Source organism: Sciurus vulgaris (assembly GCF_902686455.1).
Source record: "Sciurus vulgaris genome assembly, chromosome: 12".
In the NCBI taxonomy this organism is placed as follows: Eukaryota; Metazoa; Chordata; class Mammalia; order Rodentia; family Sciuridae; genus Sciurus; species Sciurus vulgaris.
In genome coordinates this window covers 57,086,581-57,158,669 of record NC_136473.1, presented here as the reverse complement: position 1 = coordinate 57,158,669, position 72,089 = coordinate 57,086,581, and the positions used below count along the sequence as shown (strand labels likewise).

At 39.5% G+C, this 72,089-nt stretch overlaps 1 long non-coding RNA gene across 1 annotated transcript; it reads right to left on the bottom strand.

Annotated features, from left to right (window-relative positions):
* Positions 1–42,843: 42,843 nt before the first annotated feature.
* LOC306641515 lies at positions 42,844–58,061 on the bottom strand. Its single transcript, XR_013758180.1, has 3 exons — positions 57,977–58,061; positions 44,768–44,832; positions 42,844–43,190 (listed from the first exon to the last, which is right to left on the bottom strand). It is a non-coding gene; the product is annotated as an uncharacterized lncRNA (long non-coding RNA).
* Between the last annotated feature and the right edge of the window lie 14,028 nt (positions 58,062–72,089).

Sequence of the window (72,089 nt, the reverse complement as noted above, 5' to 3'; positions counted from 1 at the left end):
AGGTAAATTAGTTTTAATAATTAGCTATTAATTTTGTCAATTTTGACATGCCTATTAGAAATCCAAGTGCAGATATTGAGGTACCCACCGAATGTTAAAATCTGGAGTTCAAACCAGAGATTTGGGGCTGGAGTTGTAGCTCATTGCTAGAGTGCTTGTCTAACATGTCTGAGGTATTAGGTTCAATCCTCAGCACTACATAAAAATAAAATAAAGGTATTGTATCCATCTCCAACTTAAAAAATATTTTAAAAAGACAAAATAGAGATTTGGTTTGACTGGAAATAAAAATTTGGAAGCCAAATTTTTTTATGCATATAGTCTGCATACTAATGTTGTGGGTTTGGATGAGATCTACTGGGATGTGGGTATAGATAGAGAGAGGTCCAAGGATTGTCCCCTGGGGTCTCTGAATCTTTAGAGGTTTGGGGAAATAAGCAGAAACAGAATGAGTCATCAGTTGGGTAGGAAGAGAACCAAGAAAGAGCATTCCAATTCCCAAAGCAAAAAGAGGTTTTCAAGAAAGAAAGCATGATCATCTATGTCACATGTTTCTGAGAGAGAAGATTGGATGGAACCTGAACACTGGGTTTAGCAACCTGGAATTACTGACACCTCAATAACAACTAAGCTTGGTAAATTCAAGAGAGAATGGGGCAGGTGGCAGTGATATACACCTGTAATCCCAGTGACTAGGAGGCTGAGGCAAGAGGATCACAAACTCAAGGCCAGCCTCAGCAAATTAACGAGGGCCTAAGCAACTTAGTGAAACCCTGTCTCAAAACGAAAAATAAAAAGGGCCGGGGATGTGGCTTAGTGGTAATGTGCCCCTGGAAACATTGCGGGGGGGGGGGGGGGGGGCAAGAAAATGGTCAGAAAACAGAGAAAGCAAAGATAGACCCCATTTTCAAGGAGTTTTGCATAAGAATGATCTAAAACATGAATGGGGAGTCATTGGAGATGAAGGGAATAATACCAGAAGCAAAATTCTCCAGCAGGGGAGAGAGAGGGGAAACCAGTACAGAAGTAGAGACATTGGCCTGAGACACTAGCATAGAAAAAGCCATGTCCAGAGCCACAGGGGGGAAATGAAATTGTGCATATGGGGAGAAATGCAGGGAGGAGACAGAAGGGGTGGGAGGTGAAATCATGGGGGAGTTTTTATGATCATTCCTGTTTCCTTAGTGAAATCAGAAGCAAAGTGGGGGTGAAGAGGAGGGAGGATATTCGTGAGTGTGGAGAGAGGGGAAGGTGAGAAATGGTCAGGGAGGAGAGTGGAGGAGTGCACTGTGCAAATACAGGAGGATGCCAGGCAGCCCTCAGGAGCTTGGGATCAGTGACTGTGAATTTAAACTGGGATCAACAGCCTGGTTGTGTGTTTTTCTTTACTCACATTCAGCTGTCCAAGTGCAGGCAAGGAGTAGCCAAAAATTGGATTGAGGCAGGGGTGGAATTTTGGCAAGCAAATAAGTCAGAGGGAAAGAGAAGCCAGGCAGTCTAGTGCGTAGGCAAGGGAATGTTTACAATGATTGCCCAAGAAATCTAAATCGGGTTAGGAGGGAAATGAGGACATCAAGGGGTGCAGTACAGTGGACAGGTGGTAGGATCAGTGAATTGGAGGATCCAGTGGGTCACAGGATTACTGGAATCAAGAGAGAGAGAGAGAGAGTTGGAAAAATAGGAAGGGGCGCTCAGAGTTGGATACTTGAGGGTGAGTGGAAGGAGGGCTTACAGGTCTTGGTAATATTAAGCCTAGGCTATGACTAAGGAAGTGAGTGACTCAAATAGGGTAGAGATCACTGGAAGAAAATCAAGGAGCTGAGAGGCCTGAGAGCTAGATAGGCTTCTACCTATGAACACAAATCACTGAGAATTACAGTTGCAGAGCATGACAGTGAACAAATAGATTAACGTCCTATTGTTACTCTAACAAATTATTATAAACTTAGTGGCTTAGCAAAATATCAGTGTATTCTCTTACAGTTTTTGAGGTCAGAAATCTAAAACCAGGGTATAGTTGAGGTGTCAGTGACTGATCTCCTCTGGAAGCTCAAGGGCAGAACCCATCCCCTGGCCTTTTTTCCATTGCCCAGAGGTTGTCCACATGCCTTGTCTTGTGTCTCATTCCTCACAAGTGCCTCATTCCAACCTTTGTTGTTATCTCGTATGTCCTTCTTCTGACTCTAAACCTCCTGCCTCCCTCTTATAAAGACCCTTGCAATTACATTGGTTTCACTGGGGGTAATGCTTCCACTTTTCCTTTTTTTTTTTTTTTTTTTGTACTGGGAGACATCCCCAGCCCCATTTTATATTTTATGTAGAGACAGGGTCTCACTGAGTTGCTTAGTGCCTTGCTTTTGCTGAGTCTGGCTTTGAACTTGTGATCCTCCTGCTTCAGCCTCCCAAGCTGCTGGGATTACAGAAATGCACCACAGTTCCTGGCAGAACATGGACATCTTTAGGGAAGGAGTCTTCAGTCTGCCACAGTCAGCAATATTTCTTCCTTTGTGAAGATTCTTGATTCTAATTGTCCCATCCTATCTCAGGTTGAGCTGATAAACATTCCTTTTGGGTCATTTTCTCAGAACATGCCTATTTTAGAGGCTATACCTTCTTTATTTGAACATTTACTATATTAGGTTCTGGGTTAATTGCTGTTAATACAAATATGATCCAACACCTTAACAGTTCTTACCTTAATTACGAATGTTTGTCTACCTCTCCCGGTAGACCGCAGGTCACATTAGGACAGGAACTACTGAAACATCTCCATACCCTAAGTGCCTACCAGGTGACCTAACACATAATACACATTCGGTGGACTTTTTGGATGAATAAGTGACCTCTGGTTGCCTTTATAATAGAAGCACTTTCTGTAAGTGATTTCATGCATATGAAACTATTTTCTATTGGGCCCTGTGGTACACACCTGTAATCCCCACTACTTTGGAGATTGAGGCAGGAGTATCCAAGTTCAAAGACAGCTTCAATAACTTAGCAAGACCTTGTCTCAAAATGAAAAATAAAAAATAAAAAGGTCTGAGGATATAGCTCAATGGTAAAGTACCCCTTGTTTCAATATCTAGCAACAAAAGAAAAAAAGAAACTATTTTCATAATCCTAATACAGCTTTTGGAAAACACCAGTTTTTTGAAAACACTGAATAAATATGCCTTAATATACATATGTATCATTTTACTAATCTGAATGCTCATGCTTCAGATGTCTGGAACCAATGGCCAGACTTCTATGTATTATGTTTTGTTAAATATCCACCAGCTAGCGTATTGATTTAGGAACACTTTAACATCAAATTTTCAGTGGTTCTACCAAGGATAAATTTAGATTGGGTCATATCTCCAGGGGATTTGCCTGAATTAAAAAGAAAAGTACCATCCATTTCTTGTTCAATCAACAGAGAGTGATAAAATTATGCAAGCAATCATACACCAAAAAGCTGAATCTCTCAAAAGGAATCTGGCAAGATAATAAATAATATCACATACAAAAACCTACTGTAGTGCGGTATAGTGGTACACGCCTGTAATCCCAGTGGCTCAGGTGGCTGAGGCAGGAGGATCATGAGTTCAAAGCCAGCCTCAGCAATTTAGTGAGGCCCTAAACAACTCAGCAATACCCTGTCTCTAAAGAAAATATAAAAACAGGGCTGGGGATGTGGTGCAGTGGTTAAAGCTTGTGGGTTCAAACCCTACCACAAAAAAAAAAAAAAAAAAAAAAAAAAAAAAAAAAAAAAGACTGTAGACACTTGTGAAATTCATATCCTTTTATAATTATTACCTCAAAGAAATAGGTAACAGGTTCTAATGGAGACTTCAACATCTATAGGTATAGATAATGATGAAATTGGATTCTGGGACACTGAGTCCATTGTAAATCTTTTGCAAAGTGAACTATCAGAGCATAAATCGCTTTTTGACCAGATAAGTTGCTTCTTTAGATGGTAATCCTACAGCTGTGAGTATGATCCTCATAGTTTAAAAGACCTGCATCAAAACTTCAATCTAACAGTTGATCAACTACCCACATAAAAAAGTGCCAGAAGACTTCTGTCCTCAAAATTATTTATTCTATCCTGACTTATGAACCATAACCTTTGCTAAATTGTGATAACTAAACAATACTAGCAGTATTTTCCCATGGAATGTAGATAGATGTTTGTCCACCCCATTTTAAGAAAATACTCCTCAAGTTATAAACTAGCATACTGGATATCACTTCAAAATGCCAGGCCTATTTTTTTTCAAAGGGTCATGATGTCTATATCTAGACGTTATGTGAAGAACAAACATATTTCAGGCAATAGAGGTGTACTGATCACAGGTATTTTGTTTTAGCCCTTCAAGAAAATCATGCAAAAAACTTAAAGCTATTTACAGCATTTATCAATCATTCATTAGACTCAAAGACAAAAACTACCCAAAGACCAAGCACTAATGTTTCTGTGAATTATCATCCTTGCATTAAAATCAGAATAGGTTTAGGAATCTATCATAGAGAAATGCATGCACATGTGAATAAAGGGACATTGGCAAATGCGTTCATTGTGTAATTGTGTACATTGTGTAATTGTTACTAGTGCAAAAGTGAGTGAGGTCAGATTCCATTACCCTTGGGGGAAGAATAGACACTGCACGGGATGCAAGGAGAACTCCTGGGGTCCTGGCAATGTCCTAGTTTTTGATCTGGGGGCTGGTTACATAATCATGCTCACTGTTTGGAAATACTTTGAACTGTGATTAGTCCACATGTCTGTGTTTATGTTATACTTCCATAGTAAGTTTATAAACAATAAAAAAATAAGAGATTTTTGCCCAGCTTTTATGGAGTCAGCCTTGCTACTCAGTTAAGTGCAATCCCCGGAACTCACAACACTGTTTTCTCCTAGGTGCATGACAATAAGGCATATTCTCAGGCCCCACACCAAACCAATTGAATCAGAATCTGCATTTCACAAGATTCCCAGGTGCTTTTATGTTATTTTACTTTAAATTTAAATTTATTTTAACTAATGCATAAAATTTGCTCATATCAACAGGGTACCACATAATGTTTTGAAATGTGCACATTGTGTAATGTTTAAATTGGGTTAAATTTATCTACCCTGGGTGATCTGTGCAGTGACAGAAAAGTACCAGATGAGAATGTAATGAATGGGAGGATGAAGGAAAGTACAGGGTACTGTGGAGGCCCAAAGAGGCCCCTCTCACCCAGGCCAGATCAGTGACCCCCACCCCTTGAGTTTGCTCTCAAGCTCAGCGATTCTGGGAGTGCCTAATTGCAAAAAATATTGGTGGAGAACCTCAGGTTTCCTACATCCCTTATTTCTGTTTAGCATTTTATCAAAGAGCAGAAATTGGTTACAATTAATATAAAAGTAGTCTGAATTTCAGGCCAGGAAGTGCTGGTGTGATTCTGTACTTGTTTAAAAAGATAAATGGTCTCTACAGCTAGGGACAAAGAAAACTAGGACAAGCACGAGGAGAACCTGATAGAAGAGTGCTTCACAAATAATTAGTGGCTAATTTTATCTCATTGGCTTACCTATTTTTTTCACTATTCAGTGAAACTGATTTCCAAAGTTGCAAAATATGATCCTGCCAGAAGAGCCCCCAAAATAATACTTAAGACCCAGCCAGTGATATTATCTCATGTAACAATACTGAAAGCAGGGCAGTGTCCCAAATGTGAAGAGTTATTACTTTCCTTTTTCTTCTATTTCTCATTTGTATCATGACTATTATTGTATTTCTCTAGAATGTTTGCTCTTAGGACAGGATCATAAAATATAAACTCTAAGTGTTAACAATTCTAAACACCATGAACAGATGATTTTTTTCTCTTTGTATGGCACACACTCTTTAAGAGGTTCTTGTACAACAATAAATTGTTTTCATTATGATGCTCCATTGCTAACTCATTTAGCTTGTGGTCCATACTGACACGGAAGCGCTTTTTCCTGCTTAATGCCACCTTGAGACCATATTTCTGACTCCTAAGTTTTAATGTGCATTGGTCTCTGCCGAGATTAAAAGCAATTTTATTATTAATAGACATATTTTTTGGTATTTCAAAGTCGTGTTGCATTCCATTCTTTTTTTTTTTAAATTACATTCAAATTGACTGCATCTTCTCCCTGCAAATGAGTGCCTTCTCCTAATGTAGTGAGCAATCTCAACATCTTTACCTAAGTCAGTGATACAGAACAATCCTTAAGAATGTCCTTTGGTTGGTGAGGAGCCATTGTGAATCACTGTTTAGGAATTTTCAACAGACTAATTATTACCAGTGTCTCAGCTCCTGACTTTGAACATCATGTAACATAGATTCAACTGCCTTATTTACATTCACATTGGTTACTTCACCCCACCCTCTACCGCCCACCACCCACCACCATGTATCCTGCCCCTTTAGCAAAAAAGGAAATAACATTGGTCTGGCATAATCCTCTTTGTACCAAACCATGCCTTGGCATTAAAAATGTAAGGAAATAAGAACGTTTTCTCTGTGTCCTGGCCAACGCACTCTGCAGCAAACCCAGTGTGGTTTCTGAGCAGCATTCAATAAGTGGAACAGAGAACAGGCTGGGTCACCCCATGCCCGGAAACACACACAGGGTAGGACATTTATTTGTAAAAGTGGCAAGAATGATTCAAGATCTGAGGTCACCAGGGGCTGAGAACACCAGACCAGAGGGACAAGCAACCGCCCTGGATAAAATCTGACCTTTTTCCACAAACCCACTTGGCATTTTGCTGGCTCACATTGAGCTACAGCCACCACCAGGGGAAGCTCCCAATTTTTTATCTAAAACAGAAATGTGGAGAATCATCAGGTAAATACAACTGCATACTCTAACAAGAAAGCATACGTTGCTCTGTGTTAAATTATAACTTAGCCATGCACAGGCAGGCCCCATAGACACTTGATAATTCTTTAACTCTGCTTTAACTTGCCTTGATAATTCACTTGTTGGATAAAATCCCTGCCATTTTCTTGGGGCTCGCTGGGGAACTATTTTCACTCCCTGAAACCACATCTTTTTCAAGAAGTAAGTCTCATTCTTCCTTCTCTAGTTCTGACTTGACCATAACATATGCACTGTTTGTTCAAGGTCAAATATCTACTCTTTGCATTTTGGGTTCCTTTTCAGAATCATTGTTTTAATTGTAAACAGCTAGACATCAGAGTGTGTGTGTGTATGTGTGTGTGTGTGTGTGCGCGTGTGTGTTCTTTTCTTAATGCAAGTATTCCTCATCCTGTGGCAAAAGGAAAATTTCTGCCAAATTTCAGCACTAGAAAATAAATAAAAAAGAAAATTACATCTCTAATATTTGTCTGAAGACTCTCACTTTGAGGATTTGGAAATTCCATTTTCATTACATTAAGTGGATTGAAAATTGCTGGGTTCAAGGTGACAGGTGATGGGAGGCACCTGGCCTCCTTCTGGCTGAAGGAGCTACAGAGCGAGAGGAATCCTGCACTCCTACCTGGTCACAGCAGCAACAGCCTGACTTCTTGCTTCAACTGGTCTCCTCTGGCCCTAGTACAAGTGTTTCTAGAGGTCCTGATGCTTGCTCACTTCCTTCTGTTCCAATGGCCTGACAGATGCCTGAGAATCAAGGTCCCCAATCCAGAAAGTTTCCCCTCAAACCAGACCCCTCTCTCCTATTTTCTTACGTCCCTACATTACTTCTCCAAGCTTCAATACCATGATTCAAAGACTCAATGTTCACCCTGCTCCCCTGACACCCTTATATTTGACACTATGTCTTAACCTAGCTTCCTTTGACCCTACCTTCTCTAGAACTCATCTCCCCAAAAAAGGATTCATGACACAGACTCTCAGTTGATATGTATCTGTTTTTCACATGGAGACTCATGTACAATATAGGACCTATATCAGTCCTAACATAGCTGAATTTGTTGCTCCTGTAGAGGATACTTTTTGGAGACACAGAGGAACACTGAATTCTACTGTGTCTGTTAATGTAGTCATCCTTGCAGGAATTCACACTCATTCACTTGTGCATACGTGGATGGAGACAGATAGACAGCCAGACAGATAGATAGATATCCATCCATCTATTGAATTACTTATTTAAAAGCATTTGTTAAATATCTACCTTAAACCAAGTGAGGAAGAGATAAAACAATATTGCTGTCCTCAAAAAGCTCACAATCTAGCAATGGAGTCAAATAAATAAAGATAATTATGCCTAGAAAACAATGAGAAAAAAGCAGTGCTAGTGAAATGCAAAGGATATTTTGAGATTTCTGAGGTGTATCTTACCCAGGTTGGAGGAATTAAGAAAGACTCTTGGATCAGGCTGCGGGGTCAGACCCAACTTAATACTCAGTAAGAGGCAAATCTAGGGGCTGGGGTTGTGGTTCAGTGGTAGAGTACTTGCCTAGCATGTGTGAAGCACTGGGTTTGATCTTCAGCACCACATAAAAATAAATAAAATAAAGGCATTGTATCCATCCACAACTAAAATAAATATTTTAAATAAAGCTTTTTAAAAAGAATAGGGAGAGAAAGAGAGGCAAATCTAGAATGAAGACAGCAAGGGAAACCAAATTATATCTCAGAAAATCAACGTATAGGCCCATGAAGCCTCAGCCAACAGATGGAAAAGGTTTATATGATGTCCTTGACCAAAAACATCCTATCTTCAACAGGCAATTTCTTGCTGTGAGCACAAGCAAGATGGTATAAAAATGTTGGTTTATGGTTGTCACTAATTCCTTGGAAGATGTTCTGAGGATTCCAGGTTCATTTTGTCTGCCTTACCTGGCTCATTAACAATTTTCAAAACATATTTTCAGAGGAACCAATGTGTTAGAGACTTGCTGTTGTTAAGAGATGACCTCCAAGATGGGTATGGTGGTGCATGCCTACAATCCCAGCAACTCAGGAGGGTAAGGCAGGAGGATCACAAGTTGCAGGCCAGCCTCAGCAAATTAGCAAGGTCCTAAGCAACTTAGCAAGACCCTAAGCAACTTAGCAAGATTTGTCTCGAAATAAATAAAACAAGCTAGGGATGTGGCTCAGTGGTTATATGCCCCTGTTTTCAATCCCTAGTGCCAAAATCAAAATCAAAAAAAGAGATGACCTCCACAGTCGGAAAAGTTCAACACAATCACAGGGAAGGTTTGCTTTTGACTCTGTTAGCAGAATTTCATCCAGAATCTTCCATATCTGAATATTCCTTACAGAAAAACATGAAGTATCTGTATTCATATGTATATAAGCCACAGTCTTGATCTACTTAGATCTACTGCTTCCTACAAATAGAAAAGAAGGAAAAAACAGCTTCCAGTCAAAATGAGATCAACTCATCTGACCCACAAAAGAAAAAAAATCCAATTAATTTACAATAAGACAATTAAGAAAATTCCCATGGAATAAGCTAGCTTGAGCTATTAACTAATCTGTAGTGAAACTTGGAATCCAAGTTCAGGTTTAGACGGCAATCTAAACATTTACATGCTTATTTGGATTTGGCTCTCTTACTTTCATAAGAAGGGTCCCTAGAATTTTCTTAATGAAAAGTGTTTGCATTTTCTTAATTTTGTCATTATGAAGTTCCCAAAAGAAAGGAAGTGTTTTGTTTGTTTGTTTTTTATATCCTGAGTGTGTGATTCTTAGAAAACAGAAGAAATTGAATAAGTGTTCACTAAATAAATTTTAAAAACCCATATTTATAGACAGGGTGAATGGATAGGGAGGAAATAATTCAATCTCTCGGTTTGCAGAGGGCAGTGAATCATGTATCCCTGGCCTGGATCCAGCCACCTTAACCCAGAGCATAAGAACAAGTACTAATCCCCATTCAGAATGTCAATATTTAAAATCGTGTTTATTTTCTGGGTAGGGTCTCTATTTGTTTATGTTTCCCTCAGTGTTGTGCAGTTCTGTTTGACTGCCCTTCAACTTGTTTGTCCACCCTGATGGAAAGCTTACATGGAATGGAAATGATGCCTATTTTAATGGTTTCATGGCACTCAAGTGGGTACTTAAAGGCGCTATTTTGAATGGAGCCTGGGGGACCCTAATGAGTGACACCGTTTTAAATGAACTGAAATACCAAAAGGAGCAGCCTCTCTCTTTGGAAGAAGAATACTGAATGCTATCAGTGTTTTTTCAAACCTTGTCATCATTTAGAAAACATTCCTCATTGTTTTAGAACTTTGTTCCTCCATGCTCCAGTGCCTATTTCCCCAAAGGGGCATATTTGGGGTTAAGCAGAGGAAGGAAAATAGAAATGAAGGGGCCATGACTTTGCGGCTTCTTCCTGGGTCTATGACATTGCTATACATTCCTACCATAAAAATGGCCACCCTTACATATACTGTCACTCACCTTCTCCAGCAAAACCTTCCAGGAGTGAGATATGGGCTAAGGCATCTGGGGAATCTTCAGTTGGATTGGGCTTTGGCTTTGCAGTAAACCAGCATCATAGAAAGTGGGAATCACAAAATCACAGAGCTGGGAGGGCTTCATAGAGCTCTTATTAAACATATAATTTCTAAGGCCCCTCCCCTAGAGTCTAGGGTAGAACCTGGAATTTAAGAACTCTGAGATGCTTGTCATCAGGTAAGTTCCAGAGTAACTTATTCTTATTTGGACCATTTAATTTTCTAGATGGTGACATTGAGGCTAGAAAGAAGCAATGAGTTAGCCAAGGTCATACAGCAAATCTATGTTTCAGCACACACAAGCTCACTAGAAGCCACATTGGTTTTTTTCTTTTCATTTCATCACCTAAAGATGCCTCATTAATAACTCAATTGATTAATCTCCTGGAAATGAAGCTTTTTATATAAGCAAGTCAGTCATCTTGATCTTCAGGAATCACACAAAGCAGTGCACATCAGTTCATGTGATTCTGTCCCACACATGCAGTTGCATAGACAGAAATGTCTCCATGGGCAGCATCTGCTTCTAGGATGTGCATATAAAGGTAATAAAGGCCAGTTCATCACATGTGGAGGGATTTGCAAAAGAAGGACAGTAGAAAAATTGGTCAAGAACCATGCTCTCTCCTTGCTCAGCTCTATTCTGCAATATTTGCAATAACTGTCTGTGTTAGTCACCTTTCTATCACTATAACAAAATACCTGAGATAAGTTAAAAAGAGAAAAGGTTTATTCTGGCTCACAGTTTTGGAGACTTTAGTCCATAGTCAATTGGATCTGTTGCTTTGGGCCTGTGACAAGGCAGCACATCATAGCAGGAGCATGAGGTAGAACAAGATGTTAACCTTATGGTAGCCAGTCAGTGAAAGAGAGAAATAGAAGGGGCCAGGTCTCAATCTCCCCTTCAAAGGCATGCCTCCAATGATTTAACTTCTTCCCACAAGGCCCCACTTCTTAAATGTTCCACTACCTCTAATTGTGCCAAATTGGAGAACAAACTTTTAACACATGGGCCTTTGGGGGAACATTTAAGGATCCAAACTACAGCATCTTTCTTTTGAGAAACTGATTTTCCTACCACCTGGCTCCCCTTTGCCTCTGAGGAAAATTTGTAATTTCTAGTATGATGTTTTCTGTTGTCATAGTGAAATGACTAAAGCTGGATAATGTAAAGAACGAGGTTTATTTAGCTCATGGTTTTGGAGGCTGAAAGTTGAAACAGCATAGTGCCAGCTCTGGTGAGAGCCCATGCCCAACTGCATTACCTTATGACAAATGGCCATGTGAGAAAAGGAGAGATAACATGGCATGACGGGAAGCCAGAGCACAGGGAGAAGCCAGCCTCACTCTTTTATAAAAACTCACTCTCACAGAGAACCAACTCAGGGGTCCCCTAAGAACTACTTTAATCCCTTCTGAGGGCAATTCCCCAGTGCCCCACCATTAGGCTCCACTCCTCAAAGGTTCCGCCAGCTCTCAGCGTTGCCACATGGGGGACCAATCTACCAATGCATTTCCCTTGAGGGACACTTTCAAATCATATCCAAACCATAGCGCCTGGTATACAGGTCCCTCAACCTAGCTGTTCCTGTCATTCTGTCCAATCTCTCACCATTTCCCCAGTCAACCAATTCTCTTGTCAAATGAATTTATTATTCTTTGCACATCTCAGGCTCTCCTATGACTTTTGTCTCTTCAAATATATTGTCCTCATTCCCATCCTCATTCCTATCTAGCAAACCTCTACTTACCTTTCATATCTTGGTTAAAATATCACCTCCTCTAAAACCCGCCTCGGGTACTGTAGGCATGGTAACTTGTTCTGCCTTCCTGGTTCAGGCAGTGCTTTTCTTGACTTTCAATCTATCTATTTATGTGTTTGAATTCTTCACTTAACTGCAAGTTAACATCCTTAAGGACAGCATAAGGTTTACCTGTCTTGGCATCTACAGCCTGTTGCACTTAGAGGTTGATCAGTAAATGGTGGAGTAACACAATTCTGAAACCTGTATTTCTAATAAGAATTTTAAAAAAGACTTATTGAGATAAGATTCAAATAATACACAGTTCACTCATTTATATAATTAAATGGCTTTTAGTAAATTCAAAGAGTTTTTATCCATCATCAAAATATTATTTTAGAAATTCCAAACCCTTTAGCTTTCCTCCACTCAGCCCTAAGCATCCACTAAGTTATAATCTCTGTAGATTGCTCTTATGGTTTAGATATAAGGCATCCCCCCAAAGCTCATGTGAGACCATGCAAAAAAGTTCAGAAATAAAATGATTAGGTTATGAGAGTTTTAACCTAATCCATGCATTTATCCTCTGATAGGGATTAACTGGGTGGTAATTTTAAGCAGGTAGGTGTGGCTGGAGGAGGTGAGTCATTGGGAACATGCCTTTGGTGAGCAGAACACTCTCTGCTTCCTGATTGCCATGTCCTGAACTGCTTTCTTCCACTACACCCTCTACCACAATGTTCTGCCTCACCTTGGGCACAGAGCAATGGAGTTGGCTGGTGACAAACTGAGACCTATGAAACTGTGAGTACCAAATAAACTTTTCCTCCTCTAAAATTGTTCTCATAAGGTTTTTTTGGTCACAGTGATTAAAAAAAAAAAAAAAAAAGCTGATGAAAACAACTGCCTATCCTGAACATTTTATCCATATATTGCCTTTTGTGACTGCCTTCTTTCACTTAACATAATGTCTTAAAGATTTATATATATTGTAGCATGTGTCAGTACTTCATTTTTATGGTCAAATGATATTCTTTTGAATGGATGACCACCTTTTGTCTATCCATTTATCAGCTGACCATTTGGGCTGGTTCTATTTTTTGGCCTTTATGTTGCTTTGAACATACATGTGTGGATTTTTGATGGACACTTATTTTCACTTCTTTTGAATAGAATTGCTAGGTATGGAATAGCTGGGTCATATGGGAACCCTATGTTTAACCTGGAGAACTACTAGACTGTTTTCCAAAGAACTGCACCTTCTTACATTCCCACTAGAAATATATGAGGGTTCCAATTCCTGCCCATCCCCGCTGACACTTGTCCATCTTTTTGGTTATAGCCATCCTGGAAGTTGTGAAGTGGTATCTCATTGTGGTTTTGGTTTGTTTCTCCCTACTGACTAATAATTTTGAGCAGGTTTATATGCCTATTTGTCATTTTGCATCTTCTTTGGAGAAATACCTATTTAATTCTTTTGCCCATTTCAAATTGTATTATTTGTCTTTTAATTGTTGAGCTATAAGTGTACTTTATATATTTTGGACATGATTTTCTTATCAGATGTATAGTTTTGCAACAATTTTCCCTAATTCTGTGGACTATCTTTTCACTTTTGTGTTTCTGCTCTTTGAAGTACAGGTGTTTTGAAGTCCAATTCATCTTCTATTTCCCTGATATTTGTGTTTGCTATCATATTGAAGAAACCATTGCCCAACCCAATCTTATCAAGATTTTAGACTATATCTCTTTCCAAGAGATGTGTACTGTTAGCTCCTATAGTTAGGTTGGTGGTGAATTTTGAGTTAATATTTGTGAATAGTTTGAGCTAGCAATCCAACTTCTTTTGCATGTAGATAGCCTGTTGTCTCAACAGCATTTATTGAAAAGGATATTCTTTCCCTGTTAAATTGTCTTGGCCCCTATGCAACAGCAACTGACCACAAATGTGAGGGTGTATGAAATTTCAATTTTCTTCTGTTGAGCTACATATCTATTTTTTAAAAAAATATTTTTTAGTTGTAGATGGCCACAATATCATTGTTTTACTTATTTATTTTTTAAGCGGTGCTGAGAATTGAACCCAGTGCTTCACATGTGCTAGGCAATCACTCCATCACTGAGCTACAATCCCAGTCCCTATATATCTATCTTTCTATCACCAATCATTTAAAACTTTGCACCTTTAATTACAGGTTTAAAGATTTTTGTCTTTGTAAATAGAGTTGGAGGCAATGAAATTTGAAGTTAAAGAGTCCCTCAAATTACATAGCTCAAGGTCCTCAGAGAAACCCTGGCCTTGGGGACCCAAGGCAGTGGACTTCCATTGCTAAAGGCCTATGCTTGTAGGCTGACTGAATGAGGAAATCCTGGATCACCCATTCTTTGGAAAGGTATGTGCCCTTGCTTAGCAGGCTACTTTTTCTAGAGAGTCCCACTGCTTCAAAACAAACCCTACCTCATCCAAATCTTGCTCTCTCCCTTATTGTATTCATATTTTGAGTTTCACATTTGAGATTCATATTTTGAATTTCCCAGTATATTCAGTATGGTTTTCAGTAAGGTGTAATTCATTTTTTCAAAATATACTTATTACACATCTTCCCTGAACCAGGTTTTGATATTGGCTCAGAGAATACAGTAATAAACAAAACAGAAAATGCTTTGCCCTCAAAGAACATACATTTTAGGGGCAAAAATAAGCAAAAATCAAGTAAACTCATGCCTAAATAAAATAATTTCAGAGAGTAAAAAAACTATATAAAAAGAAGGGGGGCCCTGGGGTTGTAGCTCAGTGGTAGCGTGCTCACCTAGCACATGTGAGGCCCTGGACTTGATCCTCAGCACCACATAAAAATAAAATAAAGGTATTGTGTCACCTACAACTAACAAAATATATTTTAAAAAATATAAAGAGGGGGAACAGGATTTCAAGTAAAAAAGGATCCTATTTTAGATAGTCTTGTCAAAGAGAGCCTCCCCAAGAGGATGATATTTGAGTGACTATATTTGAGGAATGAGCCATGTGAAGATCAAAAAGGGAAATAATGGAGGCAGAGGTAACAGCAGCTCCAAGGGCTCCAAGGACTCCAAGGAAGGTATATGGAGCAGAGAGTAGGAAGATGTAGTTGGGGTAGAATGAATGAGGGAGAAGGGGTAGGAGGGTGAGGTCAAAAAAGAAGCTGCAGGCAAGATCATGCAGCACTTTGTAGACCAGGATGAATAGTTTAGATTTTATTCTAAAAGAGAGGGAAAGCCCTTGGAGAGTTTAAGCAAGGGAGTGATGTGATCTGATTTACACTTTAAAGTCAGCACTCTTTATAGAAGAAAACAGATGAGAATCTTTATGACCTTGAGTTAGGCAAAAAATTCTCAGGTACAACATTGTTAAAGGAAAAATATTGAAAAATTGAATTGATCTGTTGAAAAATATTGAAAAATATTGATCTGTTAAAGGAAAAATATTGAAAAATTGGATTTCATAAAAATTAAGAATTTCTGTTCTCTGAGAAATATTGTTTAGAGGATTAAAAAACAAGCACAGCAGGTCTGGAATATAAAGATCCTGAAAGTCACCACTGCATCCTGACTACAAATAAAAAGTAGAACAATGATAATTGTTCACTGAAAAATGAACAGTTCTTTTCAAATATATGAGAGAAATGAAGTCACAGGGCAAACTGCCACCTCCAAAACTAGAGAAATTGAGAGGATGACATGCATGCATACAGAGAGTCGCAAAGTACTGTGCAGAAATCTCTGTCGGAATCAGAACAGGGTAGAAAAACTTGAACTGTAATTAAGAAGTTTCTGGAGGCTCCAGACAGATAAGTCTGTGAGTCCAAAACTCCAGAGGATCTGGTAATAGGATTGGGGGACAACACTTTTGTGTCTTTCCTCTTAGAGTTTGGTGAGGTTCTCACAATGAATACTGGAGGAAAAAGTTCCCCATTCTTCTGGCAGGGCTAGGGACCGGACCATTCTGAAATATAATCAAGTGTTACTTAACAATGGAGATAAGTTCTAAGAAATGTGTTGACAAACCATTTTTGTTGTAGGAATATTACAGTGTTCTTTCACAAACCTAGAGTATAGGTCAATCACTCCATGTGGTCTTTTGATGTAATCAAGAGATAAGGTTGGGGGTGTAGCTCAGTGGCAGGCATGTGCTTAGCATGAGTGAGACCCTGGCAGTCCCCAGCTCAAAGGGGTGTGGGAGTGGGAGAGATGAGGTAGACACAGGATGCAGGGTTTTGCTGCTAGTGTAACATGGCATATTGTTTTACAGTACACTTTTTTTCCTTTATTCACAGTGCTGGGGATGAGCCCAGGGCCTCATGTCTCCTAGGCAAATGCTTTACCACTGAGCTATACCCGAAGCCCTACCATAAACATTTTTTTCTAATAAATGGAAGGTGTACACTTTAAAGTAATGATGAAAAGCATAGTATAATAAATACATAAACCAGTATCACAGTAGTTTATTATCAAGTATTAGGTATTGTACATCATCATTTGTGCTATACTTTTATAGGACTGGCAGTAAAGCAGGCTTGTTACACCAGCATCACCACAAATGTGAACAATGCATTACACAGTGACATTATGATGGTTACAATGTCACTAAGTGATAGGAATTTTCCAGTTCCTTTATGATCCAATAGAACCACCATTATGTATACAATCCATGATTGACCCAAATGTCATGATGTGGTGCATAATTGTATACCAGAGCATTCTATTATTCTTAGCAAAGTCTGTCCTCAGGAGAAACTACTTAATGAGAGCTTAAAATGATGGACAGCCAGCTACTTGACCTGAGAGAAGGGAATATGTACTCTAGTCATTCTGTCCAATCTCTGAAGGGAGGAAAAAACTAAAAAACTCCTGTAAATTTCATATTCCAGAGGCACAGGCTCACAAAAGACTAAAACCTAACCATAGGACTGTCTATCAATAGTCTCCTGCTGCTTACAGGGGACTTTCCTTTCCTCTACATCTTACCACTACTTCACTAAAGTTCTATTTACCACAGTTCTTTTTATGTAATACATCATGCAAATACATCAAGACAAAATTACAAAGCATACTAAATTTATTTTTCTTCTTTTTTTTTTTTCCTAAAATTTTAAAAGAACAGTTTGAAAGGCAAAAAAAGAAACAGAACTAACCCAGATAGTGCAGGAATGTTGGAATTGTCAGACTGGGAATTTAAAACAACTATGATAAATTCCTAGCACACACACAAAAAAATAGAAAAACTATGATACATAGGTTAAGAATTCTCATGGATAGACATCATAAAAGGACAGATAGGAAATGTAAGCAAAGGGATGGAAATTCTAAGAAAGAATCAAACATGCTTGAGATAAAAAAAAAAAATCTATAACAAATGAAGAATGACTTTGAGAGCTTACCCATAGATTGGACATGGCAGAAGAAAGAACTTTGAGATTAAGAACAACTCAATACAAACCACCAAAACTAAAAAGCCAAGAGAGAAAAGACTGAAAAAATAAAAAATAAAGACCAGAGAGAATGTCTAAGAACTGCGGGACAATTACCAAAAAAAAAAAAAAAAAAATGTACCTTATGTACAATAGGAATTTCCAGAAGGAAATGAAAGAAACAAAAGAACAGAAGAAATATGTGAAGCAGACTTAAAATATTGCCTAGTTGGACACTGACCCACAAGTCCAGGAAGCTCAGAGTACGCCAAACAGGATAAATGCAACAAGCAAACAAACAAAAAAACAATGTAGGCAATGTCATATCAAAACTTCAGCTGGGCACCATGGCACATGCCTCTAATCCCAGCAGCCTGGGAGGCTGAAGCATGAGGATTGCAAGTTCAAGGCCAGCCTAGCAACTTAGCCTAAGCAACTCAGTGATACCTTGTCTCTAAATAAAATACAAAAAAGGGCTGGGGATGTGGCTCGGTGGTTACATGCCCCTGAGTTCAAGCCTGGGTTAAAAAAAAAAAAAAAAAAAAAACAAAAAACTTCAGAAAACCAAAGATAAAGAAAGAAAAAAAAATCCCAAAAGAATCCTTGTATATAAAGGAGCAGAGATAAGAATTGCATCAGACTTCTCAGAAATCATGTGTTTTAATCTGTTTTCCATCTCTGTAATGAAATACTTGAGATAATTAACTTATAAAGAGAAAAAGGTTATTTTGACTCACAGTTCTGGAGGTTCCAGACCATAATCAGCCCCATTATTTTGGTCCTGTGATGGATGAGGCAGCATGTCCTGACTGGAGTGCATGGTGGGGCAAAACCATGAAAGCAAAAGAAGAAGAGGTCAGGACCCCACAATCCTTCCCAGGACACCTCCAAGGACATAAAGACATCCCTTTAAGCCCCACCTTGTGAAAGTCCACAGCACCTCCCAATAGTGCTATGGTGAGGACCAAGCCTTTAACATATGTAACTTCGGGGGGCCATTAAAGGTCAAAACTATAGCATCATAGAAGAAAAATGAGAGAGGACTGAGATACTAAAACTGTTGAGAGGAAAAACATCAACCTAGAATTCCACCCACTGTGAAATTATTCTACAGAAGTGAGGAAAATATATATACTTTTCATACAGACAAAAATTTAGGAACTTTGTTGCCAGTAGACTTGCCTTGCAAGAAAGGGTAGAAGTTCTTCAGAGAGGAGGAAAGATGAGATAAGTCAGACACTTAGATCTACAGAAAGAACAGAGGTGCAGAGAAGAAATACGTGAAGGCAAAATAAAACATTTTTTATTCTTAATTGATGTAACATAATAGTTGTTCAAAAGAATAATAGAGAGCTGGGCACAGTGGTGAATGCCTATAATCCCAGCAACTCTGGAGACTGAGGCAGGAAAATTGCAAGTTTGAGGCCAGCTTCAGCAATTCAATGAGACTCTAAGCAACTAAATGAGACCCTATCTTGAAATTAAAAAAAAAAAAAAAAGAAATCTGAGGATGTAGCTTGTTGGTAAAGCACCCCTGGGTTCAGTTCCTGGTACCGAAAGAAGGAGAGGGAGAATAAAAATATGAAAGAATAAGAATTGCAACCACGTGTTCAATTATGGGTGTGAGGGGGTATGCTTAGGCATAGGTAAAACTAATGACAGTAATGACATAAGAATGAGGATTTAGGATTATTTTGTTATTATATAGTACACTATCCATGAAGCAATATAGTTATATTTGAAAGTGAATTTATATTAGTTACAAATATATATTGCAAACTCTAAGGCAACCACTAACAAAAATTTAAAAGTATGACTGATATGCTAAGAAAGGAGAGAAAAATGGAATCACACTTGATTAAAACTACAAAAGACAAAAATAACAACAAAGAAAAGGATAACAAATATGGTAGATATTAACCCAACAATAATCATTATATTTATCATTAATCATTTTGAACTTCAGTGAACTAAATATATAATTAAGAGACAGATGGTTAGAGTGGATCAAAATCTAACTATATGTAGTATACAATAAATCCACTTTAAACATTAAGAGATCTATAGATTAAAAGTAAGCAGAAGACCAAACATTTAAGAAAGAAATTATAACAATTCTTCACAATCTTTTTCAGAAGACAGAAGGAGAGGCAATACTTCCTAATTCATACTATGAGGCCAGTATCACCATAATATCCAAACTAGAAGACATTGCAAGAAAAAGCAAACAAACAACAATAAACAAAGAAATATATTTTATACCAATATATAATGATATATTGTTAACACACAAAAATCCTTCACAAAATGTTAGTAAGTCAAATTCAACTATGTGTGAAAAGAATGATACACCATACCTGGTGGGATTTATCTCAGTTTCCCAAGCCTGGTTCAACAGTCAAAAGTCAATAAATGAAACTGAATGTGGTGGCACACACCAATAATCCAAGCAACTGGAAGGCTGAGATGGGAGGATTATTTGCGTCCAGGAGTTTAAGGTCAGTCAGAGCAATATAGAAAGTCCCCGTCTCAAAAAAATAAATAAACAAAAATAAAAAAATCAGTGTAACCTATCACATCAATAAGCTAAAGAAAATCACTTGATCACATCAATAGATATAGAAAAGGCATTTAGTAAAATCCAATACATATTCATGATAACTCTTAGTGAGCTAGAAATATAGGAGAATTTGATAAGAAATAACTACCAACAAACAAACAAACATCAACAAAAAACCCTACCATTAGTATCACACTTAATGATGAGAAACTAGAATATTTCCCACTAAAATCAGGAATATGGCAAGTAATATTCCCTCTTATCACTCCTTTTCAACATTGCACTAGAAGTCCTAACTAATGCAATAAGACAAGAAAAAGAAATAAAAGGTAGAGTGACTGAGACAAAATTAAATTGTCTTTGTTCATAGATGGTATGATTTTCTGTGTAGAAAATCCGAAAGAACTGGAAAAACAAGAACAAAAAACCTCCTGGAACTAATAAGCAATTATGGCTGGAGTACATGAGAAGTTAATCTCCTTCCTATATACCACATTAAAACACAATATAAAAATTCCTATATAAAAACATAATATCAGGGGGCTGGGGTTGTAGTTCAGTGGTACAGCACTTGTCTATAGCATATGTGAGGCACTGCGTTTGAGTCTCAGTACCAAATAAATAAATAAATAAAGGTCCATTGACAATTAAATTTTTTTAAAACCATAATATCATTTATATGATATTATATGAATATCATAGTGAAATGCTTAGGTATAAATCTAACAAAATATGTAAAAGATCTATCTGAAATAAAACCCTATTGAAAGAAATCAAAGGAAAACTAAATAAACAGAAATATTCTAAGATATTCTGTGTTCATGCATAGGAAGACTAAATATTCTCAACATGTCAATTCTTCCCAACTAGATCAATAGATTCAACACAATCCTAAATTCATCTTTAACAAAGAAAAATAGGCATTAGGATGGAAAAAGATAATCTTTTCAACAAATGGTGCTAGAACAACTCCCATATGGAAAAATCATGAACCTAGACACAGACCTTACACCCTTCACAAAAATTAAATCAAAGTGGATTTTAAACCTAAATGTAAAACACCAAACTACAAAAGTCTTGGAAGATAACATAGGAGTAAATGGAAATCTAGATGACCTTGTATTTGGCCATTATTTTTAGATAAAACACAAAGGGCACACACAATTCCTGAAAAACAGAGATGATAAACTGAACTTCATAAAATTTAAAACATTTCTGCCAGACGTGGAGGCATATGTCTGTAATCCCAAGCTTGAGAGTCTGAGGCAGGAGGATTTTGAGATCAAAGCCAGCCTCAGCAACTAGCGAAACTCTAAGCAATTTAGCAAGACCCTGTCTCTAAATGTAAAAAGGTTTTGGGAGGGGGGTGCGCTGGGGATATGGCTCAGTAGTTGAGTGCCCCTGTGTTCAATCCCAAGTACCCAAAAATAAATAAATAAATATAAAGAAAAATTAAGCATTTCTGTGCTGGAAAAGATACTATAAAGAGAATAAAAAGATAAGGCACAGAAATATTTGCAAAAGATCTATCTGGTACAGGATAATTACTCAAAATATATAAAGAACTCTTAAATCAACAATAAGAAAATCAAATTAAGGAATGAGTCAAAGATCTTGTGTTTTATCAGCTTTTTCTCTGCTGTGACCAAAAGACCTGACAAGAACAATTTTAGAGAAGGGAAAATTTATTTGGGGCTCTTGGTTTCAGAGGTCTCAGTTCAAAGAAGGCCAGCTTCATTGCTGGGGGGCTGAGGTAAGGCAGAACATAATGGCAGAAAGGTGTGGCAGAGGAAACTGGTTCAGGATGTGGCACAGGAAGCAGAGACAGAACTCCTCATCAGAGACAAAATATATACCTGAGGTCATGCCCCCAATGACTTACCTCCTCCAGCCACACCCTACTTGCCTATAGTTACCACCCACTTAATCCCTATTAAGGATTAATGCACTGATTAAAACTCTCAAAACCCAATCATTTCAAAAGTGAAAAATTTTCTTGCATTGTCTTTCATACATGAGTTTTTGGGGGACACCTCATATCTAAACCATAACACTTCTACCTCATTAGAGAAGATATATAGATGACAAATAAACATGAAAGATGTTCAACATCATAGATCATAAGGAAAATGCAAATTAAAACAACAATCAGATCCATACACACCTATCAGAATGACCCAAAAGTCATTGCTGGTGAGAATACAAAATAGTCTAGTTGCTTTGGAAGACAATCTGGTGGTTTCTTAACAAACTAAACATACTTCTTAACATGGGATCCTACATTTGTACTCCTTGGTTTCTACCCAAATGAGTTGAAAATATGTCTACACAAAAACCTGCATGTGAATCCTAATAGAAACTTCATTCATAGCTGCCGAAATTTGAAATCAACCAAGATATCTTTCAGTAGGTGAATGGATAAGTAATTGTGGTACACCCAGACAATGGAATGTTATTCAGCACTACAAAGAAGTGAGCTATCAAGACACATGTGCACGTGCGCGCGCGTGCGCGCACACACACACACACACACAGAAACCTTGAGTACATATTATGAGTGAGAGAAGTGAGAAGTAATCTGAAAAGGCTACATACTATAAGATTCCAAACTATATGACATTCTAGAAAAGGCAAAACTATAGAGATAGTAAAAAGATCAGTGGTGGACAAGGGCTAGCGGGAAGCAGGTACTATAGAACTATAGATAGGAAACAGAGACTTTTAGGACAGTGAATCTACTCTACATTATGGTTATAATGGTGGCTATACTTGTCAAAATCTGCAGAATGCACACCATCAGGAGTGAACCCTAATGTAAACTCTGGACTTTGGGTGATAAAGATGCATCAGTTTTGGTTCATCTATTGTAACAAAACTACTATGATGGGAGGTGTTGATAGTGGGTGTTGATAGTGGGAGAAGGTAGGAATTATGAAGGCAGGTGTTGAATGGAACTCTCTGTAACATTTGTAAAATTTTTCCATGAACCTGGAACCACTCTACAAAAAAACAAAAAAATCAAGGCACGCACTGGGAGAAAATATTTGCAAATCACATATCCAACAAGGGATATGTGTGTAGATTATGTTTTTTAACTGAATAGTTAGGAAACAAAGAAGCCAATCAGAAAATAGCAAAAGACTTGGACACTTTACTCAAGAAGGCATATGAATTGTGAATGAACACAAAAAGATGCTTAACATTAACCGTGAAAGAAATGCAAATTAAAAACACAAGAGATAACACATCTAGTAGAACAGCTGAAACAAACACACAAAAAAATAGAAACAACACAAATGCTGTTAAAATTGTGGAGAAACTGGCTCTCTACATTGCTGGTCAGAACCTGACATGGTACCACTCTGGAAAACAGTTTCCCTTCCTGAGTGTTTATCTTCAAAAAATTGAAAATTTATCTTCATTCAAAAATGGATGAATATTTACAGCAATTCTATTAATAATCACCCAAAACTGGAACTACCCAAATATCTTTCAGTGGGTAGATGGGTATCAAATCATGGTATATCCATACCATGGAATACTACCCAGTAATAAAAAGAAAGGAACTATAGAAACACTCTAACGTGAGGGCCTGGGGTTGTGGCTCAGTGGTAGAGCGCTTGCCTGGCATGCCTGAGGCGCTGAGTTTGATCCTCAGCACCACATAAAAACAAATAAGTAAAAAACAAAGGTATTGTGTCCATCTACAACTAAAAGAAAAAAAAAAAAAAAAAAGGAAATGCTCTCATATAAATGAATCTCAAATGTGTGATGATAAATGAAAGAACCAGAAAAACTATATATTGTGTGATTCTATTTATACAACGTTCTGGAAAAGGGAAAGCAATAGGGATAGAATATAAATCAGTATTTGCCTGAGACTGGAGACAGGAGGACCACGGAGGGACTCAGGGGAATATTTCAGTGTAATGTAGCTCTTCTATACCTCAGTTGTGGTGGTGGTTTCAAAACTGTACATGTTCAAGGTGAATGTGAGGCTCTTTCCTGAAATGGAACTGCCAAGGAGAAAAACAAATTTCAGTTTGAAGTCAATGGTTCTTTTTCAGACACATTAATTTTGAGAAGCCTATGAGACACCCAAGCAGAAATGGCATGTATGACCCTGGAGTTCAGAAGTCAGAATGGGAAGTGTAATTTGCAAAACATCAGCTTTTTGGTGGCGGGTACTGAGGACTGAATCCAGGGGTCTACCATTGAACTCCATCCCCAGCCTTTTTTATTTTTTATTCCAATACCGGGCCTTGCTAAGTTGCTCGGACTCACCTGGAATTTAGGATCCTCCTGCCTCAACCTTCCAGGTCACTGGGATTATAGGCTGCACCACCATGCCTAGCTGTAAATCATCAGCACCTTGGCGGTATTTTTATATCATATCCACACCATCAACCACTGGCAGACCAATGTTACTTGTTATTTCTGTACAGGGCATTGTTGGCACAGACTATCAAACGCATTTTCTTCGTTAGTGTTGATGAATAGAGATCAGACAGAAATTATTTCTTAGATTTTACTCAGGTTTAGTCTAGATGTATCTAGTCAAAGGTAAGTGCCTATAAACAGAACCTTGACCTTTGATCTGCCTATTTTGTGAGCATCAAGTTACAGTTCAAAACAGGGCTAAATGACTTGAAAATTTGAACTACTGCAAACTACAAAAGAATGCCAGATTCGATTGGTCCTATAAAAGTGATTTATTGTCCATATGCATGTGTGCATGTGATTCATAAGCACTTTCAGCAGATTGAAAACATATTTTTAACGTATGGAAATTAGTAGAAATAAAAACGAACAATAGAGAAATAACATACTAGATTTTGTGACTTCATGGAAGTACAAAAAATGAAAGAAAGGAAGAGAAATTGCTTAAACAAATCCATTCTATGTAAATAAAAAGTTAAAAGGAAAAGTCAGTTCTAATTTACTCTATGTTTGCACTTTTACAGTTATAAGCATTTTATTTTTTGTTTTGTCCTGGAATTGGTTCCCTTATATAACACATGTCAAAATAGCTGGAAAAATGTGATTAACTATTGCCAGCTGAAATTCTTATCCCATAAGAACAACTCCCTTCTAGCTTCTTATTTTCTCTCTTTCTTTTTTCATAGTTTGGGCACTGTAAGCTAGTGGTTGGAGCTCAGGCAGGCAGTATGGCTGGGCAGAAGAAAGAATTCCAGGGTTGGGCTGTCTAACGTTGCAGCTACCATTAATTTACTAAGTCCTGCCAGAGACCCTTAAAGACTCACTGCGGTCTCACTCAGGGTGTGGTCAGCAGGAATTTTGCCATGGGCTAGGTTCCCGAAGGAACCCAATCTTGCTAAAGTATAATTGTGTGGTTAAGAAAGAGGGAAAGGTAAACCAAATTACTTTCTCTCTCTTTTTTTTTTTTTTTTTTGTACTGGGGATTGAGCCCAGGAGTGCTTTACCACCAAGCTACATTCCCCAGTTCTTGTTTTATTTTTTTATTTTGAGACAGGGTCTCACTAAATTGATGAGGCTGGCCTTGAATTTTCAATCTTCCTGCCTCAACCTTCAGAGTCACTGGGATTAGTCTTTCGCCACCATACCAGACCTAGAGTACTTTCATAAACTGAAGCACAACAGTAGCATCTTTGCTTCAGTTAACTCATCAGAAAAAGAAGGATGGTATTACACATTCAGAAGTCCAGCTTAGCTAGGCGTAGGGGCATGAGCCTGTAGTCCCAGCTACTTAAAAGACAGAAGTTGGAGGATCATTTGAGCCTAGTAGTTCAAGTCCAGTCAAGGTAACATAGCAAAAACCCATCTCTTACAGGAAAAAGAAAAAAAAAAAATGCCTACTTTATAGAATAAATTTTAAATAATCATACAGATAGATAAATTCTTATCTTATTCCCACTAATATTCTATTTGAGGCATCTAGTAGCCTCTTGATTTCCCAGAAAACTCTATAATGAAACTCATAAACTTATAGAAAGTTCCTTTGGTAGAAGACTATGTAGGAAGAAATATATTCAAAATGGATACCATAGCTTTGGCCACAAAGGTACTCAGAAAAGCTTTTTAAACTGTCTTCCTTAGGTGACTAGAAAATGCTACTGAGGCACATTTACAAAACAATTATAGGAATAAGTGAAAAATCTAAGAATCTTTTGGTTTTTATGATGCTAAATTAATTTCAAGATTTTGACATTCTCATCTTCCTATTTCTCAGAACTGCCCTTTCTAACTTATACTACATTCCTTTTCTCAGCTGGACACAGTGTCACACATCTGTAATTCCAGCAACTCAGGAGGCTGAGACAGGAGGATCATAAGCTTGAGGTCAGTCTCAACAATTTAGTGAGACCCTCAGCAAATTAACAACACCTTGCCTCAAAGTAAAAAAATAAAAAAGGGCTGGGGATGTAGTTCAGTGTTAAAGTGACCCTGGGTTCAAAAGTCAATACCAAAAATAAATAATTAAATAATTACTTTTCTCCACATTCAATTAATCAATTGATCAAGATGCAGATGCAGCTCAGTGGTTGGGTGTAGAAGAGTACTTGCCTAGCATGTAGAGGCTCTGGATTCAATCCCCAGAACTGCAAAACAAACAAACAAAAACCTTTATTTATAGAATATTTACAACATACCTGGCACCAGATTAGGCACCAGAGAGGAGCCAGAAGATATGAAATGAATGATGCTTATACTCCAGAAGTTTGTAATCTATTTAGGAGACATTTAACAGTCAAAACAGCATCAAACAGGGGTTATGGTTGTAGTTCAGCAGTAGAATATGTGGTTAGTATGCATGAAATCCTGAATTCGATGTGTCGCACCAAAAAAATAAAACAGCAGCAAGCAACAACATACTAAGCACTGAATTTATACGTTGTCAGAACCTGAGCAGGGAGGTCTGGGAAGATTGAAGTGTTTAGGAAAAGCTTTATGACTTTCACCTTTCTCCCAGGGAGGAAAGTTGGTCTGGAGATTTGGAGCCTGGAGGACAATACCATCTCTCACTGAATAGGCAATCTACAATTATGTAACCAAGTTCAAAGAGACAGGTGGATTTCTCAAAAGAAGGGGCCAACATAGTCTAGAATTCTGTCAGAACTCCCATATCATAGCCACTGTACACACATGGCTATTTAAATATAAATTCATTTAAATCACAAAAATTAAAATTTCAGCTCTTCTGTCTCATTCAATAGTTATATGTGTGATGGTACCTTACTGGATCGTACAGATATAAAACATTTTCATTGTTAACAAAGAGTACCATTGGACAGTGCAGGTCTAGGACCATGGAAGTATGAAACAAGAGGCAGGAAGGCATAGCTTGAAAGAATTCCCCAAGCCAAATGGAGTGCTGCTGTAGCTTATTTCCATATTTTCAGTGGCCACAAGTTATTCAGAATCCAAAGGGCATTTAACTAATTCCATAAATACACATTGAAACCTAGTGTTACAAGGGCAGGTGATATGAGAGACACAAAACTGAATAAAATGGGTTTCTGCCTCAAGGAACTTAACACCAAAAAGGGAATTAAGACCTGTTGTGTTAGTCATCTGCCCATTACTAAAACAAATACCAAGATAATCAGCTTATAAAGAGAGAAGTCTTATTTTGGCTCACAGTTTTGGAGGTTTTAGTCCATAATCAGTTGGCCCCTTTGCTTTGGATCTGTGGCAAGGCAGCAGCACATCATGGTAGGGGTGTATGGCAGAGCAAAAACCATTCACCTCATGGTGAGGCAGGGAGCAAAGAAAAAGAAGGAGACCAGAATCCCATAATCCCCTTAGATGACACACCCCCAAATTACTTAAGATCCCCTTCTAGTCTCCAATTTCTTAAAGGTTCCCCTATCTCCCAGTAGCATCCTAGTGAATAGACCTTTAACACATGTGTCTTTGGGGGACATTCTCCATCTAAACTATAGCACCTATGCACAAATAATCATGGTAGAAAATGAAAAGTGGTAAACATCTCAAGAGGGATAAAATGAAAACATGTAAGAATGAGAAGACAGATTACTTCAGTTTGAAGGTTTTAAGAATGCTTCTTAGATAAGCATGATCTAAGCTGAAACTTGAAGAGGGCATTTGGGGTGTGGTGGAAAAATGTCTGCAGACTGGCAGCCTAGAGATCATCTCTAGTTCAATTATGTCCTCACTGTGTGACTTCAGGTAAGTCAAATGCCAGTCCTTGATTTCCTTGTCAATTGGACAAGAGGAACAAAGTAGTAAAAACCTTCAGATGGAAAGAACAGTAAAAGCAAAGACACAGTGAGAGTTGGATATGCATATGGGAAATGGAATATTCTAATACTGAAGAGTGGACATACAACAACTCTCCTACAACTTGTACCTGAGCATTACATAATTCCTGGACAACCAAATGAACAAACCTGTATATACAAAAATGAAAAGCCACCATCACAAAAACAAAAGCTAGATTTGGGCAATGTCTTGAAAGGTTAGATCACATGCAAGAAGCAAGGCAGATAAAATGGGAGCAATTGTCTTTGCATTTAAATATGGCTTTCAAGTGGAGCCAAAGAATAACTATTTCACTCCCCTTTGGGAAAAGGCTGCCATTTATGGAAAATGTGAATGAGAGTCACACCTTAGGAAACAATAAATAAAGTTGCAAGACGTTTCTGTTTGAGGGGGAAAAAAAAGCAAGTCAGAGTCTGAGGTGGAGAAATCACCACCAAATAGACTGTTAAAAGGTAAAGCTGACATTGAAAAACTAAAGCCAAGAACATGGTCATTAAAATAAAATGTCGATCATATGTGGAATGTAGTCCCTTGTTAAGAAGCAGACAAAAAATACTGCATAAGTGAAATACCAGCTCAGCAGGTTCATAGATCTTTATCTCTTGAGTGAATGTGAATATACATAGAGAAATATTTTTTTTTGCAGCTGTACCAAAGCATCTGTCAGTAGTTCCATTATCATTTTCTCATATCTGTATTTTTATATCCACACTGAAACATTTGGGTAAGTAAAAATATATGCTCAGTGTGTTCAAATATACTGAAGTATTTAGTTAATGGTTAGAATTTAATATTCCTAGAAATGGTTTTTCTAACCTCACAGTTCCCAATTGGCTAAAGCCCATTTCTCAGTCTCTTCCTCTTCTGAAATCCTGAAAATAAGGTCCAACATAAGCCAATGAAAGGGATATAACTACTATAGTAGAGCTATTACGTGATCACCTACCCATCTGAGTTTTTAAAAATAGACTGAACTGCTACTCCTTCCAAGATTCATAGAATTTACTTTAAAAATAAATGTGAATTGTGTACTAAGTATATGGCTAAGTTCCATGTCCCTATTTGTGCAGGATCCCTGTCACTTTCCTATGCTGATCTATTACTGCAGATGACTGTCATTATTATATGAAATTAACCAGGTAAGGTTAGTTGTTAGGTACCATAATGAAGTAAGTAGAACTTTTGTTTTACAAAATCCTTGATTCAGGTGCATATTCTTTTTTTTCCTGCTTTATTTTTTCTTCCTAAAACTTGAACTCCAGAAGATAGAGGTTAACATCTAATCAGGATCAATTTTAACAAAAGACTACTATAAGAACTTACATGTTATATTAACATTAACAATATAACATTACATGTTATATTACATTATAAGAACTTACAGGACTGGGGGTGAAGCTCTGTGGTAGAGCACTTGCCTAGCATGTGAAAGACCAAGCAGGAAAGGGAAGAAGGAAGGGGAGAAGGGAGGAAGGGAGAAAAGGGGAACAATGGGGAAAAAAAGAAAGGAAGGAAGGAAAAAAGGAAGAGCTAGATGCAGTGGCACATGCCTATAATCCAAGCAGCTTGGGAGGCTGAGGCAGGAGGATTGCAAGTTTGAGGCCAGCTTCAGCAATTTAACAAGGTCCTAGAAACTTAGTGAGATCCTGTCTCAAAAAAAAAAAAAAAAAAAAAAAAAAAAAAAAAGGAGGGGGGTGCTGGGGATGCGACTCAGAGGTTAAGGGCCCCTGAGTTTAATTCCCAGTATATAAAAAGAAAAAGAAAGAAAATGAAAGGATACAGATCCCAAGGGAAGATGAGGTGAAGACATACAGGGAGAATGCTACATGAAGATCAGAGTGGAGCGATACATCTGTAAAGCCAAGGAACACCTGAGATCACCAAAAGGCTCGAGGGACACGGAGTAATTCTTTCCCTAGAACCTAGAGGGAAGTTGACCCTATGTGTACCTTGATTTCAGACTCTGGCCTCCAGCGCTGTAAGGAAATAAATTTTAGTTACTTTAAGACACCTAGTTTGTGGTACTTTGTTATGATAGCAATAGCAAACTAAAATGCTTCCCTTCTCCACCCTTTATTAGTCTATTGTCGTTCTACTTTTTTTGTTTTAAATTTCATTGTACACAAATGGGGTACAATTATTGTTTTTCTGGTTGTACATGAAGTAGAGTTGCACCATTTGCATAATCATACTTGTATATAGGATAATGATGTTTGTCTCATTCTATTATTTTTCCTTTCCCCCCACACCCTCCCCACCCCTCATTTTCCTCTGTACAATCCATCCTTCCTCCATTCTTGCCTCCCTCCCACCCCCTGTTATATATCATCATCCACTTATCAGAGAAATCATTCAGCCTTTGGTTTTTGGGGATTGGCTTAGTTCACTAAGCATGATATTCTCCAACTCCATCTATTTACCTGTGAATGCCATAATTTTATTCTTCTTTATGACTGAATAATATTCCATTGTGTATATATACCACAGTTTCTTTATCCATTCATCAATTGAAGGACATCTAGGTTGGTTCCACAATCTGGCTATTGTGAATTGAGCTGCTATAAACATTGATGTAGCTGTGTCACTGTGGTATGCTGATTTTAAGTCCTTTGGGTATAGGCCAAGGAGTGTGATAGCTGGGTCAAATCATGGTTCCATTCCATGTTTTTTAAGGAATCTCCATACTGCTTTCCAGAGTGGCTGCACCAATTTGCAACCCCACCAGCAATGTATGAGTGTACTTTTTAAGAGACCCAAAATAGCTAAAGCAATCCTTAGCAGGAAGAGTCAAGCAGGTACAACACCAGATCTTCAACTATACTACAGAACAATAGTAATGAAAATGGCATGGTATTGGCACCAAAATAGACAGTAGACCAACGTACAGAATAGAGGACACAGAGACAAACCCACATAAAGACAGTTATCTCATACTAGACAAAGCTGCCAAAAACATACATTGGAGAAAAGATGTCTCTTCAACAAATGGTGTTAGGAAAACTGGAAATCCATATGCAGCAAAATGAAACAAAACCCCTATCTCTCACCTTGCACAAAAATCAACTCAAAATGAATCAATGACCTAGGAATTAGACCAGAGACCCTGCACCTAATGGAAGAAAAAGCATGTCCAAATCTTCATCATGTCGGCTTAGGACCAGACTTCCTTAACATAACTCCCAAAGCACAAGAAATAGAAGCAGGAATCATTAATTGGGATAGATTCAAACTAAAAAACTTTCTCGGAAAAGGAAACAATCAACAATGTGAAGAGAGAACCTATAGAGTGGGAGAAAATCTTTGCCACATGCATTTCAGATAGAGCGCTAATTTCCAGAATCTATGAAGAACTCAAAAAACTTTACACCAAGAATACAAATAACTCAATCAATAAATGGGCTAAGGAAATGAGCAGATACTTCACAGAAGCTCTATAAGCAATCAACAAATATATGAAAAAATATTCAACATCTCTATCAATAAGAGAAATGCAAATCAAAACTACCCCAAAGTTTCATCTCACCCCAATTAGAATGTCTATTTATGAAGAATATAAGCAACAATAAGTGTCTTTCTACTTTGTGTTGAAAGATTAACTTGTTTCTTTTCAATCTTCTTTATTTCTGCAATCCTCCCCCCCTTCTCTCTTTCTCTCTCTCTCTCTCTCTCTCTCTCTTTCTCTCTCTCTCTCTCTCCTTCCTTCCTTCTTTATTTCTTTTCTTGGTACTGGGGATTGAGCCCAGGACTGCTCTACCACTGAGCTACATCCCCAGCTCATTTTATTTTTTCTTTTGTGATAGGGTCTTGTAAATTGCCCTAGTTAACTTCAAATTCTGATCCTCCTGAGTAGCTGGGATTAGAGGCCTGTGCTACCATAGTGACCTGGATTTTTATTTTGACAATAGTTTTCATTTCCAAGATATCTAGTTGTTCTTTTCACTATCTATCCATTCTGATTTTATTTATGTTGACTTTTAAAAAAAATAATGTCTTGCTTTGCTTAATGGAAATTATTGTTTCATATACCTCTTTGCACATTCTAAACATACTTAAACTCTTCTGATTGTTCCATAAAATTATTTCTAACAGGAATAAATTTATGCTCTTATCTTTCTTTTCTTGAATTTCTTAGCACTGGATTTTGGGTTGGAGCTCGATTGATAAGACTTGAGTTCCTGTCTCTCTTTCTCATCTTCCGGCGTCCTTTCCACTCCCAGTTCAGTGGTTTTTGATTGCCTTCTTTCTGCACTTGGCTCTGTAGTTCCAGTTCAGACTCAGATCTACTCATGGTGCTTCCAAGATCCAGCCCACAGTGACACTGAGGACAGCACAGACCCTGGCACCAGGCCAGGGAGTGTATTTCTTCCTTTCCTAGTCACAAGCTTGTCTGTGTCCTTTCTCTCCCCTCAGCCCACAGTTTGCTAAAAACCGTAGCTCCCGGCAGGAATAACTTCTATTTCTGCCTCCTTTCATGAGTAGGAGGAGCCTGCCCCGCCTCTGGCTTCCAGCAGGGCGTCTGGCTTCAGTCTCCCATCTCGGCATGGAACTCTTTTATTTTCATTTATTCTGGAAGAGCCAAAATTCTAGCTTATATCTCCTGGTTCCCGACCCAGAGCTCCATAAGCTGTAGCTTCCGCTAAGTTTGCAGCTTTGTACTTCGGTCCCAATTCTAGGATACAGAAGTGTTTATTTAAATTTTAAGTTTGATAAGTATTTATCGTTGCCACATGTTTGGATTAGAGATGTGTTGAGGAGCAAACTTCTGGGGCTGTCTGGACTAGGTTTGCATGCTGACTTTTTTAGTAAATTGGCAATGAAATGCATTTAGTTCAGTTTTAGGAGAGAATGGGATTTAGAATATTCTTTAATTAATAAATAAACTATTATAAACTATAAGCGTTCTTGGGCTAGAAAGTAGCTCAGTGGTAGAGAGCTTGTCTAGCATGTTGAAACCCTGGGTTCCATCCCAGCACTGAAAAAAAAAAGAAAAAGAAGAAGAAGAACAAGAACAAGAATAGTTCTTTAAATATTTTTCTCTTAACGCCTGCTTATCTAATAATTAGCTTATCAAATGACCTAATTCAGTTGTCATGGTATTGAAAAATATCAAACTTCATCCCTTCCAGTTGATTTTCTTATCTACATTTTTGTAGACTAGCAAGCTTGCTTTCTTTTTTTTCTTTTTTGATAAAAAAGATAGATGGGGAAAATGTCATCTCTTAGTCCTGGAATTCTGGAATTTTCTGATGATTATTTTTACCAAGTAAATAAGCCCAGGAGTAAATGAAATGTGGTTTACTGCTTATGCTTCCTGGAATTTCTTGCAGCCAACACAGAATTATAGCATCTCAGAGTTGGAAGACATTCTTCATATGACCACATTGAATTTTTTTCCCTGTGGGTCTGCATCAAATTTGTGAGCTGGTGACTAAAAGGCTAAGCCTTTAGAGAGTCCTGTGGCAAAGGTAAAAGCCCACTTCAAAGAAAGTTCAGGCGCCCCACTGGTTCCTTTGAAGCGAATCCATTTCCATGAAAAATGTTCTGAAAACTTTCTGATGGGAACAGACAGAGCAGAGAAGGCTATTTCCCCCTCCTCTTTATTACAAATTGAATCGTATTTCCAGTGGCATGCTGGTACATGTTTAACAAGGAGCTCTCAAAGAGAAAAAAAAGAAAAAAGAAAAAGAAAACTATGAAAGTGTTTGCCAACTTCCATGGTGTAAATACTCTCACTGTGGCTGATTTCAAGCTATCAATGTGTCATCACTACATGTAGAATTGGGAAGAGAAGACCCCACATTGGTTTCCTGGATGGATGAGAGGCAGAATACAGATACCTTCAGACCTCAAGGTAACCTCTCAGAAGGTTTCAGCATAGTGGAGAGTTGCTGAATCACTCTCTTCTTGGTCTTTGTGTTACCATGCCACCAGGCCATCCTCTTCTTTCGCTTATGCTCGGGGTGATGTAAGTCTCATTGTCAGGCTCTTCTCTTCTCCTCTGCCTGGACGGATTAGATACACTGCACTCCCTCTCAAGCTCTCTTTTCTTTCCCCGAGGTGAGCTCATCCAGTCCTGTAGCTTTAAATATCATCAAAGTACTGTTAACGCCTGTGTATTTATCTCCAGTCCAGACCCTTTTTCTGAGCTCCAGACTTGAATGGCCAACTGCCTACTCAGATATCTCACAGCAACTCAAATTTAACTTGTCCAAAACTGGAGTCTTGCTCCTCCTTCTCCCATCTTCCTTAACTAAATAAATGGAACTACTGCATGTTCATTTGCTGAAGTCACAAACTTACAAGTCATCTTTGCAAGCTCCCCCTCCTGTAACAGACAACCATTACCAAATACTACAGAATTCCATTTTTCAAGTTCTCAAATCTGTCCATGTCTCCATTGGCACATCCCCGTCAACTTGCATATGGTTTACTACAACTGCAACTGAACTCTTGAGCATCGCTTGTCCTCCATCTTGACCTTCTCACAGTGACCAGAGAGGTCTTTGAAACATGCTTAAAGACTTCATTGGCTTCCCATGCATTTATTTATTTATCTGCTTACATACTTATTTATTGACATCCTGGGAATTGAAACCAGGGCCTTGTGCATGCTAGGCAAGTGCTCTATCACTGAGCTACTTCCCCAAACCCCATTGCATTTAATTGAAAATAAAACATCTCACTAAGACCTATAAGCACCTGTATCATTAGATTTCAGATTAATTCTCTAACTTCATCTTCTGCCACTCTTCTCATTTATTAATACTCCAGCCATATGAGTTGTTTTATGTTCTTTTTAAAAATGCTTTTTCTAGTTGTAGATGGATACAATACCTTTATTTTATTTATTTATTTTTATGTGGTGCTGAGGATCGAACCCAGTGCCTCACATGTTCGAGGAAAGTACTCTACCACTGAGCCACAAACCCCACCCATTGTTTTAGGTTCTTTACATATAAATTTCCTTATCTCACAAGTGCACTGAAATGTAGCCCTCATCCCATCCCACCCTACCAGCTTCCACCTAAAATTCACCTTTCTGACCATCCTTCTGGACCTTGTGTGTCACTTTTTCAGAAAGGCCTTCCTTGGTCTCCCAACAAAAATTCAGTCCCCTCTTACAGTCTTCTATGGCATTCCATTCACCTTGCAGTGCTTAATATGGCTTGTAATTCTGGGTATTAAACTGCTTGCTTATTTCTTGTCTGACTTCCCTAGTAGACTGTAAGCTCCATGAATGTAAGGGCCATGCCTGTTATGCCCATTGTAAACCAAGTCCAAACTAAGTGCTCAATGAATATTTGTTGAATAATAAAATGAATAAATAAGTGAAATGTCAGATTTTTCAGATAAACATTTTAAGATTATACCTTTTGCACATGTATAAAGGGGACATTGGAGTGGCCATTGGCATTGAAGCTTTTAAGATACTGTGATTGGAAAAAAAAAAAAAATCCACAGTAAAAAACTCATCATCCCCGGCTGGGGTCATAGCTCAGTGGTAGAGTACTTGCTTGGCACATGTGAGGCACTGGGTTCAATCCTCAACACCACAAGAAAATAAATTAAAAAAATAAAGCAAAGGTATTGTGTACATCTACAAATAAAAACATAAAAAAAACTCATAGTCCCTTTTATGATAGAATTCTTATAGCAATGTAAAGTTGAATTAATTTATCCCTAAAAACCAATCCAAGGCTGGGCACAGTGGTGAATGCCTATAATTCCAGGGGCTTGAGAGGCTGAGGCAGGAGGATCAGGAGTTCAAAGCCAGCCTCAGCAATTTAGTGAGGTCCTAAGCAATTCATGTCTCTAAATAAAACATAAAAAAGTGCTGGGGATATGGCTCAGTGGTTCATTCAGCACCCCTGGGTTCTACCCCTGATACAAAAAAAAAAAAAAACAAGGAAAAGGCTGAACTTCCCCAAGTATGATTAACATTCAAAACAAATGATCAAGTAATACTACCACAAAGTAGATTTATTTTATGAAGTAAGCATTGAAAGAAAAGTCTAGCACAGAGGTTAGACCACATGCCCTGAAGTTAGAGTTAATTCTGAGATTTAACTAGTGTGAGAAATTGAACTAATTTTTTTAGCATCTCCTTTACTTCCTCTTTAAAGTAGGAACACTATCATCTACTTCTTAGAGTTTTTATGAGATGTGTCAAAAATACATACTAAGCTGGGCATAGAGGCCCACTCCTATAATCCCAGCTGCTCAGGAGACTGAGGTGGGAGGATCTGAATTTGAGCCCAGTGTGGGCAACACAGCAAGACTCTATTGGGAAAAAAAAAAGGAAAAAAATTCAACCACAAAATTCACTGTGTTTAGTATATTTAATTTCTCTGAGCCCTGGTGCTTTCATTTGTAAAACAAATGAAACATGACTTCTTTTAAGACCCATCTGGTGTAGATTCTGTTTTATTCTACATAGAGTCTTCACTCAGTATCCATGGGGGATGGGTTCCAGGAAGCCCACAGGTACCCACATCTTTCAAGGTCAAGTCCCTTATGTATTATTTACATATCACCTATACTCTAAATCACCTCTAGATTACTCATAATACTTAATACAGTGTAAATGCTCTGCAAATAATTGTTATGCTATATTGTAGAGAATAATGACAAGAAAAAGTGTCTGTACATAGTCAGTACAGATGAAATTCACTTTACAAATATTTTCAATCTGCAGTTGAATCCAGGGATGCAGAACCCACAAATATGGAGAGCCAGCTCTAGTGTTCAAGCTCTCAGAGCTGTCCCTACTCAGCTGAGAAAAGGATGAAGGGCACTGCACTGTGAGGGTGCGGTGCACCTCGGCAGGAACAGGCTGTATTTGTTCACTGTTTTGTAAGGAGACTGCCTGTTTAGGTTGCCTTCACCTAGTACACTTGAGTTTTAGAATCAATTCTAAAATGTGTTTTAAAAGCAGTCAATGGGGCCTGGGGCTGTAGCTCAGTGGCAGAGTGCTTGCCTAGCTCGTATGAGGCACTGGGTTCGATCCTCAGCAGCACCACAAAAAAATAAAGTAAACGTTAAAAAAAAAAAAAAAAAAGTCCCCCCCTTTAAACAACAAAAAGTAATTAATGGTCTTGTTGTTTTATACCAGGGATTGAAACCAGGGGTGGCCTTGATGATTTACTGAGTCTGGCTTTGAACTCCGGATTCTCCCCACCTCAGCCTCCTGAGCAGCTGGGATTACAGGCATGAGCCTCCACACCTGGCTCATTGTTGTTTCTGTTTGCATTTTTCTGGTGACATAAGATGTGAAGAAGTGTCTTTTCAAATACTTATTTGTCATCTGTGTATCTTCTTTGATCTGTGAAGATTTTTGATCCATTTTTGGATGGGGCTGTTCATTTTCTTATTTTTAAAAAATAATTCAGTGGGGCTGGGGCTGTAGCTCAGCGGTAGAGCGCTTGCTGCTTGCCTAGCGCATGTGAGGCACTGGGTTGGATCCCCAGCACCACATAAATAAAAAAAAAAAAAGAAAAGAAAATAAGGGCATTCTGTTCATCTACAACTACCAAAAAAAAAGTTTTAAAATAATAATTCAGTGGCTCTTTTTAATGGTTTTTAATATATTCTCAGTGTTTTGTACCCATCACCATGGTTAATTTTAGGACATTTTTATTGTCTCCCAAACGCATACCCACTAACATTCTTCCCTCGCTCTAGCACTAGGCAGTCATTAATTTACTTTCTGCTTCTGTGAATTTGCCTATGCTGGGCATTTCATGTAAATGGAATCATAAGACATATTGTCACTTATTACTGGCTTCTTCCACTTAGCACAATATTTTCACAGTTTATCCATATTGTCGCATGGCATCACTGAATAGTAAATACTCCGATTGTGTGGGTATACCACATTATTTTACTTATTCATCCATTTAAGTGATTTTTAAATACAGTTTCATCCAATCTCCTGATTTTAGCTCACCTTCAAACTTCACTTCAGGAAGAAACTCCAGTTACCAATTCCTAAGATTTTGGGGGGGGGTTCAGTGTAAATTGGGCTACTTCTCAGCTTCCCAACCTTTGCCATAAACTTTGGCATTTAATTATCATTTGAGCCAGGGCTTTCTATCACCCAGAATGTTGTTTTTATTTTCTTTTTCTCCTATTCTCTTTGTCCATATGGTTTATACCTCCTTCCTTGCAAAATCTCATTCTTTATACTTCAGAAAAAATTGGAAAGGAATAAAGGCTAAGGCACTCAGTCAACTGTCATCTTTAACCAAAATTCCCAAGATCAATCTTTAATAATACAAGAAGAAATGCTTTTAATCTAGTTTTATGAAACCAACAGAAACAGTATAAGATGGGCACCGGCACCATCAGAAAAGCTATAAACAGTTAACTTAGACAAATGTATGCATACAAGAAGCTATAAATAATATACAGTGTGGGTCTGTTTTTGTTTTACATTAATATGACCAATAGAAATATCTCTGCCCTGGTCCCTCCTGCTCTTTTCATTGTTCATGGTTCAGTGTCTTCTGTGTATCGTTTTCTGTGTCCTACACTGTCCCATATCCCCATACCCTCCTCTACCAACAAGTCCGCTTCCTGGTATCAGGCAGAATTTTAGACCAGCTGCAGAGAATTCTGTCTCTCAGTTCCCCATGACTCCTTTAAGCAAACTCTACAGTACCTGTTTCGGCTTTAGCTGTGTTCATTCCCATGTCCTCCTCAATGGGTCTACATATTGCTGACACCTAGAGATCTGCTTAATTCCATGAATCCGTTAAAATGACTTTCAGTATTTGCCTTTTTCCAGGACACAATTTTTTCAGCTGCAGTGGCAGCTGTGTAATACCACAGCTTATCCATACTACCTGGTTTCCTTAAAGAGATGACTTCCAGGTTCTGTGTGTGCTTCCTGAAAACAGAGTTCTCCATGGTGTAATAATCATGGATTCTGTTATTTCCTGGTTCTTGTTACATTGTTAAGAATGTGACATTGATATATGACATGAGAAACAGTCCCTATGCTGTATTTTGTATGTGTTGTTCCTTTCGCATAGATGGTATTTAACTGAATACCATCAATCTGAATTATGCTATAAAGTAGAATAATCCATGCTCAATTTTAAGTTATAGCTCTGTCCTAGCAGGTGATAATTATTTAATTAAAGTGTTCCCTATGTAGTTCCACTGCCTTTCTGACTCCCAGTTTGAAATCATACCTCATGACTGTGGATCTATGAGGCATCTTTCAGCCTCAATGTTTAAAAACAAAACAAACCAAACAAATAAACAAAAAAAAAACCTTTGCTTTGTGGGCCAGGTTTACAGGTTTACATGGAAATTCCAAGTTTCTAGTCCAGATTCTTCTTCCAACTTGCTGTGTGGCCTTCTATGAATCATTTCCTACTCACTTGGTCATTTCTTCATTTCAGGATGGAAGGAGTGCCTATTAACTTCTCAAGGGCATTGTAATCAAGGGAAAAGCAGTGGTCAAAAAAAAAAAAAAAAAAAAAGGAACTGAAAATATCAAGATCCTCTCGACAGTTCTGACCTGTGACAAGAAAAGAACCAAAACAGTTACCAGTAAGTCCAGCATGTACATAGCCCAAACCAAAAGCTTGTTTTGTTATGGGGAGGGGGAGGAACAATGTCTGATTTTAACATTCACACATTCCAAACCATAGTCTTCCAAGCCCTCTCCTGCAGCCAAGCATGATGGTAGGAGCCAGGTCTAGAGGAAAGTTTCCAAAAAGCACATTTTGGCAAAGGTTGCCTTTAAACCTACAGAGAATGCAGTTCAGGACTTTTTATTTTTAATTTTATTATTATTTTTTATTTTATAGAACACTTTCATTCCTTTTTGCAACAGATTTCATGGACTGTTTATTTTTCCTTTTCAGGTCATAGTATATGAATTTTTTGCAGTCACATGTGGGGAACAAACCCATTTCTTGAGAATTTTTTTCTTTCTTTCCTTAGAAAATTCTTTCAACTTGTAGGAGGAACCAAAGTCTAAGGTTATATTTTAAGAGAATCATTCTTCCAATGTGCTCATTAAATTACTTCACAGAAAGAAAGAGGGATGAAAGTCCACCTTCAAACTGCTTGCAGAAGAGATTAACAAGTGCCAAGTGAAAGAAATGATTATTGATTTTAATTACAGTCCCTAGACAAATGGCCTATGTGGCCTACAGTCTGGCACACAGGGATGGCCACGGGCCCTGAGTCTGTTTGGGATCGTTTTATAAACCCAAAAACAACCACTGCAAGTGTACTGGTTTTAGAGGAATGTCCAAGAAAATTGCCCTCCTTCTCTTCACAACATGTCATTACAGAAAAATAGAAGCCGTACATTCCAGTCTGATTTCCATGTAACTCTGCAAGCCTGTGAATTTTGCCATGAGGTAAGGGGCTGATTCAGAGCTCCAGAATCCTTTTGGTGCCACAGACTCTATTTTAAAATGGATATTCCTTTGGGTTTCTCGGTGTTATTCAGCTAGGGTCATGGAATAAATGGGGCTCTGTCTGACTGAGAACTTCCAGTCCTGGTAAACAAGAACCGGGATGCCTGGTGGCCAAAGTCACTGCCTTGTGTTTTAAAGGTTAGGAGTTCAAATCTTGTGGGTTTTTTCATGTGTTCAAGTATGCACGTAGCTTGGTTGAAGAAGCAATATCACTGCACACTGGAATTTGGTTTATCCACAACTAAGTTCTGGTTATAATTAATTAAACAAATACTTCCTATGGAATTCTTTAACTTGTAGATACTGGACAAAGGGTTGATATTCCAGAAAGCACAGGAAAGATTTATTTTCCACACTTCCTGCCCCCTATTTGTATATGAACTTGAATTCCACCACCTAGACACAGAGTTTGTGCTTGCCACATTCTTTAAATTTTGATATACCTGTGGCCACAGACCTCCTTTCCTTCTTCATTGTCTTTTCTTCTGATTTTCTGGGGAGATAATAATTTATAGATTGAAAGGTATGTTCCTTGCATTGATAACCCATTGAAACTAGTCCCCACTGAAAGAAAATATAACCTGCATTTTTAAGGCAAGTAATTTTCAGTGGCCCAATCGTCATAATACCTTGTTTTCCTGTGGCATTTTACTGTTTATAAAGCACTTTACATATGTGATCTCATTTTATCATCATAGCCATTGGGTAAGGCAAATATTGTGCCCATTTTACAGATAAGAAAAATGAGACCCAGGGAGAGGGAGGAACGAGGAAAGGTTGGTCAACAGGTTTTAGGTTATAGTTAGGAAAAAAAAATGTTCTGTGTGTAATTGCACTGTAAGATGACTGTAGATAACCATAATGTACTATATATTTCAAAAAAGCTGGAGGAAAGGATATTAAATGTTTTCAGCTCAAAGAAATATAAGTATTTGTGGAGGTAAATATGTTTACCTAGATTAGAACATCACACAATGTGTACAGGTATTGAATCATTATAGGGTACCTTATAAGTGTACATACATTTTAATGTGTCAATTAAAAAATTTCTAAGTAAATAAAAATAAAATTTTAAAAAGAAAAGAAAAATGAGACCCATAGAAATTAAGAAGCTTGGGCTGGGGAGATAGCTTAGTCGGTAGAGTGCTTGCGTTGTAAGCACAAGTCCCTGAGTTCGATCCCCAGCACCGCAAAAAAAAAAAAAAAAAAAAAAAAGAAAGAAAGAAAAGAAATTAAGAAGAAGCTTTAAGAAGCTTTCTCAAAATGGTGAGGGGTATAGCTCAGTGGTAAAGCACTTACCTAGCATATGAGAGGCCCTGGCTTTGGTCTCCAGCACTCTCAAAATCATACATCCAGTTAGTGTCAGAACCAGCCCTTGAACTTGGGCCTCCACAACTCCACAAATTTTCATCACTATAATAGAATTGTTTTTAACAGCAAAAAATCTGACATAGAATCAAACTGGTGTTTTAGGTTTTGTTGCTGGTCCTACTTTATTGTGCTATGCTTGTTAATACCACTGTCATCTTGGAAAGAAAATATAATACTGGATGGAGCTCCCTGTAGATGCTGAAGTGTCAAGAATGGAGCAGTTTAATTATCTGCAATCTTACGCCCCCCTATACACCCATAAATAAAGGGAAGTAACTAACCCTTTGTGCCCTCTTGCACCACATCTAGATGCCTGAAATTAGAAATATCCCAGTATTGTGACCTGAATTGCCTTCACAGGAAGTTCTGCTTTTTAAATTAAAACTCTAGTCATTTTCTTTCCAGTTACTCTTATTACCATGTGGTTCTGGACAAAGAATTCCCAGGAAAGCTGTCCATGTACATGTGAGATGAAGACAATCATGATGCCTGCTTCCTACCTACCTGACAAAAGTGTTGGGAAAAGCAGTAAGATAATGTCTGTCATGTGTTTTAAATGCCTAGAAAGAAAGACAGGGTTCACAAGCAAGGGTATAATTATATTGAGTCACCAATGATATCATCGTCTATAGTTTACATATGTGGTTGTTGCCTAAGACACTGCTGAATATAATTTGGCCATCATATTTGATGCTTTAAGGACATGATGATGTTACAATAAATTAGCAGAAAATTCCACATTGGGGAAGGAAGGTATCCTTTTCTTTTCAATTCCTGTACGACTGAAATTTATTTTGGGCTATCTTTTCCAGCTGGTCTTGCAATTAGGACCACCTCCAAGGTTCACAAAGCTCTCCTTCCATTTCTTCATCAGTCAGGTGATTTCCCCTCTAGCTTGGTCTGGAAGCTATGGTGGGAGAGTGACCTGTAGAGTAGAGGAGAGAAAATGTGTTCAACTCTGCTGAGGGATCACCAAAATTTGGAAACCCAGAAGGAGGATTTCTTTCTTTCTTTTTATGGTACTAAAGATTGAACCCAGGACCTCATGCATGCTAAGCAAGTGCTCAACCACTGAGCTGCATCCCCTAATGGAGGATTTGTATGATCAAGCAACTGGAAAACCTAACTGTTAGACCTGTTTCCCTAGAACAATGTGCTGTCTGTTGCCTCACAGGACCAGACCAGATGACCTCCCAACCACCATTTGAATTTGTTTAAAAGAATAATTCTAAAAATTAAAACCATAGTTCATGACATAATAAAGAACATTTTAGTATGACAGGCACTATGTGAAGTACTGGGGATACAAAAGTTAAAACACTATTTCTCAGAAAAATGGCTGTCCTTGGAGGACATAAGCAAGCACTCAGATAGGACCAGCACCCAGCACAGTGTCTGACACACAGTAGGACTGTAAGTGTACTTGCTGAATGAATGGGCAAAAGGGTGCTGCAAGGTAGTAAGAACCAAAAGAAAGGCACAGGTGTGTGGAAAGAGGTAAGAAGGCATCTAACCAAGAGCAAGAGAGCCAGACATGCTGGTGCACGCCTATAATCCCAGTGAATGGGGAGGCTGAAGCAGGAGGATCTCAAGTTCAATCAGCCTCAGCAACTTAGTGAGGCCCTAAGCAACTTAGCAAGGCCCTGTCTCAAAAATAAAAGTAAAAAGGACTGGGGATGTTGCTCAGTGGTTAAGCACCTTTGGGTTCAATCTCTGCCAGCCTGGGCAATTTAGTGAGGCTCTGTCTCAAAATAAAATTTTTTAAAAGGGCTGGGGATGACACTCAGTAGTAGAGCAGCCCTGGGTTCAATCTCCAGTACTGTCTGGGGGGCGGGAGAATGACAATACAAGGAGGCAGAAAGAAAGACCATGCGCAATGCTGCACATAGGACAGTGTGGGAAAGCATGCAGCTGATGACGCCGAGAACATAGTGTGTCAGGCTCTTTATTCTATTTAATTCTCTTTAAAAAAAAAGGCCAGTCATAGCCTACTAAAGTTCTCAACCCACCACGTGAAAAAGAATTTTCCCTTCTATATATCCGTTGGCCTTGCAATTGAGAACTAAACAGCAGAATTTAAATGTTTGCTGAGGAGCTCTTAAATTTCTATATTTAGGCACAATCTGTTTCCATTCCATTTCAAAGTTATTCTTTACAGAGTCACAACCAACAATCTGTATTACTTCCCAATGGCTGCTATAACAAATTGCCACAAACCAGGATGACCAGAAATAAATTTATTCTCTCAAGGTTCTGGAGGCCAGAAGTCTGAAGTTCATATCACTAGGCTGAAATCAAGGTGTCAGCAGGGTCACACTCCTCCTGAGGCTCCACAGGAGAATCCGTTCTTTGCCTCTTTTTACAGCTTCTGGTGACACTGGCAACCTTTGGTTTGTGACAATACCACTGCCATCAGTTTCCCTGGTCCCATTGTCTTCTGTCTGTTAAATCTCCCTCTGCCTCCCTCTTATAAGGATAAACGTGATTGCATTTAGAGCCCACCTGAATGATGCAGATAATCTCCCATCTCTGGAGCCACAATGTAATCCCATCTGCAGAGTCCTTTTCTGCCATGGAAGGTAACATTCACAGGTTTCAGGGATATCATTGGGAGCAGAAGAGGCATTATTCAGCCTGCCACATTATCTGTATCTGAATCACTGAATGTCCAGTACAAACCTCGTGAATATTATCTTAGTTTTTTGTATTGCTATAACAGAGCACAGAGTGGGCAATTTGTAGGAAAAGGGAAAGAAAGAAAGAAGGGAGGGAGGGAGGGAGGGAAGGAAGGAAGAAGGAAAGAAAGAAAAAAAGAAAAGAGAAAGAAAAGAAGGAAGAAAAGAGAGAAAGAAGAAAGGAAGAAACAAAGAGAAAAAGAGGAGAGAAAGAAAGAGAAAGGAAAAGAAGAGAAAGGAAAGGAATGGTAAGAAAGGAATTCACTTGGCTCACGGCTGGGAGGCTGGGCAGTCCAAGATGCAAGGGCAGCGTCTGGTCAGGGTTTTCTTTACTTCATGGCTGAAGGAAGGCAGAAGCACAAGAAGGCAAGTGAATATGAGGGAGGCAAACTCACTTTCCTAACCTCACGATGTCTAACTCACTCCTGTGGTAATGACATCGGTCAGTTCACAAGGGCAGAGCCTCCTGATTTAATTGCCTCTTATTAGGCCCCACTTTTCAACACTATCGCAGTGAGGATTATGTTTCCACTGCATGAATTTTGGGAGACATATTCAAACTAGAGCTAGTATTTCAGCTGAGTTCCTCTCAACTCTTCTTTAGAAAGGCAGAATCACCCCTCTCCTCTTGCCTTAGGGGAGGAGAAAAATGGGCAAAAAAGAGAAACTTTTACTGAGTACGTTATTTGTCAAATGATGTACATGCATCTTCATAACAAGATTGTGGGACGCTATTGTCACCATTTTACAGATGACAAAAATGAGGCTCAGAGAGGCCAAGTGACTTGTCCAAAACCTCTCAGCAAGTAAGTAGTGAACAGAATTTGAACATGTATCTTTCTGATTTCAAAGTCAATGTCCTTTCCACTGCATCAACAATCCTCAAATTCCAGTAACATGCCAACATGTTTAATGGAAAAAAATTTTTCCACAGACCCCAGTTTGAGAAACAACTGATTTGGTGGAAACGGTGATGCAAGCCTGTAATTCCAGTTGCTAGGGAGGCTGAAGCTGAGGATTGCACCTTAGTAAGGCCCTGTCTTGAAAAAAAAAAAGGGGGGGGGGCGTGCAGCTAGGAGGTAACTCAGTGGCAAAGCACCCCTGGGGTAAATAACCAGGAAAGGAAGGAAGCAGGACGCGCGGGGGGTGGGGTGGGGTGGGGGCGGCAAACAACTGACTCAAGGAACTAAATTTCATTCTGTAAAAGCATTTTTTTTTTTTTTTTGGTACCAGGGATTGAGCCCAGGGGTGTTTAAACACTGAGCCACATCATCAGACCTTCTTTATATTTTATTTACAGACAGGGTCTCACTGAGTTGCTGTGGCTGGCTTTGAACTTGCAATAATCCTGCCTCAGCCTCCCAGGCAATGGGATTACAGGTGTGAGTCAATTCATACAGCTAAAAGCATACATTTTAAAATGCTCAAGTTGTTCCCATATCCTGGTCACTGATAGACCTCAGCTACAGACACCATAGTACTCGTTATTCTTGAGAACTCCATTTTAGACAATCTTAATAGGAGGACTCAGGATGGCTGCATTTCATCTGTGCTTCTCAATTGCTTAGGAAGGACTTCAATGACACAAAGCATTTACCAGTAAGATTTTACCACCAATGTGTTAATATTATAGAGGTGAATAATTATTTCCACCACAGAGATGCTTGAACTTCAGCTGGATTGAAATAAATGACTGAGGCTTTTTCTGAGCTCAATCTGAATGAAATTTTATCTGGATGTTTCATGAAAGCTGTGCAGATGGAAAATGATACCTTCATTCTGGCACATGTAACCACTCAAACTTGTAGTAACATTGAAGACTAATGCTTATCAAGCAATTATTTGATCATAATTACTAGGTGCCAGGTACTAATTCATATGAATTAATGTAATTTTTTTTTTTTTTTGTACTGGAGATTGAACCCAGGGGCACTTTATCACTGAGCCACGTCCCCAACCCTTTATGTTTTATTTTGAGACAGGGTCTCACTAAGTTGCTGAGGTTGGCTTTGAATTCGAGATCCTCCTGTCTTAGCCTCCCAAGCTGCTAGGATTATAGGCATGCACCACCAAACAGCTGAAAAGTCAGATTCTTTTTTTTTTTTTTTTTTTTTTAGCTTTTCTTTCTTTACGTTGATGGACCTTTATTTCATTCATTTATTTATATGTGGTGCTGAGAATCAAACCCAGTGCCTCATACATGCTAGGCAAGCACTCTACCACTGAGCCACAACCCCAGCCCCAAAAGTCAGATTCCTTTATCAAATGATAAGACTGAGGCATAGAAAGTTTAGGGGTATACTTTGGATCTGAAATGTCCCCCAAAGACTTACTTGTTTAAAAGCTTGGTTACTAGTCAGTGTGTTATTGGAAAGCAGTGGAACATTTAAGAAGTGGGGTCTAATTGGAAGAAGTCAGGTTGTTAGGGGTGTGCCCTTGAAGGGGATATTGAGACCCTGGCCCTCTTTTTGCTTCCTGGCTAACACAAGGTTAGCAGCCTCCTTTTATAGGGTTCTACTTTTCAACACTCCCGCCATGATGTGCTGCCTCACCACATGCCTAAAAACAACACAGAAAACTGACCATGAACTAAACCTCTGAAATTGTAAGACAAAATAAACCTTTTCTCTTTATAAGTCGATAATCTCAGATATTTTGTCACACTGACAGAAAGCTGACTAACACAATTAAGTTATTTCTTCAAAGTCACCAGCTAATAAAAAGTGTAGCAGTAGCCAGGTGCAGTAACTCATACCTGTAGTTTCAGCTGTTTGGGAGGCTGAGGCGGAAAGATTGCTTGAACCCAGGAGTTTGAGGCCATCCTGGGTCACATAGCAAAATCCGATCTCAAAACAACAACAAAAACAATGATAAGGTATAAAGCTATGACAAACAATGGATAGATTATAGGCGATACCACTGAATGCTCTCCTTGTCACACTGTTAAAATAAAAACCAAGTTCCAGAAAAGTTTTTTTTTGTTTTTGTTTTTGTTTTAAGCTCTACAGCTAGGATTAAACCCAAGTCATCTCGTTACAGACACCATCTTCTAATACAACAGCTAACAAAGATGTTTACTCTGTGTCCAGACTTGTCTCCTGGATCCAGTCTGAGACCTGAAATGTTACACAAATCATCAGCCCTGTCCTGCTTCCTCCATGTTTGTTGTTCAGTCACCCAGGGACACAACCAAAGGTGAAATGACACTATATCTGTTTTGGATACTAGAAATCCCAATCCACTTTACCTATCACCCATTCCCAACAGTCTCACAGCAGAGAGAAAAATGGAACACCCCTTCCACCCAACACTGCAGACACTGTAATCCCTCAGTCTACTGTTGTGAACTTTTCCCTTTAAAGAATTCCTTGGGGAAATGCTGAGGTTACAGGAGAGGCACCATATGGCTTATCTCGATTCTCCTAGGAATAGGTGGGCCTCTAATTCCAAGAGATCCCTTGAATCCTTCATCATTTCTTCGTTTTTCACAACTCAGACATTCTTTCATGCTGATTATTAAACCTTGTCCATTTAGTGAAATTCAGTTCTCATGGGAATTCTGATCCAGGTGACTGACTTCCTGCATATAACCATGTTGTCTAAGGTTCACACATACTTAGAGATCTGATTTTGTCTTTTTTAGCATGTGTTCCTAGGAAGAATAAGACCCCAGTGTCAAATATGCAAGGGTGCATTCTATTTAAAATAATAGGTTTGTTTTCTTTGTTTGTGTTTCCAGGAGGCATATTCCTGGGCCCTGTCTGACTGAAGAATCTAATTACCTGAGCTTAGAAACCCCTTTCCTATGAGTAGACTGATAATTCTTAAGAGGCCCTAGGCAACCATGAAAGCTATGCAAATACACTGACAATCAAGAAGCAACTGATTGCCAAAAATTGTAATAATGCAGAGATTACATAAAGTTAATTCTTAGAAGTTCTTAAATTGTAACTCACTTACTCTGAGATGAACATATATCCATATGGGTTCCAAAATAAAGGGATTTTTCTCATCTCTTAATCACTGGTTTCCAGTCTACTCCTAAGATTCCAAACTCTGAAGTGGTCAGCCCCACCAGTTTTCTCCTACATAGTCCAGTTTGAGGTCTGTGTCTGGCATCTCAGAATTCAGCAACAGCCACAGTAACACCAACATTGTCCTTGAACTTCATCATTTGGACTCTGGATTCAACCTTGATGTTTGGACATTTATGAGCAGAAAGTTACATTCCCAAATAAGGAAGTCAATGAAAGATCCATGTTTACATTTTCTACTCCTTTCCAATTCCCTGCACTTATACGGCCCTTCTCTGAGGTAATATCAATCTATTTAATTGGCTTCCCTAAACTGTAAGTTCTGAGAAAAACAACAACAACAACAACAACAACAAAAAAAAAAACAATCCTTCACATATTTTGTTTTCCCTCCACTTCCCTTGGTTAGTGAGCTACAGAAGTCTGTGTGACTGACAATCTCACAGCTAGATGGGCAGTCATCTGACTCCTGGTCCCTGGGGAAGTAGGGGGGGATTGGTAATTCTTATTTTATTATTGAGTATGGATTTGACTAAGAGAGGTCAGTTCCTCTGAGGGGCAGATTTTCAACCAAATGAAAATGAAACATTTTCTATTTCAGGAATCCAAAATGAAAGAACACCACACCATATGCCACTCTGGGGAGGGGAGTTCACTCTTGACATCTTTTTTTTTTTTTTGGTGGTGCTGGGGATTGAACCCAGGTACTTTTTTATGCTAGGCAAACATCCTACCAACTGAGCTATATCCCCAGCCTGGGAGTTCACTTCTGAACAACATTATCTGCTTTTGCCCCTGCCTCTCCAAGACTCTCCATCCTTTATAGAATACAGTAGTTCTCTCTTATTCACAAAGAATCTGCTCCAAGACCCCCAGTGGATGCCTGAGACCACAGCAGCAAATCCTATACATACTGTTTTTTTCCTGTATATACATACCTATGATAAAGTTTAAGTTATAAATTAGTCACAGTAAGAGATTAACAACAATAATTATTATTAACTAATAATAAAATAGGATAATTATAACAAAATACTATAATAAAAGTTATTTAAAATGTATGGATTGTTGATTTCTGGAATTTTCCATTTAATGTTTCCAGGCTGCTGCAAATAACAGATAAGGTGTTGCGGGGGGGACTACTAGATGTCAATGTTATGTACACTGGTCATTCTGGCTACCCAGTCTTTAAACATCCTTTCCCTTTGGGGGAACTATGAGAAGAAGGGAGAAAGGACTCCATTTCCTACTGTAGAAGTCAAAAGGGCAGTTTCCCTCTTTGCTCTACCAGTTAGAAAACCAGCACATCACCTGGGCTCAGCCGGTCATAGACCCCACTAGGACATGATGCCTGTGGGGAGACAGATGTCACCTGGAATGGTCATGATGGTGTTGAGTGGCAGCATGACAAGGAGTGTTCAGGGGTGTCAGGACACAGCAGCATGATGACAAGTGTCCAGCAGGATAGCACTGGTGGCAGCATCCTAGGCACATTATCCCTATGCTCCATACTAGATCTTGGTTGTGCCTTGTCTAACTTGCTTTTATTCATTTCCATCACCTGTTCTCCAAGTTTCTCATGGAGTCTGTGAGCTATACAACACTCTTCCAATAAATTTATTTTCCACTTAAGATTTTCATTGGGGCTGGGGATATAGCTCAGTTGGGAGAGTGCTTGCCTGTCAAGCACAAGTCCCTGGGTTCGATCCCCAGTATGGCAAAAAAAAAAAAAAAAAAAAAAAAGAAAGATTTTTATTGGTTGCCACCAGGAAGTCCAACTGAAATTCCATCCTCTCCTTCATGAACACATGACCCTGGAACAACTCAGTGTGGTGGACTTGATCAGGATGCTTCCTTCCCTCACACTGACCCTCCCATAATGTGGCAATTGCTCAAATTTTTATTATATCTGCAGAGGCTGTGTGCACTCCAGGAACAGCCATGGAGGGACTTAGAAGACAAGTGCCATAGGACCCTGAGCAAACCAAGATGAACGGAAGGATGGATCTGAGAACTTCTCAGCAAGGAGTGGATATATTCACTTAAGAACAAATAAAAAGGGGCTGGGGTCGTGGCTCTGTGGTAGAGTGCTTGCTTAGCACGTGTAAGGCAGTTGGTTCGAACCTCAGCACCACAAAAAATAAACTATTGTGTCCATATAAACTAAAAAAGAAGAAGAAGAGGAAGAACAAATAAAAATAACCTGGGTGTGGAGGCACATGTCTGTAATTCTAGTGACTTAGGAGGCTGAAGAAGGAGGACTGAAAGTGCAGGCAGCCGTGGCAACTTAGTAAGACCTTGTCCTGCTCCCCACCCCAAAATAAAACAGAACTGGGGATATAGCTCAGTGGTAAAGGACCCTTGGGTTCAATCCCTGATACAAATAAATAAATAAATAAATAAATAAAAAAGAACAAATGAAAAACATTTTGTATATTGATTTTTTTAAAAAAATATTTATTTTGATTTATGATCCAAATATAGAAATAATTCATGTGCATTGTGGAAGATTTGGGGAAAAAAAACAGAAAATAGGAAAAAAACTTCCCCTATCATTCTACCAACCACCAACAGTCACAATTGAGATTTCAGTGTGCTTCTAATATATTTTTCTATCTATAAAAATCATTTCATAATTATGATCATCCTAGTTTATTGCCAATTAAAATTCTGAGAAGAGCAGAAATATTGCCATTATATGCTTATGTGTATGTGTGTATATGTAAATATACATATGTATGAAATATATATTTATACATTACACACATATACATATATATGGAAATGTATTGGAAAACACTTATAAACACACACACGTGTGTGTATGTGTGTGTATCCCTCAGTGCTATATATAAAGGAGAGCGAACTTTATCTTTTGACTAAAAGCAGCATTTTCAAAGGATCCAATCAAACACTTACCACTGTTTGTTAATACCTACTATAGACAAAAAAAGAAACTTTCCTGATCACGTAAGTTTAGGAAATGCTGAGTTCAGGTTGAATGTCTTTTCTTATTGCATGAATTTTAGAGCTTGAGTGAATGCGTGTGTGTGTGTGTGTGTGTGTGTGTGTGTGTGTGTGTGTGTTTTGCTGGGGATTCAACATGTGAAGCAAGTGCTCTTCCACTGTGACTCTCAAAGACAGCATTTCCCAAACACATTTAACCACAAAACTCCGCGATGAAGTATTATTCTCCTTCTTCTTCTCCTTTTTCTTCTCTTTTGCGGTACTGGTGGTTGAATCTGGGGGAACTCTTCCAGGGTAACTCTTCTGGGGGAACTCTACCACTGAGCTACATCCTCAGCCCATTATTATTATTAATATATTGTTGTTATATTTTGAGACACAGTTTTGCTAAGTTGTCTGTGTTGGCCTTGAACTTAGCATCCTCTTGCCTCAGCCTTCTGAGTTAATGGAATTACAACCATGGGCCATCATGCCTACTAAAGCATATTTCTCAGGACTGGCATCATAAGGAGTGCAGACTGACCCAGAAAATTTAGAACTTCCTATTGTGTTCCTTCCTCTTCCTTCCAGTTCTGAAGAACCAGTTCAGAGTTGGGAGGAAGAAAAAGAGAATGTATGATGCATACAAGCAACATTTGGGAAAAAAAAGAACTAGAATGGGGCCTCAGAAGTGATTTCCCTCTGCTGACATATTTATACACATGAACGTGATTGAGGGCCTGAGGTTCATAGACAAACATCACAAATTCCCACCTGAGATAACTGAGAAAAAGCAATGCTGAATTCTAAAGGAGCAATCTTGACTTGGGAAATGTTACATAATGAGTTTACCCCCACTTAAGTATAAAATCCAATTAACTTACTAGAACACTGCATTGCCAGACTAAAAGCGATTAGCTTGATGTTACCCACTATCATTTTAGTACTTTCCCTTTACCCTGAAAAGACAGTCCCATATGGTAATTTTTTTTAATGGAACACACAATGACAAATGAAAATAAAGGAACACAAGATGATCACTGAGGGTGAGGACAATGTCCTCATTGGAACAAAGCACTTCCAGAAGAAATCCTATTTTTGCATGTGTTAGTCAACTTTGTGTTACTGTAAAACAAAACAAAACAAAACAAAACAAAAAAACAAAAAACAAGATCCTGAGATAAGTTGACTTAAAAAGAGAAATGTTTATTTTGGCTCACAGTTTCAGAGGTTTCAGTCCATAGTTGATTGGCTCTGTCACTTTTTTTTTTTTCTCAATTTAATTTTTTAAAGGAATTTTTTTGATGGACCTTTATTTTATTCATTTATTTATATGTGGTGCTGAGAATTGAACCCAGTGCCTCACACACGTTAGACAAGCGCTCTACCACTGAGCTACAACCCCAGCCCCGTAGCTCCATCACTTTTGGGCCTGGGATGAGGCACAGTGGGAGCATGCATCAGAAGAAACGGATCACTTCGTGACAGCTGGGAAGTGAAAGAGAAAAAAGTAAGGGGCCAGAGTTCCACCCCCAATGACCTAACTTCCTTCCACTAGGCCCCACCTCCTAAAAGTTCTACCACAGATTGGGACCAAGTCTTTAACACAAGGGGCCTTCTGGAGACATTCCAGATCCAGACTATAGCACTGCCCTGTCACTTTCCCAACTGACCTAGTATCTGGTGAGTCTCCAAGTAGAGTTTCCCCAGAACCTGTGAATTCAGCCAGAGAAAAATAAAAAAAAGCATGACTTCTTCCATTAAACCAAGTCTGAATGTCAAATTGCAATTTTAACATATGCAGAAATTGAGAGAAACAGAAGTTAAAAAAAAGAAACCTAAAATGGGTCAGGTTCCTATTATTCATCACTTGGGGATCAGCTCTGTGAACTTACTTTGGGTCAAAATCCAGCCACAGCTGAGCATAGCGGTTCATGCCTGTAATCCCAGTGATTTGGGAGACTGAGGCAGAAGGATCTCAAGTTTGAGGCCACCTAAGCAACATAGTGAGGTCCTGTCTCAAAATAAAACATGACAAGGGCTATAGGTATATAATTCAGTGGTACAGAGTTCCTGGGTTCTATCCCTAGTACTGGGGGAAAAAGATCGACAAAACTCCTAAACTTTCTGTTGGCTGTCTTTTGTGGAATATACTAAATGTTTAGGAAAGTCTGGAAAATACCAGAGTTCAAAGGTACCTTCTTTCTGTGAAGGAGTCTAAAAGACATTCTAGGGCAACTTCCTAATGTTTCAGTTGAAACTTTCTTGGTGCTTCTGTTTGGTGAACTGCTCAGCTGCCTCCCATTATTGAGCCACACAGTACCCTTGAGAGGGAAATGGAACCTGAGAATGTCAAAGCTGGAGAGGACCTGAATGGTCATCTCCTCCAGCCCAACCCCCTCTGTTTACAGATCTGAAAACAGGGAGCCTGAAACCCACCCAGGATCCTGAGAGTGAATGTGCTTCCCTCCCTTCTTCTATTTTTGTGCAATTTTCCCATGGCATCCCGCCAGAGCATCTACACCAGTAATGTCTAGAGGATTTATGAGGCCAAGCGATCCTTTGGGTTTCTACACAGACCTAAACAGGAAACCCACACAAGGAAATGCCCTTTCTGTTTGCAGGCCGAATTCCCAGGATGCTTTCACCAGAGTGCCCTGGCTGGAACAGAACAAAGGCCTGGCACAACAAATGCCCTTAGATCTGAAGGCAGATGTGCCCTCACTACCCCTCCTTGTTCCCTCCCCAGTGCAGGAGGCCTTCAGCTAATTTAATGAGAACAAGCCTTTCTTTTCTCAGACCTCAGCTTAACTTTCTCCATTGCTGTAGATGCTGGATGGGGTCAGTTAAGAGACACCCATTCCTTGGATCTCCAGGTAGGTGTCAGGGTGTTACTTCTCCCCCAGTGCCAAGTCAATTAACCTAGGCAAGCCTTCTGGTTTCCTTAGCCAGGCATCCTTGCTCACACCTCTCCTGTTCTTTCTCCACATTTCCCTTAAACCCCAGAGGATGCCTGAGGGCTGGAAAAAGATGTGTATTGGGGCCAGGCATATATCTCAGTGATTAAGTGCTTGCCTAGCATACATGAGACTCTGGGGTTTTCCCGAAGCACCACAAAAAAAAAAAAAAAAAAAAAAAGTACATTTCCCAACCAAGGGGTAGCCAGATGCCACCACCGCTGCACACTGTGACGGCCACTCAACTAGACCCAGGCATCTCACCTTTGCTGCAACACCAGGGTCCTGCCAAATCTCCTCCCCCATTGAATTAGTCCATCTACTGGTGTCTAACTATTCTAGCCCATGAGGGTATGTTTAAATCTCTTCAGCTCTCTGTGAAAAATCTAAAACTTAAGAAAGGGACCGTTGCTCAGGGCTGGACGGGAAGGAAGCTTGCTTTCCTGGCTCAAGGAACAGAACTGCATTGCCAGTGACCCTTTGCCCCCCTCCTCAGGCGTCCCCTCTGGCTCACACCGAAAATAGTCTCTGTCCTCCTTGGTTGGCCCCACCTCCCTCGGGAAAGAAGACACAGGCTTCTAATGAGCCAACAGTATTATCAGAGCTTGACTGTCTTTCAGGAATTACCAGATGTTGGGAAGAGGATAATGTGTCATTTCCTTTAACAAATAGTCTGGGCATCTGTGCATTTCCTTTTGAGCCAGCTCTTTAAGAGAATGTGATGCAGTGACAGTGAAGGCAAATCATCCTGGCTCTACTCTCATGGGTACTGGGACCTCCTCAAACCTTTGGATTTTGAATTTCAACCTCAATAAGAAAATAATTTTTCTGTTTCTTAAAATTTTTCTTGGGGTGCGGGGGATTGAGCCCAGCACCTTGAGCATGCTACACTAGTGCTCTATTACTGAGCAGCCCCATGAAAATATTTCTGTCCCCTCAGAACAGGCAGTGGTTAAAGACAGAACTTTGGGGCTGGGGTTGTGGCTCAGTGGTAGGACACTTACCTAGCATGTATGAGGCTGGGTTCGATTCTCAGCACCACGTATAAATAAGTAAATAAATAAATAAAGTAAAAAAAAGAAAACTTTGGAGACAAGATAAATGTAATACAGGAAAAAGAACATTGTTCACTCATTCCCCCCACATCAGTGGTTCTCAGTAGCAAACTAACATGGACAGTATCACCTAGAAATTTGTTCCACACCCCTCCCCCAATGCCTGCTGAATCTGACACTCTGAGGATGAAGCCCAGCAAACTCTTTTGATAAGCCTTCCATTGAATTTTTATACATTCAAGTCTGAGAAGCACTGGCCCAGATAGAAGTACCATAGGGGTTCTCAGACAGCCAAAAAAGCTTTAGCTACCTTGCAGAGGTGAGAGGAAAGGATGGTACCTGTGGATGAGGCTATTCTGACAAGAGAAAGGTCTGAGAAAGAAAAATGAAAGAATTCAAAATTCAGTTATAGCTATATCTCTGCTCACACTGCACAACTTGTAACATTTCTAGAATATAGTTTAATGATAAAAGAGTATATTCACAGTGTATTTTTCAGTTTAAATAAAATGTACAATGTGGGCCCAATAATCTAAAATGTATGTGCAAATCAATCAACATATAAAAGAATTAGAAGATTATCTATCAAAATATCAACAATGATTGTCCCTGGGTGATGGGTTACAGATCTTTTTTGGTGAGAGGGGTTGCTGGCTCATGCTAAGCATGCACTCTACCACTGAGCTATCCCTGCAGCACCTGGATAATAGATGTTTTATTTTATATTTTTGGACACAAGATCTTACTGTGTTGCCTAGGCTGACCCTGAACTCCTGGCCTCAAACAATCCTCCTGCCTCAGTCTTCCAAATAGCTACATAATTTTTACTTCATCCTTTATGGGTCTCCCACACCCCATTTTTATATAATAAATAGGTATTTTTTATAACAAATTATTTTTTTTAAATGAAGGGACAAGCTTGTTGGGTCAAACAGTCATTTAAACAAATTTGTATAGCCACCTCCAGAGACTACTTCTCCAAGAATTTATGTCGCACAGATAATTAGCACCACCTGTTACATTTGTGCTAAAACGGGCATGCAGAAGGTTGAATTCGGAATGTATAAAGAGGTTGTTAAACTCATCAGCTCCAGTTGAAACCGGCACAGCAGGAACAGCGGCAGAAAAATGTGAGCTGGAGCCCACCCTGGGGCCCCACGCCCAAGTTGGGGCGGTGCCTCCAGCGCCTGAATCTGGATGGCTGGGTGTTCTCAGAAACCGCAGGGACCCCTGTCCCTTTGGATAGCTTTGTTCAGGAGCCCCAGCAGCCTCTCGATTTTAACACCCTGATTTCCTAATAGGGATATGCCCCTGGCAAAAACAAAACAAAACAAAACAAAAACACTGAACAAGCCCTCAAAAGCCCAGAAAGGAAGAAAGGACAATGGAACGTGATGTAAGGGTCGCAGAACAGCCAGTGACTCAGCGCTTCTGCGCCATCAACACCAGCTGCAGCCCGTGGTGGTGCAGAACAACAGAATGGACACACACACACACACACACACACACACACACACACACACACAAATCTCTCACTGCCAGGAGAGTGGCCAAAAAAAAAAAAAAAAAAAGGTTGACTCAGACGGTGCTGCAAAAAGGACTCAGAATGAAGGATTTCTAAAGCTGCAAGGAACCTAGCAGAATATATATAATATCTAAAAATGTTGGACCTTAATTCAAGTTTCTATCTGTCACTATCTTTTATCAAAATCCCCCCCCCCCCCCCACGCACACACAGAGCTAGACACTTGCCACTAGCCTAAATTCTCCAAACTGGAACTAGAATCTGCTTACAGGCACATCTCTGTATCATACGAATTCCTTTGGAAACATCACAGGTTGAAATTTGGTTAGTGTGGTTGATTTCTTTGTGGGCTTCCCAAGACTTTGGGTAGAAATGCCCACCCTTTGTAAGTCATGGGAGGGGCTGGGAGAAGATGTTGCATAGACTACAAATGTGAGTGGGAATCTATTCCACAGGCAATTACTCTGTGTGCAAATGTATCATCTTATGAAAAGGTGGATTAGTAAATTCAACCCTTACCTCATTCCAGGAGTCTGTTGAAGCAACCTCTACCGTGGAGTCTGATGGGCTCCTCCCACACATCCCAGATGCCTCTGTTCCCATCAGACCCAAGGCAAGGAACTCTGCAGATTAGACTGGTCCCAGAGGGCCTGATGTTCACCATTAACCATCAAATCTGTTCGTTAGACCAGCACTGCTCATGAAATGTGATTTTTATAAAGCAACTTTATTTACTTATTTAGTCATTTTGTGATATTGGGAATTGAATTCAGGATTCCTCTTCCACTAAGCTACATCCCTAGACCCCCTTTTAACATTTTTATTTTGAGACAGGATCTCGCTAAATTGCCTAGGCTGACCTGGAACTTGCAACCCTCCTGCCTTAGCCTCCTGAGTCACTAGGATTACAGGTGTGTGCCACTGTGCCTAGCTAAGCAACTTTATGTTATCCACCATTGCGCCTTCAAAATTTATTCTATCAGGAAAATGCTTTCCCACCATTGAATAAAAATTCCAAGGACCACAGAATTTTTCTGCTTACTCTGAGGTATTAGTTCATGGCCTGGGCGTTTTACTTTTTGTCTGTGGTGTTGGGGATCAAACCCAGGATCTTGTATGCACACTAGGTTAATACTCTACCACTGAGCTACATCCCCAGGCCTGTGTGGACATTTAAAATCACAAAATACTCTCTTTTTCAGAAATTAGATGACAAGGCCACATATCTAGCTTATTAACATAGTAATATTCATTCTAAGGAGAGGTTTCCCAGACTTTCCATGCCTAGTTTGTAGGAAAGAGCACAGATTTGAAAGCAGCACAGTTCATATCAGCCTCCCAGCTACATCTTGGATCAAACTGAGGCTATCCCACTGGTTGAGAATATCTCATAGGCAGTTCAATGGGACCCTGTCTTAAAACTTTTAAAAATAATGAAAAGGGCTGAGGATGTAGCTCAGTAGCAGAGTACCCCTGAGTTCAACCTCCATCACTCCCCCCACCCCCGCATAGGAAGAAAGAGAAGGAAAAAAAATTAAATCTCTCGGCCTGCTGTCTGTGCCATGAGGCCTACATTTGTTTATCCCTGCTATCTTTGAGTGCAGTCCTTTCCTAAAGGTGGTCCTATTTCTCTTCCTCCATCCCCCTGCTCTGCCAAGGCTGGTGTAGTTTTCTCTGGAGTTCCCCCAAATGCAGGTAGGTCCCAGAGTTCACACACTATGGAAACAAGCAAATGCTACTAGTTAGTGGTTTTTTTCCCCCCCTTTCTACCCAAAACTGGTTATGCACATTTACCAACCTATCACCACATGAAGAGAAAGCTCCCAGTTAGAGCTATGATGAAGAAGGGGAGAGCCTTCACTTCACTTAGGAATCTCTCCGGAATGGCCAGCAAGACGGTGCTAAAGGGAAGCCGAACAGATTTCTTAGGGCCTGAGGAAGCACCTGTTTTCTTAGAAAAGTAATTTCCTAACAGATGTGGGAGAGGAGCAAGTCTGTGCTCCTTAGAGTGGGGAAACGGTGTGGTCCACAGCAGCAGGCCTGCCCCATTATCAGACCTAGAGAAATTTCAGCTCTTACTGGTCTTTCCCAGGACCTGGGAGCAGGGAAGGTGAACTAGGTTGAGCAGAAAGGCTCCCCAGCTCCACAAGCAGTGTGACTTCCATAGCCCCATGGCTGTGCTCTGGTCACTGAAAGCAGCAGAATCTGTGATGGTGAAAGTCACTTCATGAGAACGAAACAGAGAGGGCTTTGGTAGCCACCAGGGATGGTGGAAGCTCTTGGGAGCTGGCAAGGCCAGCAAAGGTCTTGCTGTCTGTCTCTAGCAGTCGTGTAATGAAGGTTTTTGCTCATCTAGGTTGGCAACTCTCCCACCACTGTGGGAATGGGCCAGACTAGTAGGATAAGGTCAGGGTTTGGGAGGTCCCCAGGCTTAGGGTGTGGGGGGCCAGTTCCTGACTGGGACAATTCTGATGATCCCTGAAGAGGGTAGGGTAATGGTGAAACCTGTGATTAAACAGTGAAATGCCCTGGGACAATGGCCCTGTGAATGAGTGTTTGGTAGTGCAATCTCCTGAAGGAACGATGACTGCTGCAGGGTGAGGCCAGAGCCCTGTCTAGGTGTAAGAAATTGCCCCAGCAAGTCTATGACCTATGGTATTCAGTTGAGAATCAACTACCCTGATTCTGAAGATGGGAAAACTTATTAATCAAATGCACTCTGTTTTCTCTATTTCTTCAAGGTTTGCTTTCTTCTTTTATCTTAACCGAAACTGGGTCTAAATGGATTTGTTTCTATTTCTACCAGCCATGTAAAACCCCATTAACTTTAGAGTCTTTCAATTATAATACAAATTAAGCTAAACATGCCATTCCTAAAAATGTCTTAATACCTATGCACATTCCTTTGACCTGGTTTTCTTGTACGCTCTCAGAACACAGAATCCCTGATAATGACACCTTATGACTTGCTACAGAAGAAGGCACTAATGTCAAAGGGCAGCTGACCCTTGAAACTGGGGAAGGGCAGGAAGTGAAAAGAACCATTTCTTTCTTTCCCAGGTCACAAATTATGTGGGAGAAAAGTTACCAAACACTAGCCTTGCTTTTTAAAATGTCAATTTAGGAAAGTATAGACATAGGGAAGGGAAAATTAAATGCTAATTTAAAGAAATGCATTTGATATGTTAGATAAACAGCAGCTCTATTAGGAAGTAGTAATAAATTATATATTTTAACATCCAAATTTAGAAAAGTAGGGAAGCTAGAAGCTATACTAAGAAGTCTCAGAACAGTATTCCCTAATCCCATCCAAGTATCCTTAGACTTAAATATTTACCCCACATCTAGAGGTAACAAGACACCCTGAAACCAAAACTAAATTCTGGGGTTGAGGGTGTAGCTCAGAATTAGAAAGTTTGCCAGCAAGCACAAGGCCTCTGATTCAATCCCCAGTATTATGAAGAAAAAAAGTTCTGTTTACAGCATTCACCCCATCTGACTTGTCATGGAGTCTTAAGATGTAGGTCCCAGTTCCAATCTACCTTGTTGGGGCTGACAAGGACCTTATGATTCTATCAGACCTATCTAGACCTCTCTGAGCTTATTTAAAACTGGTGAAGAGACTGTGCCTCCACTTCCAATTGTTATATCTATTACTATACTACCATCTAATGGTGAAGTGCATTAAAACACAGATGTAACCCAGTCCAGGGACCACTGACTACCCTTACTTTTTTTTTTTTTCTCATGGTGAACGCTTAGACAACTCCAACTTACCATTTTTTGACTTCATGATTACGTGAAAACAACATGCATTCAGTAGAAATCATATGTTCCCTCGGCTAGCAATGTGAGATATATTATTGTCTCCTGAGGCTGGGCAGTAGCAGTAGACTTGCAGCTCCCAGTCAGCCCAGTGATCATGAGAGTAAACAATCAAGACTCTACCGTGTGCTGTGTCACAGAGTTAAGATGGATGTTCAGTAAGCTAAGTGTAGTAAATGAATTTTCCACTTGAGATATATCTATCTATCTATCTGTATATATGTATACATCTATATATACTTACTTGTAGGTACACACAACACCTTTATTTTATTTATTCATTGTATGTGGTGCTGAGGATCAAACCCAGTGCTTCACACGTGTGAGGTAAGTGCTCTACCACTGAGCCACGATCCCAGCTCTACAATTTACACACACACACACACGCACACACACACACTCTCATATATATGTATGTATATATGTAAATATATATGTATATGTACATATATATATTTGTATTGAGGGTTAAACCCAGAAGTGCTTACCACTGAGTTACATCCCCAGCTCTTTTTAAAAAAAAATTTTTTTAGTTGCAGATGGACACAAAACCTTATTTATTTATTTATTTTATCTATCACTGAGCTACAACCACAACCCCTACCCCCAGCCCTTTATAGGTTTTATTTTGAGACAGGGTCTTGCTAAGTTGCTTATGGGCCTTGAACTTGTGATCCTTCTACCTCAGCCTCCTGAGTGGATAGGATTACAGGTGTGTGCCACTGTGCCTGGCTTAAGATATTTTCAACTACTGATGGATTTGTCAGGACATATCCCACTATAAGTCAAGGAACTTCTGTAATATATCTGTGTCTCCAGGTAAATCACCAAATTTTCTTCATAATTCATAGTTCATAGATCTAAGGTCCCTGTTAGGGAAAAAGTAATAAAGTCCCTAATTTGGCCATCTGAAAAAAAGTTATGCAGCATAAGGGAGGACAGAAAATTTCGAAAACACCCCAAAGTACACAAAGTAAGAGAAAACAATCATTTGAAGATAAATAATATTTAAGCTTCCCATATATGAGAATTTAATAACAATGAAAATATTAACAGTACAGCAGGTGCACAATGCATTATCATCTTACAGAAAGGATAAAAATTAAACCGTAACTATATACAAAGACCACTGGCTGCTCTAGAATAAAGTCTCATAGTAAAAATCAAGTTTTATTATTATATATTTTTTAAAAATAGGGCTGGGCACAGTGGGGCACACCTGTAATCCCAGTAGCTCCAGAGGCTGCGGCAGGATGATTGAGAGTTCAAAGCCAGCCTCAGCAAAAGTGATACACTAAGCAATTCAGTGAGACCTTGTCCCTAAATAAAATACAAAATAGGACTGGGAATGTGACCCAGTGGTCGAGTGCCCCTGAGTTCAATCCCGGGTACCAAAAAAGAAAAAAAAAAAAAAAAAAAAAAAAAAAAAAAAAAGCAGATTACCAACTCTTTGACCTCTGCTCCTGCTACTTAAGATTTCAGATTATTACTATTATTTTGGATTTTCCTCTCAGTGCTAAATGTTGCAAGCAAGCTTATTTGGGGAAATTTACTGAGCAATGAAAACAAACAAAACAAAACATGCTCCATCTACCCCAAGCTCCCCTTTTTCAATAAACACACTGGACCTACATATCCGGGATTTTCCATTCCTGAGTAGTTCCATTTAATGTCACCAATAACTTCAACTGTAAATAATATCAGAAGATAATCAGACCCAGAGAACTTCTGGAACATAGTCTTCTGGCCTGCAGTGTGTGAGTCTTGCTGCAGAACCAGCTGGGAGTGGTCCTCCATGGGCTAGGAGGGAGGCAGGGACAGATGACGACCAGATGCTCAACCAGCTTATGAGGGATGGACTGCTATGGCAACAGCCAGCAAGATGGGTAGGTGGAGTTAAGATACTCTGAAACATGGCTTTGAACAATAGTTATCCTGCGAAATTTTGAGACACATATATTTAATCCTATTGTAATCTTCAAAACAATCTAGACTAGTTGGTTGCAGTGGTCTGTGCCTATAGTTCCAGCTACTCAGGAGGCCTGAGACAGGAGGGTAACTTGAGTCCACAACCAGTCCAATCAAGGGAGAGGGCAGGGGTCACTATGAGATCAGTGAATACACCTTCTGGGTTGAGATATAGACAGATATGCCCCTTTGCAAACAGTACCTCTCCAACCCCCAACTACTAAAGCACAGAATAATGGAAAATGGATGCCACTCCATATAAGCATACATGAAGCACAGAACTACACAGAGCTACCAATTTCTTTCTCTTTTGACCTTTATTTTCACATCAGCACACAGATGAGATACACCCACCAAATATACCTTTTTCTTTTTTGACACAATATCGTTATTTTTTATTTATTTATTTTTATGTGGTGCTGAGGATTGAACCCAGTGCCTCATACATGCTAGGCAAGTGGCCCAAACATACCTTCTTAATCAGTGGTTCTTAACTTGTTGTTCCCAACCAGCAACATCAGCTTCAGGAACTTGTTGGAAATGCAGTCTCAGGTCTTATCCAATTCTACTGAATCAGAAACTGTGTGGTGGGGTAGTGGGTGGGGTCTACAGACCTATGTTTTAGCAAGTTCTCTTGGTGATTTAACTATGCACATAAACTTGAGAACTGCTGTTCTAAATGAAAACACTGAAGGAGCAGTGGTTTATTGTGGCTTATTGGTAAAAGATGGCAAATGAGGGTGGGACCAAATCCAGTTAAAATTTGAAGCTCTGGAATCAATACTTTCATTCCATGTCCTCAGGTCCTTCAAGTGTCAAGCAATGTGTCATCTTGGTTCAGACCACCCCAGTGGTCTATCTACCTCAAAAGCCTGGTTATTTTCTCTGGGAACTGGAGCGAAGCCACTGGAGCAAAGCTAGTAACCTACACTGGAGTTACGTAGGGAGGTCTCTCTGGGGACCCTGTATCTCCTTATTTTGTTTTCTAATCTTTAGTATCAGTAGTTCACTTCCTAGTCCAGCAAGAATGGTTGGCAAGACTCCACTGTTAGGTGGGAGAAACAGTGCCCTGGAACACTGAGATCTGGTTGTGCACAAAGGAAACAGTGTGGCCCTGCTAGCAGCTTGGGAGTTGAGATAGCACAAAATCACCAGCAAAACCCCAGGAAATAAGGGGAAAAGCAATTCATTTTAGGGTTGTTCTTTTCTGATAAATATAAAAGTTATAGAAAAACCTAAATAATACCACAACTGAAACCCATATTCCCACCAGTTAGCATTAATAACTGTTAGCACAACATCAAATTAAAAAGCTGTTCTTCAAAAGCTGTGAAAAGACAGCACTTAGCAATGCTCTGGGGAGAGGGCAGGAGAACAAAAAGAGAGCCATTAGAATAGGGAGAAACAAGCAAAGTATTTCTGAAATATTTTTTAACAAAGAATGTCCTCCTTCTTTTATCAGAAAACATTTCGAATATGAGGTTTCCACATAGCTACTAATAATAGCTTGCAAATTTGCCTAGCTGGAGGCTAGAGAGTTGGAATTTACAAATAATGAAGAGCAGAAAAATAGCTGAAGAGAAAGCCAGTTCTTTTTATTGGGAATAAACACAATATGTTTTGGACAGTCCCCTTGACCCCCATGAGACCAGAAAAGAAATCAGGCTGGCCCAAAAGAAATAAGTCTATAGATCATGAGAGTGTAAGGCTTTCCCATCACTGTTTATGAAGATGGAGCCAAAGGCTGGAACAGCTAGAAGAGGAAATCATCATCAAGGGTGTTCCCTCACTAGCTGACCCTGCACTACTGCTTGATGTTAGCCACCAAAGCAGAGAGGAAGTAGGTATATGTGCTCAAGTAGGTTCATAAGCCCCAGTGCTTGTTCCAAGAGTGGGGAAGAGATGGTGGTGTCCAGCCTAGGGGGGCTCACTCCCAAAGAATACAAAACCATGTGGTGCTGTGCTGGCCCAGGAATAGGCAGGAGGCCTGTTATCTTTGCTTTGGTCTAACCAGTTTTGCAGGCTCTGGCCCAACCAGTTTTGTAGCCACCAGCGTGGCCCCTAAAGCAACATTCAGAATCTCTGAAATGATCACCTGTGGCATTTTCTGTTCTTTGATAAACTCGACCCATGCTAAGAAAAAAATGTAAAACATCCCCATTCCTCTTAACTCCACGTGGAAACTTCATTCTTGAATAGACAAACACATTTCCCAGGCAGGCAGGATGATGAAGTGGGGAGGTTTTGCTATTGTTTTTTGTTTCTATACAAGAAAACCAGAGGAGGGAAAATCTACACTAGGTATCTACTGGGTATCTCTTTTTGGGTACATATGGGTAAATCTAATAAACTCAAGGGAGAATTTTTAAAAGTTAAGTGTGCAGCTCAGCTGGGTAGTGTCAGCTAACTCCTGCACCCCTCTCCTGGCCCAGGTGCCTAGCTGGGCTGTGACAGCACATCAGATCTCCAGCAACCATTGCCCCCATTCCAGAAATGCCAACACAGTCACAGTCTTTATGAGGACCAAGTGCACTGACCCTGTTGCTGTGCTTTTCCTGGATCCTTCAGGACCTCAATTAATGCAATGGGAGCCCGTTAGCCAGAACAAACTACTGAGGATGCCTGCAGAAGAATTTAAAAGCCTTTAAAAGCCAATAAGAAGAAATGGATCTTTCACCTGGTTTCCTTTGGGGAAAAAATATTGAGGGGAGGGCAAGAGTGTGAAATACACATGTGTGCAGCTGTGCGTGCATCACTCTTAACCTCAATTAGAAATTCATTTGTTCAAACAATTGACGTTTTTGACACCTACTGTGTGCAAAGCTCTGTGCCAGATTCTGTTAACAAACATGAGCAAGGCATAATCCCTGACTTCCAAGAGCTCACAAACTGAAGGAAAAAAATCACACATCAAAACTAAAAAAAAAAAAAAAAAAAAATTGTATTTCAAGTACTATGATAAAGGCTCATTCATCTATTCAACAAAGATTTATTGTGCACGATGTGCCAGCCTCAAGTATGTACAAATAATTTTGAGAGCACAGAGGCCAAATATAATGACCATTCCTCTTTCAACCAGGAAAGATGAGACTGGGGTTGTAGCTCAGTGGCAGAGCAAGTGCTTAATGGGTACAAAGCCCTAGTTTCAATGTTCAGCACCTCAAAAACAAGCAACCCTCCTCCCCAACAGGAAAGATGTGATAGAAAGAATATATGTGCTCCTTAAAGATTGAGTCCACACTTGTGTGTGTGTGTGTGTGTGTGTGTGTGTGTGTGTGTGTGTGTTGGAGGGGGAGGGTAATGGGGATTGAGCCCTGCAGCACTTTGCCACTGAGCTATATCCTCAGCTCTTTTTCGTATTTTACTTTGAGACAGGGTCTTGCTAAATTTTCAAGGCTGACCTGGAACTTGTGGTCCTCCAGTTTCAGTCTCCTCATAGGTGTGTGTCCCCACACCCAGTTTGCGCCCTTTATATATCCATCATACCTCATGTGTGCCTGGCAAATGTTCAGTAAATATTGCTTGCACAACCCGGCACAATGGCATGTGCCTGTGGTCCCAGCTACTCAGGAGGTTGAGGCAGAAGGATCACTTGAGCCCAGGAGTTTGCGACCAGCCTGGGCAACATAGTAAGACTCTGTCTTGAGAATAATATAATAAGTTCTGTACATGTGTAGTTTGCTAAAGAATGGGTTAACAAACAAAAAGAAAAAATTTAAATGCAGCAAAATAAATAAATAAAACAATATAAAATGAATTTACATTTTAAAAGACTGGGGCTCTCTATCCCATTATTCATTAGGCAATTCAAATCTAATCTTTCTTTGCCATTCATTGAATTCAATGAACACTTACTGACCATCTGTAATATAGCAAAAGCAGAGGCTACAAAATGAAGAAGTGTTCTGGGAGTTCACAGCTTAGTGAGGGAAAGAGGTATGAAGTTAAATTGAGTCTCAAACGATGGGTGGGAATAAAATCAAGTGGTATGTGCCAGAAGGACAGTGTTCCAGCCAGAGAGGTAACTGAGAAAAAACGGAGAAGGGAGATGCAGCATGAGAACATGGCATCTCTGCGTAGTTCACTGTCTGGAGCTCTGCACTTTGAAACACTCCATCTTGATGGAGTTTTTTGGAGTCTGGCAAGATTTCCTGAGCTAACTGAATTTTTAGAGGATGGTGTATCAACTAGAATTCCAATTCCTTAAGCAATTACTTTGCCTGGTGGACCAGATGTTTCTATGGGCATTGGAATCTGGATGTATACAGAAGAATGCTGAGTGAGCATGAAATCAGAACAAGTTGGAAAGTTAGTGACCTTGTCATCGATTTATGATAGCTCACTGCACCTCCCTCTGTTGCCATCCCTCTCCCTCCACTCCCAGCCAACCTTCTAGGAGCTGCACTTGTCCTACTTCCTCCGCCCACACGCTCCTCACCTGGCTGTACTCAGAACCTACCCCGCCTCTGCCCAGAAGCTGCCTTGTGTCTACGTCATGAACCTAGTGAAGTGCAGGATTCTCTTTAGGCCTTGTCATGGTGTGTGCATGTGAGTGTGTTCCTGGGGATGGAACCCAGAGCTTCCCACATGCTCTACCACTGAGCTACACCTGCAGCCCCTGTCCTCATTCTTGACTGCTCTGCAGCTTCTGGTCTTAGGACAAGTTCCCTTCCCTCCAAGCCTATGCTACCACTCCTTCCTGTTTTCCCTCCTATGTTTCTAGTTGCTGCTTCTCAGGCCCCTTAGCACCTTCCTTTGACTCTGTGACACTGTGACTGATAGCTGCTCCCCTCTGTGAGACTGCAATTTCAACTGCCATCTAATATAGTCTACAGATTCCCAAGTTGCTGTCTGTAGCACAAATGGCTTTTTAAAAAAAGGTAGAAAAAATTCACAAACATAATTTGCCATTAATAATATAGGGTTTTTTAAAAATGATAATCATTTTTAGTAGTACAGTCCAAGAGCACTAAGTACCTTTACATTGTTATGCAACCATCAGCACCATCCATCTCCAGAATTCTTTTATCTTATAAAACTGAAACTCTGTCTGTATCCATTACATAATTCCCTATTTCCCCTCCCCCAGCCTCTGCCGCCACCATTCTGCTCTTTATCTCTACTGCTCTAGATACCTCGTGTAAGTGGAATCATATAGTGCTTGTCTTTTTATGACTGGCTTATTTTACTTAACATATCATCATCAAGTTTCACCCATGTAGGATGGATCAAACTTTCCTTCCTTTTGATGGCCAAATAATATTCCATTCTGTATAATACATATTGTTTATCCATTCATCCACTGATGGGCTTTTGGGTTCCTTTTACCTTTTGGCTGTTGTGAATATATACTGCTATCAACATGGGTGTGTAATATCCTTTTGAGACCTTACTTCCAATTATTCGGGGTATAAACCCAGGAATGGAATTCCTGGATCAAATGATAATACAATTTTAAATTTTTAAGGAACCACCATACTGTTTTCTAGGCTATACCATTTTACCTTTCCACAAGGTACACAAGGGTTCTGATTTCTCCAAATCCTCTCCAGCACTTGTTATTTACAGCTTGTCCTGTCCATTTCTTTTGATCAAGGGACTCACTTCATAGCCAAACACCTGGATTTCACTGGTTTTACCATGTTCCTGCCATCCTGAAGCAATTAGAATGACTTTTTCCTGTGTGTGCGTGTTGTGTGTGTTTGTGTGTGTGTGTGTGTGTGTGTGTGAGAGAGAGAGAGAGAGAGAGAGAGAAAGAGAGAGAGACTGGGAATTGAACCCAGGGGTACTTTACCACTGAGCCATATCTCCAGCCCTTTTTATTTTTTGAGACGAGGTCTCGCTAAGTTGCTTAGGGCCTCTCTAAGTTGCTGGGGCTGGCCTTGAACTTGCAATCCTCCTGCCTCAGCCTCCTGAGTAGCTGGGATTATAGGACCCCAACATCTTTTAGTATTACCAACACCTGTGAGGTCAATTAAAAACTACTGCCACCCAATCCAGGTGAGACTACAAATGGCCCACCTTCAGCAATGAAGTTGTATCACCCCAACAGATGAGGAACCACAACCAGATGAGTTACTTTGCTGAAAGAAAAAGGGAATACAGTAAGAATAGTAGAAGAAGGAAGCTATAAACACCAGCCATGACTACATGACCAGTTATAGAACTGGGAACCATATCATCAAGATTATTTCTAGATTATTTTGTTCTGAATATGTGTGTGCATATATACATATATTAAGCACGTATCTTTGGTTTTTTTCCCTTTTTTATTTCCTTATCTTGTACCTTAAGATGTGTTGACTTTATATCAGTATTTAAATATAGTTAATTTTACATTGTAGTATTTATCTGGAGAAGAGTAAACAGCACTCAAGGACTTTACCTTCTCTCCTGGGGAAGGGATTAGAGCATTCTCTGTTGTACACCACGTAGAAGTATCATGTTGAGTGGAATTATGATTTTGCTATTAACTTTATTTGGAAGTTAAGCATGGTGTTTCCAGTCTACTCCTAAGATTCCAAACTCTGAAGTGGTCAGCCCCACCAGTTTCTCCTACATAGTCCAGTTTGAGGTCTGTGTCTGGCATCTCAGAATTCAGCAACAGCCACAGTAACACCAACATTGTCCTTGAACTTCATCATTTGGACTCTGGATTCAACCTTGATGTTTGGACATTTATGAGCAGAAGTTACATTCCCAAATAAGGAAGTCAATGAAAGATCCATGTTTACATTTTCTACTCCTTTCCAATTCCCTGCACTTATACGGCCCTTCTCTGAGGTAATATCAATCTATTTAATTGGCTTCCCTAAACTGTAAGTTCTGAGAAAAAAACAACAACAACAACAACAACAAAAAAAAAAACAATCCTTCACATATTTTGTTTTCCCTCCACTTCCCTTGGTTAGTGAGCTACAGAAGTCTGTGTGACTGACAATCTCACAGCTAGATGGGCAGTCATCTGACTCCTGGTCCCTGGGGAAGTAGGGGGGGATTGGTAATTCTTATTTTATTATTGAGTATGGATTTGACTAAAGAGGTCAGTTCCTCTGAGGGGCAGATTTTCAACCAAATGAAAATGAAACATTTTCTATTTCAGGAATCCAAAATGAAAGAACACCACACCATATGCCACTCTGGGGAGGGGTTCACTCTTGACATCTTTTTTTTTTTTTTGGTGGTGCTGGGGATTGAACCCAGGTACTTTTTTATGCTAGGCAAACATCCTACCAACTGAGCTATATCCCAGCCTGGGGTTCCCTTCTGAACAACATTATCTGCTTTTGCCCCTGCCTCTCCAAGCACTCTCCATCCTTTATAGAATACAGTAGTTCTCTCTTATCACAAGAATCTCTCCAGACCCCAGTGGATGCCTGAGACCACAGCAGCAAATCCTATACATACTGTTTTTTTCCTGTATATACATACCTATGATAAAGTTTAAGTTATAAATAGTCACAGTAAGAGATTAACAACAATAATTATTATTAACTAATAATAAAATAGGATAATTATAACAAAATACTATAAAAAGTTATTTAAAATGTATGGATTGTTGATTTCTGGAATTTTCCATTTAATGTTTCCAGGCTGCTGCAAATAACAGATAAGGTGTTGCGGGGGGGACTACTAGATGTCAATGTTATGTACACTGGTCATTCTGGCTACCCAGTCTTTAAACATCCTTTCCCTTTGGGGGAACTATGAGAAGAAGGGAGAAAGGACTCCATTTCCTACTGTAGAAGTCAAAAGGGCAGTTTCCCTCTTTGCTCTACCAGTTAGAAAACCAGCACATCACCTGGGCTCAGCCGGTCATAGACCCCACTAGGACATGATGCCTGTGGGAGACAGATGTCACCTGGAATGGTCATGATGGTGTTGAGTGGCAGCATGACAAGGAGTGTTCAGGGGTGTCAGGACACAGCAGCATGATGACAAGTGTCCAGCAGGATAGCACTGGTGGCAGCATCCTAGGCACATTATCCCTATGCTCCATACTAGATCTTTGGTTGTGCCTTGTCTAACTTGCTTTTTATTCATTTCCATCACCTGTTCTCCAAGTTTCTCCTGGAGTCTGTGAGCTATACAACAACTCTCCAATAAATTTATTTTCCACTTAAGATTTCATTGGGGCTGGGGATATAGCTCAGTTGGGAGAGTGCTTGCCTGTCAAGCACAAGTCCCTGGGTTCGATCCCCAGTATGGAAAAAAAAAAAAAAAAAAAAAAAAAGAAAGATTTTATTGGTTGCCACCAGGAAGTCCAACTGAAATTCCATCCTCTCCTTCATGAACACATGACCCTTGGAACACATCTCAGTGTGGTGGACTTGATCAGGATGCTTCCTTCCCTCACACTGACCCTCCCATAATGTGGCAATTGCTCAAATTTTATTATATCTGCAGAGGCTGTGGCACTCCAGGAACAGCCATGGAGGGCTATAGAAGACAAGTGCCATAGGACCCTGAGCAAACCAAGAATGAACGGAAGGATGGCTCTGAGAACTTCTCAGCAAGGAGTGGATTAGATTCACTTAAGAACAAATAAAAAGGGGCTGGGGTCGTGGCTCTGTGGTAGAGTGCTTGCTTAGCACGTGTAAGGCAGTTGGTTCGAACCTCAGCACCACAAAAAATAAACTATTGTGTCCATATAAACTAAAAAGAAGAAGAAGAGGAAGAACAAATAAAAATAACCTGGGTGTGGAGGCACATGTCTGTAATTCTAGTGACTTAGGAGGCTGAAGAAGGAGGACTGAAAGTGCAGGCAGCCGTGGCAACTTAGTAAGACCTGGTCCTCGCTCCCCACCCCAAAATAAAACAGAACTGGGGATATAGCTCA